A 60,948-nucleotide genomic window follows, 5' to 3' on the forward strand; every position below is an offset into this window, starting at 1 on the left:
TTTGCTTGACACAGTCGTATCATGCATATTGAATTGCTTATCAGTCAATCACATCGGCCTCTGTGGAGAATATTGAATACTGTGGTGCAGCAGGCAGTGAGCTGAACTGATGTTGACATGGGATGCCTGATACCAGCAGCCTGGCGGATCCAGCAGCAGTCAGTCCAATGCCTTGACAGGATCCCCTTTCTCTCTCTCTCTCTCTCTCTCTCTCTCTCTCTCTCTCTCTCTCTCTCTCTCTCTCTCTCTTGCGCGCGCGCGCGCTCGCTGACTGTCAATTTAGTTCATTTCTCATTATAATGCTCTAACCGTCATCCTCCAACACAGTTTCCAACAATATGTAGTGGGAGAGAAGCTATCCAAGCATCGATTCAGACGAGCTTACCGGAGTTGCCTCCGTCAGGTAAGTTGCCAGAGGTAATGACTTCCCCGTTCGACTGCCAATACACTTCTGTGATCTGAGTTTGGGTCGATATCATCTACAGTTACCCTGGATTATACTAATGACCTCAAGAAATACAAAATAACTTGTATATTGATGGAGCAATAAAGAATGAAACCAGGTGCAGGATTCCAATATGAGCAGAGCCTGTAGTTTATTATAGATTCAGTTCATTGATTCAGTTCGTCCCTTTACATCACATCATCTCTATTGATTCCTTCAAACATCTCAGAGCCAATTATAGCCAAGTGCTCTCACCACTGGAACACCTACCAGAGCTAGACTTACCACGCACATTATGCTGAAGAAAACCTACTGTTCAATTCAATATGGGGAAATACTGTTGAACTGAGCAGAGCTGACGACAAATGTGACTCCTCTTTCATTATGAAATGGAGAAAACCCCATAGCTGAACTAAGATGACTCTTAACTAACTAATACCGATGGTGCTATCCGTGGCTGGATGCCAGAGTCTTGTGGTTTAGCTGTGTAGGCATGTTTAAAAAGGTAGAGAACCTTGCTGGTGCACGTTCCCGCACCCAGGGCCGCTGACAGCTTTGACCGGGCCCGGGACAAAATCATTTGAAAGGGCCCCCCCCCTGTAAATACATGCAATGCTATGAGAACCCATTTCTGGGCCCCCTCTTTTCTTGGGCCTGGGGCAACTCATCCTTTTGTCCCCTCCTGTCAACTTTCCTGCCCGCACCTGCAGTAATACTGACGCAGCCAGTGTGCACATTGGAAATGTAAGTATTCTGGGAGGAAAGAAAGCCCTTGTTTTAATGACTATGTACTGTATGTGGGCCCTGTACAAGCAAGCATTCCAGGTCCCAGTCTAACTGATGTGCAAGACTGATCTGATTGGCCAGAAAAAATCCTTTGGTGTCTCTCCTGTGGTGGACCCACTACTAGGCCATAAATCGGAACGGCCTACATGGATCAGTCTCTGATCTTAGCCATGTGCCTGTCCTTATACCCAGACCCAGATATCTGTGCAGATAAGCAGTCTAGTCTGCATACCATGCATCTGCATCTGTTGCTTGGCTCAGAGTGCCACCCAGGCACAGGTGTGGATGGCGGCTTGCTGAGGGGTTAAAGGGACACTGTGCAGGAAATGGTCAAAAAAGGTACTGCAACTATGCTGCTCATTGAAAATGTGTTGCCTATTGCCAAATTTGATCTTTTCATGAAAGTTTACTAAGTAATAAATGAATATTTACTAGTATGGCCCAAGCACAGTGATTTTTGCAGCTAAAAATGGCTATTTCTGGAAATTCAAAATGGCGGACCATGGAGAAGATCCCCCTTTTCATGTATGAAAAAATGCAATTTTTTTCAGTCATCAGTCCAGTCATAATGAATACTTAGAATTTGATGGTGGTGGTAAGTATTCATGAAAAAGGTAACATTAGTGAATGGGCAGCATGAATTCTGGAAATAAACAAATAAAAATCTCACACAGTGTCCCTTTAAGGGGCTACAGGGCTGGACTGGTCATCTAGCATGGGGCACCTAAGTCACGCCCTCTACTTCCTGGTTCATGGGGCAGAGGGAGTCAAAAAATAATTACTGGGCTTGAAATGAGTGGTTTTTCGACACCAATCCAAACCTTGGACCTCCACTTATGCACCACAAATCCACCACAACTCGCCTCGTTCACTTCCATTCAATTTTTTGCAACTTATTGCCCCATGAACCAGGAAGTAGAGGGCGTGATTTAGGTGCCCCATAGCGGGCCATGCACCCTCGTGGGCCCCTATTTTCAGAAATGTAAAAAAAAAAAAAAAGTCAGTTCTGTGGTTAGTCAATTCGCACCGCTAATTATGAGGGGCCCCTTAAAGCCAAAAGTGCCCGGGTTCTATTTCTCCCTCAGACCAGCCCTGAGTGGCTATAGTGCGGGGAGGGGAAGGAGTGGAGGAGGGAGGGATGTTGCCATGGTCTTTGACCCTGGCTGGCTTGGCAACATCATGATGACACTTGCTGACTTCAAAAGCAGGGTACCGTCAGCTCACAGCACATATGGGAGGCTTTCTGGAAACACGGAAGACATTCTGGATTAAAAACTTTTAAACTGAGCCAGACCCCTATGGCTCAAGTAGGAGACTGTGACAAGAACAGATCCACATTGAAACTCACATACATAAACACAGATGCATTTATATTTTATAAACTCAATGTAGCCGATAAACACTTCTGCCACTTAAGGGGAATGCATCTGCTAAAATTAATGGATCTGAGTGCAGTCAAATAGCCCTTTTTTTTCTTCCAAGAACTACTGGAGAAATTCTGGCTCGCCTCCATAAATGGCCAAATTTGTGCGCTTGCCAATGAATACATCTGAGAAGAGAGAAAAAAAACCCTGCAAAAAACAAACAAGTTGATTCAAATGAGACATCTAGAAGTGAATGTGGACTTATGGTCAGAGCCAGACTAGGTGAGTAAAAGCACCTACAGTCTTTGGCAATTTTTGAATTACATTGCTAATGCCTTGCAAAACTGCAAGCATGTACTGCACAGCTTTCGCCCCCACAGAGGAATCTCATTGGCGCATTGAGGAATTTCATTGGCGCAAAAGCCCAAGTGTGGGCTCAGTAAAAGTTTGGGATCAGTTCATTTGAAGGCTTGACTCCTGTGCTTTGGGATTACAGGGTGCCCTTTGAGAAATTGACTCACACAAAAGGCCGTTTTTCATGTCTCAAGTCAGGTCTACTGGAAAAGCTGAGTGGGTTACACCTCTTTATCATGCCCTAGCAAGTGCTGCCCCCTCAGCTGCAAGCCCTAGTGTCTGTCTGCGCCACATCCTCGTGAGTAACACCAGCAGCAGATGACTGGGTGCTTCCCGGGCCGTGGGTGCTTTCCACCTACCCCGAGCTGTCTTGTAGGGAGTGCTGATGTGTAATGGGACATCATCATTGTTCTGTGGATGTGGGGCATGCATGTACTGTATGGTTTACAGTGCCCAGGAGGTGTGGTATGTGTTAAGTGTGTTTGGGTTCCGCCAGGTTGTGATAGCAACAGGGGCATGATCTCACAACTCAACAATATGTACTCCTGTTGGATCCCTCTACTCTGTCTGCTCATGTGTAGGCCTACTGTGGAGAATTAGTTCCCTTTTAGTATTTTATTATTACTCAGCATACCATGACCTTCACCTTTGCCTTTTAAATCAATCAATTCTATTTACTTAATTTTTATTTTGTTTTTATTTTGTTTTTATGTATTAATTTATATTCCTTTTATTTCATTATTATTATGACTCAGCACATCATGACCCTAACTTTTGCCTCTTCTATTAACTTATGTTTTATTTTATTTTAGTTTTATTTATCAATTTATTCAGATTTTATTAATCATTTATTTATTTCATTGTTATTATTTTTAATATTGTTGTTAATCTTACTGTTAAGCACATTGAGCTGCATGTCTTGTATGAATTCTGCTATACAAATAAAATTGTATTATTATTATTATTATTATTATTATTATTATTATTATTATTATTATTATTATTATTATTAGTAGTAGTAGTAGTAGTAGTAGTAGTAGTAGTAGTAGTAGTAGTAGTAGTATTAGTAGTAGTAGTAGTAGTAGTAATTCAGGTAAGATGTAAGGCAGGAATATCTGATCTTGATTATTGTTCACTTTTTTGACACATAGAGGGAACGAATGAAATACTATGTCTATGTAGTGCATTGTTCATTCCAAAATAAAAAGACCAGTTAGCGGTGATTTCTGATCATTCTCTAAAATAGAATTTAGTCATTTATTTATTATTTTAATATTATTAAAATATGTAAATGTATATACAATGTAGCTTTTTTTGTTTATACTATATACAAACATTCGTAACATTTCTTTTCTACAGTTTCAATGTACAGTATGTGTGTATATTTGCTGCATCGGACAGCATGCATATTTAATGGCGTCTGCTGTTCCCCAAACTACCCAGGCAGGCAGGCAGGCAGGCAGGCAGGCAGGCAGGCAGGCATGCAGGCAGGTAGGCAGGCAGGGAGGCAGGCAGGCAGGCAGGCAGGCAGGCAGGCAGGCAGGCAGGCAGGTAGGCAGGCAGGCAGGGAGGCAGGCAGGCAGGCAGGGGGGCAGGCAGGCAGGCAGGTAGGCAGGTAGGCAGGTAGGCAGGGAGGCAGGTAGGCAGGCAGGCAGGCAGGCAGGCAGGCAGGCAGGCAGGTAGGCAGGCAGGTAGGTAGGCAGGTAGGCAGGGAGGCAGGGAGGCAGGGGGGCAGGGAGGCAGGCAGGCAGACAAGCAGTCAGGCAGGCAGGCAGGGGGGCAGGCAGGCAGGCAGGCAGGCAGGGAGGCAGGCAGGCAGGCAGGCAGGCAGGGAGGCAGGCAGGCAGGCAGGGAGGCAGGCAGGCAGGCAGGCAGGCAGGCAGGGAGGCAGGCAGGCAGGCAGGCAGGCAGGCAGGCAGGCGGGCGTGCAGGCAGGGGAAGGAGGCAGGCAGGCAGGCAGGCAGGCAGACAGGGTGGCAGGCAGGCAGGCAGGCAGGCAGGGAGGCAGGCAGGCAGGCAGGGTGGCAGGCAGGCAGGCAGACATGCAGGGAGGCAGGCAGGCAAGCAGGCAGGGGAAGGAGGCAGGCAGGCAGGGGGGCAGGCAGGCAGGCAGGCAGGGAGGCAGGGGAAGCAGGCAGGCAGGCAGGCAGGCAGGTAGGCAGGGGAAGGAGGCAGGCAGGCAGGCAGGCAGGGGGGCAGGCAGGCAGGCAGGCAGGCAGGCAGGCAGGCAGGGAGGCAGGCAGGCAGGGAGGCAGGGGAAGGAGGCAGGCAGGGAGGTTCTGCTGCTCATCACTACAGCCACACAGCAGGGGGTCAACAAAGTCCAGCTTCTGCCCCTCAGTGCACTTCAAACACTGGAGGTGTGCAGATAACAAAGTAGCTCTGGAGTGGCCTGCAGCTGACAGCCCATGTGGGGAGGGGGCAGAGCGCTCAGCAGGCCAGTGTGTGTGTGTGTGTGTGTGTGTGTGTGTGTGTGTGTGTGTGTGTGTGTGTGTGTGTGTGTGTGTGTGTGTGTGTGTGTGTGTGTGTGTGTGTGTGTGTGTGTGTGTGGTGGAGTGGGGGGATAGCGAGGTGGAGGTGGGCTCAGCAGGCCGGTGTGGGGAGGGGGGTTTGGCCAGCAAGGTGGAGGTGGACTCAGCAGGCCGCAGGCTGGGTGTGGGGAGGGGGCAGAGGGGCAGAGGGGCAGAGGGGACGTGTGAAGAGCCTTATGACAACGCAGCACCTGCTGCCTCACAGCCAGCCTGCATATTTGCCATAGCAGGACTCCAAACAGAATTAGGTTTATGGACTGTTTACAAAACCTCTCTCTCTCTCTCTGTCTCTGTCTCTGTCTGTCTGTGTCTGTGTCTGTGTCTGTGTCTGTGTCTGTGTCTGTGTCTGTGTCTGTGTCTGTGTCTGTGTCTGTGTCTGTGTCTGTGTCTGTGTCTGTGTCTGCGTCTGTGTTTGTGTCTGTGTCTCTCTCGCTGTCTCTGTCTCTCTGTCTCTGTCTCTCTCTCTCTGAATCTGTGTGTGTGTGTGTGTGTGTGTGTGTGTGTGTGTGTGTGTGTGTGTGTGTGTGTGTGTGTGTGTGTGTGTGTGTGTGTGTGTGTGTGTGTGTGTGTGTGTGTGTGTGTGTGTGTGTGTGTGTGTCTATGCTTCCAGGGAACACCACCATCACACCAGTGGTACATTCTATCAGCATACGGGAAGTTTCGAAACCTTTTGGAGGAAGACAAGTTCATATCTTATGAAGAATTATGATGGTGGCATTGTTGTGGAAAAACAGAGGTGTGCTATATATTGCAAAAAAAAAAATCAAAAAATCAAAAAAATGTAGTTCTTCATGCTGATGTTAAAGACCAAACAATGACCAGTGTGACCTCAATGGCAGCATGTGTTTCTCTTTTCTACTCATCATATCTGGGGTATGGGGATGTCGCCCACACAGTTAAAGTCAGCTGAGGTCTGAAACAGAGCCAAGAGGATCACTCTATATTCTGACAGCCTTTGAGTGACATCATGGCTCTAATTGTTTCAAAATGGTATGCGAAGCCACACACAAGCGAGCGCCTGTCTTATCTCAGATCAAACGGCATCTTATCTGTCGCACATTGATTGATCCTTGTGGGGGCTGAGGAGTCTGAGGTTTTTCGCTCTCGACGCCACGGGTCTTTCCCTGACCTCAGATCTGGAACCAGCAGCACGCTGACTCAGCGCTGTTGCCTGTGCACACGGCCATTCCATTCCAGCCCATATAACTCTTCTCTACTCCACTCCACCGTTCTCCAGTGCTGTAGTCGGGGTTCTGTTCAGATGGGCTGCTTCGTCGAGATGAACTACCTGTAGGCTGTTAACATAATAGCTTGATTATCATCGACTTACACATCTCTATGAGACTTGGTCTGACCAAGAGCATAACAATTAACATTTCCCAAACTGCATGGTTGACCTGCCTCCCTTGGTTTGCTAATGGTTGTTTGCTTCCTGTCAAAGGGGGAGGAGTTCCCGATTTTCCGGGAGCTCAGAAACGATATTTGCATTGCTCTTGGCCTGACTAGAAGCAATGCTGAAGGTGTTGCGTCACTAGGAGGGCACGGCTTGGCTATTAACATATCACCCTAACCATGATCACCAGGGGTGCTACTTCAGTGCATCATAACAGGTTGGTAGTTCAGCTCGATGGGTAGCTTCTACAGACATGACAGTGACGCGGTGTGTGTCTGTCGACTGTCGAGATGTGCTGCTTCGTCAAGATGATTATCACAGCCCATGCCCTAACCCTAAGCCCTAGGGGGCGCTAACGTAGTGCGTTGCAATGGCTTGGCAGGTCATCTCGACAGGTAGCTCAGACACCGGGACCAACAACTATGCTAGGCAGAGTGATGTCTGGCAGCACAATGAGCTGTCAGTGCACAAATCACCAGTGGCGGTGCTTCACAGGTGGTGCTGCACATTGTGAAGCGCCGAGCGAGGCGGGCAGAGAGGCCGTCGCAATTATTGTGTTCCCTTGCCTCCACCAAGTGCAAATGCATCAAGCAGCAGCCATCAGGCTCTCAGCATGTGGCCAGGCCCTCCACACGCTAGCTAGAGCAGCCTCTCAGAGATGAATGGCTCTCACAGACTGCAGTAAGTTAAGGAGGCTGAAAAAAAAATCCTATCCTCTTGCAATGCAAATGCAGACAACAGTGTGCAGAACACTCTGTACAATGGGACTTTCACTGATATGAAGCATCATGTTTAGAGTGTCTCACTGCAGCGCAGTGCAGGCTGGAGGCTGTTTGTTTCTTGCCTGCAGAAATGTCTGAAACGCCACTACACTAAGTTGTTGTTTATATTGGGACATTTACACTGCTGACTGAACGCAACCTGTTAGTCACATGTGGCCTAATGTGCCCAGGGAAACCGACAGAGGGAGGACAAAGGGGACAGTTGTCACGGGCCCAGGGACAGAGGGGGGCCCCAGAATTGGGTTCTCATTACATTGTATGTATTGGGTGGGGGGGACCTTTCGGATAACTTTGTCCTGGGCCCTTCCAAAGCTGTCAGCGGCCCTGAATGTGCCCATGAGGGAGGAGAGGAGAGCAGAGCAGAGCAGAGCAGAGCAGCGAGAGAGCGCAGCGGCAATTACAGTGTGTGATTCTGCACCGCCGTTGTGGATTACAGTAGTGCAGACGACTTTATTTCCAAGGGACACACACGCACCCATGCACGCACGCACACACACACACACACACATACACACACACACGCACACACACACACACACACACACACACACACACACACACACACACACACACACACACACACACACACACACACACACACACACACACACACACACACACAAACACACAAAGCCCCTTGCATACCACAACACTGATTGCATTCGGAATTACAGTTCAATGTGGTAGTATTGGATCTGGAGCTCTGATGAATGGCGCCAAAGACTATGGCTGCTGCTTTGTCTACCCTATGTTTTATTCAGCGTAAATGGACCAGACAACTTCACTTGATTTTGAGTGCCACTGCCGCAACACTGAGGCGGTTTTTATAGCATATTGGGCGCACTTCACCTGCTAGTGTTTCCTAACCATTTGCATACAGGGCACATTATGGAGGTGTTTTAAAATGACTGTTCACAGTGCATGGAGACAAAGGATTTTGGCAATAGAAGCGCATTCAAATTTCTGCTTTTTCTCAAACAATCATACGGTAATAATAGTGAAACGTTTTTTAAAGGTGCACTGTGTAATAGTTTTAGTCGTTTATTTCCAGAATTCATGCTGCCCATTCAGATATATCACATTTTCCATGAATACTTACCACCACCATCAAATTCTAAGTATTCATTATGACTGAAAAAATTGATACATACATGAAAAGGGAGATCTTCTCCATGGTTCACAATTTTGAAATTCCAGAAATAAGCATTTTCAGCTGCAAACTGTACTTTGGTCATACTACTAAATATTACTGGTAACAGCATAGTTGCAATGCCTACCATGACCACCATCCTACACAGTGCACCTTTAAAGAAAGAAATAGGGAATGGATGATTTTCTGTATAATGAATGATTTTATGAGACACCAGAGAATGCAAGGAAACAAGCATGGCTATACCTTAGCTCACAACATAACTACATCGATCCATCATAACACTCAAAGGCCTACATTGCACCCTCTATTTATAGAAATACACAATGTCTATGTCTATGTTTCAATTAAGTTCTCCAGGAAATGTCAACTGCGACTCAGGAAGCCCAAGAGAAAAAAGCTGACATCTGCTAGATGTTTATTGGTCCTCACAACATTCACAAGACAGACAGAAAGTATAGACCATTCATCGGGCCACATTTGATTATCATTCACCAGCTGCCAAACAGGATGGGCAATAAAAAGATTCGCTCTGGAATGTTCAAGATTTCGCTGTGTGTCAGTCAGTCAGACATTCAATCAGTCAGTCTATAAGCCTATATCCCTATATCAGTGGTTCTCAATCTTTTTTGAATAAACGCCCCCTGGACCTCATCCTAAGCCTCCCAACACCCCCTTCACCTCATCGCAAGCCTGCAAATGCCGGGCTTACTATTAAAAATAAATAAATGGGTTAATGCCCCCAATGACAAGCACCACTCCCTCTCAACTGTATCCTTCCCAACGCCCCCTAGGGCTCCCCAACGCCCCCCTGGGGGCTGTACCGCCCCCGTTGAAAACCACTGCCCATGTGTGAATATTCACCATCTGGTCCTGTATCCCCACAACACACCGCAGCACAGCTGAAAGGGAAGGACAGGCCTTTTGCACCAGACCTTATGATTCTGATGATATTAGCTATAATTGCTTAAGTGGCATGTGATGCATCTTATCATGGTCACATGAATGGATCAGGCCATTTTGGTTAGGCAGAGGGCTTAATGACTGACATTCAGGCGACCGGCAGCAAGTGCAAACACGCCAGCAGGTTAGCAACCCAATCAGCACATGTTTTGTTTTATGTCAGCTGCTTACGATAAAACGCCACCTTCTGTCATGTTTTAAGGCTTCAGCAATATATGCTATGTACACAGTAAATGTTGTGGTGTTAATTCAACACTTAAAGAGTTCATTTGAGTCCAAATTATGTCAAATCAACTCTCTAAGTGTTAAATGAGCACTGCAGAATTTACTGCGTAGGTAAGCCATTGTGGCTGACGTGTCAAAATGTATGTAGTTTTCTTCATAATTTCTTCATTCATTCTTCTTCATGTAGTTTTTCAGTATATGGTGGTTCTAAATGTATTATACTACAATGAATAGAGGCCGTTATACCCATTTATATTTGCATATCTAATCCTAACTAAGTGACATTTTGGGCCATTTTTACATAACACACATTAAGTGTTGTTTGCAACATTATCGGCTTATGTCACCTCGTTTGGACATGAGGGGAAATGGGCCATCGTTACTACTGAGGTAATGGTGGAAAGCTCGCACATCCACAGGAACGTCTGACCTGGGAGCAGGACCACAAGTGACTAGATGATTCAGAGAAAAAGTCCGCTGCACGACCAGGATTTCTTTAAGAAATTTCTTAAGAAGGGGTAAAACCCGAAACGTCACGAAAAATAAAATATTGGGAGCAAAAGAAATCCTGGTCGTGCAGCGGACTTTTTCTCTGAATCATCGTTACTATTACCCTAATACCGGTACTAAGTCCTGTTGTACTTACTCTGACATGATTTGCTTTATTAGAGCAGTCTTGCGTACATCACAAGCTACCTGTGTGTTTGCAATAATGAGCACTTGACAAAACAAATTACACATGTACGTTGTGCAAAACAAAAAGGGCTTTTGTGAGTGTCTGTTCCTAATTGGTGACCCAAATGCATATGTCCTAGAGCCACAGTTTTCTTGACCACCATTAACTCTTTTAGTCATACTGTGTGACTTCAAGAGAGAGAGAGAGAGAGAGAGAGAGAGAGAGAGAGAGAGAGAGAGAGAGAGAGAGAGAGAGAGGCTTCTGAACAACTTGTGGGAAAGACAGTCTTTTGGTTGGGCGGCAATGTCTTAAGCGACACACAAACAGGGACGCATCCCTTCAGGCGTGTGGAGTGACTGAGAGGAAAACAAGCGCCTCTTTCTCCCTGAGCTCAGCACAGCAGCGAGGATGCTCAGATCACGCACTGCCTGAGACAATCAGCCCTCTGAGGAGAGGCTTAATTTTATTTGTTCCACTTGATGGTTATAGTGGAATCATACTACCCATTCACTGTAAAGTCAGCAGGTCTCACAGAACACACAGCCCACGCCCCCTCCTTGCCCCTTTCCAGGGGCGTAGCAGACAATTTTGGGCCCTATATGCAGTCAGGTCCAATGGACCCCCCAGCCGTATATCTACATAACTCGGATTGTGCATGGGCCCTCTATATACCAGGGGCCCTGGTAACTCAGTCACACTTTACCCCCCTGAACGACACCCCTGCCCCATTCCTCCCTCTCTACACCACCCACCCCCCACGCTTGCTCACCGTCTGGGGCTGAGGCTAGACAGCTGAGGAGGATTCATGTGGCATAGCATCAGCGGCTGAGATGTGTCCGTGTCAACCCTGGGGTCAGAAGGAGTTTAAGCACTAGGTGGTTTGGTTGTGAGTTTTCTATTGCAAAGAAAACATGAAGTGGAACACTATAGTACATTAAATTCCAATGTTTATCTAAGAAACAAACATGTGTAGGCCTATATGATTGTCCTGTTGCATTGAATATGCACGGCACTATGATGCCAGAGTCAACTTTGCTGTGAACTGAGAAGGTCAAAGACCACAAGGCAATACAGTAATTTGATGCTACATACAGTAGATAACGGTGTCAATTTTAAGGTGTATAGATCCATTAATTTCTTTTGACATGATTGTGTTTCACTTACAACTTATAAACTCATTACACGTGTGATGCCCAAGGACCACACACACACACTCACTGATTAAGTATTCTCATCCAATACAAGTCACTTCGGGTGAAAGTGTGCGCTGAATGAATAAGCAAAAGGCAGAGTTCACTTTTCGGGACTTGCGCAGATTCTTGCACGGGTCGATTCCAGTGTAGGTGGCACACACATCCTCTTGGGGGACTGTGGGGCCAGGCAGGGCCACTGACAGCTTTTAAGGGGCCCGGGACAAAGGCATTTGAGAGGGCCCCCAATCCAATACATACAATGTCATGAGGACCCAATTTTGGGGCCTGGGACAGCTGATCCCTTTGTCCCCCCATGTCGGCTTCCCTGGGGCCAGGTAATTAGCCCCTTAGCACAGAGCCTATGTTATAACCTTATGCCACCAACATTGCAATGGCTATGTCTTAATCTGTTACTTAAGGCTCTCAGTACTGTCATAGCAATGTAATGAGGACCCAATTGTGGGCATCTCTCTCCCTGGGCCGGGGACAGCTGACCCCTTTGTCTCTCCCTGTCAGCTTCCCTGGGGCCAGGTAATTAAGAGGGGTGCACTGCTGCAGCTTTGCCTACTGTTTGGGCAGCCTGGTTTGGGCAATACTAATGGCTTAGAGGTGGAGAGCTCTGGCATGGGCTGATGGGGAGCCATTATTGTGCCAAGTGCAGAGCTCTTCATCCGAGTCTTCCTGCTCCGCTCCATCCAGGCGGCCTCAGTGGCTTAACAGTCTTCATCACAGTTTATTTATTTTTCTCCCTCAGAGAAAAAACGCTGGAGGAAAATAAGCCTAAATAGAGTAAAAGGGCACTTAAACTCTTTAGAGGAGTGATTCTCAAACTTTTTTGAACCAACACCCCCTTGACCTCATCACAAGCCTCCCGGCGCCCCCTTGACATCATCATAAGCCTGACAACGCCCCTCTTAGTATTAAAAAATCAATTAATTGGAATGAATGAATTAAAATTGGACTAATGCCCCCCAATGGCAACTAAGCAGCGCCCCCTCTTAGCTGTATCCTTCTCAACGCCCCCCTAGAGATCCCCAACGCCCCCTGGGGGGCTGTACCGCCCCCGTTGAGAAACACTACTTGTTTAGAGTAATAAGGCAGGCAAGCTTATTGAGAGGTTGGAGCTGGTTTACGGTAAGGTAAGGGCATTTCAGTGATTATGCATGCCTATTTCACACCACATGATAGTAAACAGGTTGTTTTGCAGATGTATCATCCGATAATACGCCTAAAAGGCACAAGGGTGAGTCTGGCCCCTTTAAGATGACACAGTCGCTGGCAAACAGAAATGCTGGAGGTCTTCAAAGAAACTGACATGGGAGTGAGACCAATCTCGCCAGCACGTGTGACATTTCAGGTTTGTTTGGGATCTGAACAGGTTCACAGGGAGCAGGTTCACAGACTGAGTGTGCTGTGCTGTGCTGTGCTGTGCTGTGCTCAGGCCCTCTTTCCAAATCTCCTAATTCCATGAATAGATTGAACCTGTGTGTGTTGAGCGATATTTGCCACGCTCAAAATAGAGGAACAACTTTTGGCTATGCTAGGGTCTGCTCAGCAGAACGCTGTCTCGTTCTCCACCTCACAAAGACCAGCCTACTTAGGCAACAGGCAGCATTATCCAAACTCTCCAGCAAAGTTGACATCATTACACCGACACCCTCATCCAATGTTTACGACTAGATGCTCCGTGTAAGTAAACACCCATCAGTTTCTATAAATGTCATTTTACGAAGAAAGGGATGTACCATCTGGTGTGCCTGTGAATAATGCAGGGAGTCAACGTGAGTCGTCATAATTCTGTGGCAACAGACAAAACAGTCAAACTACACAGAGGCAGCTCCAGACTACGGGGCCAATTGAACTACTACCCATGAGACAGTGCAACTGATGAATAGGACTCATTAGCCAGGCTAATTCCGTAGGATGCCCTCATTAACATGGCACATCGGGGTCCCATAAACATGCAAATGTAAAACAGTTTGTCAATCGAAGTGAAAAAGGCAGGACCAATTCAATTGCAACAGCATTCTTTCATTTTACTTAAAACGTATAAAAAAGAACAGTTCTGAAATTCATTCATTCATTCAATCAGTTTAGAAATTCACACACCAAGATACAATCACTTCTGTAACACATACATTCAATATATATTTATAAAATACAATGGCAAAAATGCTTATAAAAACATAAGAAACATCAAATCATTGTAAGGCACTTATCAAAACAGTATTGCAAATCGAGTGCTGGTAAACTGCTGTTGTCTCACAATGGTGCAACAGATGAAATACTTTCAATGTATAAAAACAATAGGAACGCGTAGCACTTCTTCCCAATGTAGTAATGGCTGCAGCTTTTTCTCTCACAAGGCACCAGTTTCGTTTGTCAAACCATAAACCACGTGGAATGTCAGAATGTTTTCTCAATTAAATACAATGGTGACCACACCAGAAAATCGATCCCACGAAACAACTTGGCTTTGGAATAAAGCATTTCTCAGGGCTCGCATTTCAAACCCTGCCCTTGTCTCCCAAGATTTAATTTACAGTATACTGAAGGCAGAGGCCCAACACTGATTGCCATAGCAAGAATACTGTACAGATGGAAAAAATACAGTATGTGGAAAAAGGCACATGACACTGCAAAAGCGTCCCAACTCAACTCCTTTACACAGAATTGTAGCAGACATTCTGAAGCAACAACATAAAAAAAACATCTGTCATCAGCATAGGCATTTGTACACAGTAAAAAATGCAGTGTTAATTCAACACTTAGAGAGTGCTTTGGGACCAAATAAACTCTAGAAGGTGTTAAATCGACTCTGTTAGTGTTGCATTAACACTGCAGTTTTTACTGTGTATGCACTGTTCAATAAGGCCTCCACAACACCTTTGGTAAGTCTGACGGTGACACTGAGGTCTGGCATTGAAAGCTTTGGTGGGGCTGCGTCTCAGTTCAGTGCGCTACACAACAGCCAGATTCCTCATGCTTGTGCAGAAGAGACATTCTGGAGAAGGTTTTGGAACAGTTTTTGCACTGGTATTTTTTCACATCCGAATGGGTCTGGAGGTGAGCCCTGAGGTTGGATCTGTCGGCGAAGGCCCGGCTACAGTGTGGGCAGGAGAAGGGTTTCTCGCCTGGAGAAAGAAGAGGTAAAATGGCACAGGTCAGCATTCAGTTGCCACTAGGACACACAGCCAGTATGAAGTAAACAGAAGAATTTAACCAAAACCTGTTGAGATTTTTATTTTGGATCGGCTATAGGTGTGAGATGTTATTTTTTTATTCTCTCTCTCTCTCTCTCTCTCTCTCTCTCTCTCTCTCTCTCTCTCTGAGGCGAGCTGAATGAGCATGCAGGTTGGGAGAGGACAGGTGGATCAGCATACTGACGCCATTCATTTGAGAGACATGCAACTTGCCCAGGGGCACAGTAAGTCAATAGATACAAAGTTTATCTCTCTCTTTTTTTCACTTGTTAGTGTAATTGCAATCTATTCACAAGGAAAATATAGGCCTATACAATGAGTAACAATGATCAGGTAAATGATTTGAGTTTGACTAAGTTTGCTTCCAACAGCACTTCATGATACTTTATGAAAGCAACTGATTTTCATTAGGCTACTATATTGTATGTTACATATTCTCACCTGTGTGTGTTCGAATATGCCCCTGAAGCAACCATGGTCTGGAAAACGCTTTGCCGCATATTTTGCAGACACAAGGCAGTGTGTGAGTTCTGATGTGCATCTTCAAAGCTCCGAGACTGACGTACTCCTTCTCGCAATATTTACAGCTAAAAGATTTCCTCGTTTGAGCGTCGCAGTGCAGTTGTTTGTGCTTCATCAACCCGGAGTAAGTGGAGTAGGACTTGCTACACAGACTGCACTGAAACTTTTCGGCGTCCAGCATGTGAGGGTCTGTCAGTTTCGTGAGCATGCGATCATCGTCGTCGCTTCTTGGGCTCTCCGAGCCGCTGTGATCTTTGGAAGACGTGTCTGAGAGCGAGGATGGGTATCCCGACACCGGAGAGAGGTCACTTGGGAGAGGAGAAAGTGGCAAGCTGCTCGTAGTCCATACTGTGATAGGGTTGTATGCCATCGAACTGAGAATCTCCGGTTGAGGGATGACCGGCAGTGGATGGCTTTTGTAGAGGCATGGTGAAATAAGCACTGAAAGAATACAGACATGGGGAAAGTTGGGTGAGTTATAAAAAAAATAAATCTTGAATTTACATAATTTCAATATCTCATTTCATTAAGACAAAACTTGGCTACAGCATACATTATATGGCGCAACTTTGCCGTTTCTTGGGTGGTCCAAACTCCCACAAGTGTTTACACCGACCAAAGATAAAACACGCAGCCTAAGCATATAATGGACATGGCTCGCAAAACATTTTAAGAACAATGTTATAAACACAAGCATTTGTAAATGTTTACCTGTTGGACCTTCAAGCTCACTGTAATTCGGCTTCTTGGTTGAGCTGAAGTGTTTCTTGACAAGGAATGAGCGTGGCATCTTGTAAAACAATTTAAGTAACAAAAAAATCTGAATAGAGACGTAACAGTCCTCACATAGAATAGCAAATCAATCACTGTGCTGGTAGTCCTTAGTGCATATTCCACTGTAATGTCACTCCATTGCACAGAGCAGTTTGAACAGTCCAGCACGGCTGCAAAGACAAGTAAATACCCCCAATCAGGTGCAGGGGGAGTGGTTACGCACCCGTCATTACACATTCACAATCCAATAAGGAGTTCTGGTTCTATTCAGGAGGAGTTGGTGAAGTCCTGTTACAGGTGTTTTGAAATGCATGCATGTATGACAAAGTGTTGGCTATAACAGACTGGACGTGACAAAAGCATCGCAAAGTGCGCTCACTTTAAAATATCTGCATCTGGATCTTGTGCGCACTTGTGCAGTTCGGGCATGTTTTAGTGCGCAACTAATCGCCATACGCACTGAAACATGAACACTGAAGTGCACAAGTGCACAATTTGAGATCCAGCACATGTCTTTGCGGACTAAATTGGAGATGGACCATAAAATAGCCTGCATTACCTATAAACAAGAAAGAAGGGTTTATGGATAACCTTTTGTAACTGGGTAAGCGACTGAACCAGTGTTAAAACTGGAATCAAATCAAATCAGACACAAAACATTATTATTGGCCTGAGACTGGTAATGAGATAGCAGTGAATGATCACTTCTCCAAAAAGAAAGTGTGAAAAGACGCTTACAGATCATCATGGGAATGAGAAATCAATTATGTGACTGCCATGACTATCGTTTTCGTAAGAGCGCGCATCTGACACCAATACGCACGAGCAAGAGGCACTGTTTTGTGATAATTTGGTAAAAGTCTCTCCTGTCCTGTCTCCTATCACGGCATGGTCCCAATAACTGCAATAACTTTGTCTGCCCTAGTCCTTTAGTTTGCAGGAGCATGGGCTGTTTCACAACGCCCTCCTGTGTTCAGTTCGAACAGGCTGCACTGCGCTGCATATAGGCCTAATTCGAGGCTGACGGACCAAATGAAACTTTAGTGGTACTCTTACATGCCTCTCTGTATGATGCTCTTATACAGAACTACACATTACGGAAAGGTCACCTTCAAACAGGTAACTTTTACATGTAGCCTTCTCTTTCTTGGCATGGCATGGCAGACCTCCCATTTCAACATACAGAATAGATCAACCCAACACTAAAACGTATACTGCACTAGCCTTCGACTACAGGCCTATATATGATGTTGTGTTGATTGCATGGAATGTGTTATACTGTTTTCTTGTTGGCACTGAAAGAGGTTTTAAACCAACTGTATTAAACAAATGCATAGCCTATCGCCTGTAAACTATAGACCAAAGTGTAAACTAAAGTGTCTCAGTTTCATTACAATTATACTCAGAGCTTTTTCTAGGTCAGATGTGCAATTATATGACCAAAATATATTTATTGTTTTTCTTTCCTTGTTGTGGGACTAATTAGGCACATATCTGTAAATCGACTGTACAATATATGGTACATGAAATCAGGGCCGCTGAGTTTTCTCAGGCCCGGGACAAAGCCATTTGAATGTGCCCTTCATCCAATACATACAATGTAATGAGGACCCAATTCTGCTGCCCCCATCCCCCCCCCCCGCTCTCTCTGGGCCTGGGATAACTGACCCCTTTGCCCCCAAATCCCCCCCCCCCCTTGTCGGCGTACCTGCCTCAAATGTGCCCACTCAGCTTTTAGATATTATTCTGAAACCTTTTTTTCTTCATCGATGCACTGTGTCCTCCATTATTACATAAACTATATGATGTTACTGAAGCAAAGTCTCATTTTGCCACAAGTGATATTGTTGGGGATGACGTGGTGTAAATATTAGACATAGGCTACCTCAAAGTAAGAGCACCAAGATTGAATTCAAATGCATCAACACCGAATCAAGAAAGACAAATAAAGACGACCTGTGACTATAAGACCCTAAGCAAGCAAGCACTGCCATTCAAGGAATGCATCAAAGTGGACTCACTGAGATTTGAGAACAATATTTGCAGCGCAAATGAATAATTCACGAACCTTGTTGAAACATGTTTGCCATGCATATTTAATTATGTCTATACGAAGACAGTGCTGCATACACAGAAAAGGCATAGTGTAGTGATGCTGTTGTGTGTGAGCTGCGTGCTGCATGAGAAGCCTCCTCCCAGGAGATGTAATGCTGTTGAAATAGAGTGACCTAGAGACTCAAGTGTTGAACAAAGTGGACGGCCCTTGGGAATGTGTCCTCTCTAGCTATGTTCACACCTTAGGCAACAGGGGCACCAAGCTCCAGGTAGCCACACAGCACAGCCAACTCACTCAGGGAGTAATGAGAGGGCCGTGTGGTGTGCTTGTCAGCTAGGATTGCAATACTACGTTTACAGAGCCTTGCTCTTGGCCTTCTCTCTCTCTCTCTCTTCCTCTCTCTCTCTCTCTTTCTCTCTCTCTCTCTCTCTCTCTCTCTCTCTCTCTGTACTGCTTTAGTAGAAACCCTTGCTCATACAATAATTGCATTTCCGTGAGCTGTTCTATTTTTATAGTCACTTTTGGACAACTGTCATGTAATGTAAATTGTTGCTTGCCACTGACAAAATCCAGGTGGAATAAATAATTCAGTGTGATCCCAAAACACATACCAATTTGTCACACCTGAAATAGGATTTCTACATGACCTGGGAAAATGTCAACCAAACGATTATACTTGTGCATGCAGACTCATGGACAGCAGCTGCTGGTCATTCACTTGCAATACTCCAGTTGTATGGCTGCATACACCACAATGTGTAAGAGGCAGTCCATAGCCTGTGTGTAATGCTTAGTGCTATTGCAAGTGCTGCACAGTCTTGACTGTGCAAGGCTAAATATTGCAATAGGCATTCAGATAGAATAATATTCTAGATGCGCTATATTCAATGGTGACTCAAGGTTCAGAATAGGCATTGCCATGTTTGCTTTAAGGGAAAATGCTGCGTTTCTATCTCTACCCACTACAAAGAAAATCTGCAGATGCGTCATTCCTTGTGGCATCAGTGACCTTCTTTTGAATCAAGAGTGTGGGCAGAATCTCTCCAAACACTAATGATGCAGTAGCATGACGAGATAGAAAGACAGGATATGTCACTGGATATGTTGGAATCAATGGAATTAAAGATATTGTTTATTTTTCTGTGATGCTATATAGAGTCGCTATGGAGGTAGCCCCTTAATGCACGCCGTACCTCCTGTGGCACGCTGTAATAGACATTGAAAGGTATACTATAGTGCTACACTATGACAGTGCACGGGGCCTTTAGTAATACATTACGACTTGGTCATTGACATTCTGGCAACAGATAATTTATAATGCCGTGCCTTAAGGGGTTAAATATGGGTGGTCACAGAGCATCATATCATCAACAAAGGTGAATAGAATGATGTTAATATTAAATTTCCAAGTATGAATTTCACGGCATGTTTAGGAGTCATTTAACCATTCTGACATACAAATAAATCTGCCATTGTCGAGGGACATAATCGCAAATGGGTGTCACTGTTGGGCAACACATGAGGCATTGATATGCGGTACATTTCTTCATTCTAAAATTATAGGCCTATATATTTCCAAACTGTTACCCGGGCCATGCCCCCTGGCCCCCCCTGAGTCCACAGTCTATCATTGCTGGATCATGCTAAACAATGCCAAGGTCCTACATCAGCAAGTTGAATAGAGTCTAGCCAACATGAAGCAGAGATAGCAGGTGAGCTTCCCACCAGACAAAGACATACTTGTCAGCTGGCACTTTGAACTATTGAATTGGCTCCCGCTCAGTGAATCATTTTCATCTCATGAAAAGTGTTAATTATTGCAAACTTGCTTTCTTATCGGAAAAAGCCAATTACCGCCAGGGAAATGTGTCCTTTGTTCCTTTGTAAATAAGGAATAGCAAGGCCATTTATTTTTGTTTGAGAGTAAACTGGAAGATTTCATTAATCTTATGCGTGTTATGACTGAAAGATAAAGTGGTCTGTCCATCTCACTTAGATAATAATTAGTACAATCAGGTGCTATTTTTGTTTACACACCATGTTTCAATTGGCAGAGAAGTAGCTGTTTGTGTGTTTTGAAACGTGTGATGATCGCTTTGCAGAACTGTGATGGGTCATGCATAGAGACAGGGTGATGGATTTCTGTACACAGCACTGGTAATGTGATGGAATAACCTGTTACATTCCAGCACAATAACAATACTGCAAGTCAGCAACTCAGACAGCCTATATGAAAACTACTGCAGTAAGCATTAGCATGAATATTATACAATAAGATATATATTTAGAAAGAAATGCATCATCAATTCATCACATCAGCACTTTAAGCTGGAGGCTTGACACAGCACATAGGCAACGACCATAAAAAATAGTCACAGAAAAATTCTGCACGGCAATGCAATTTGACATTCATGGTATGGTATTCAATACGTCTTGGTTTTACAAAAAGAAACCATGGCAACACACCAAACATTTATTCACAGGACTTTGTAAACACACTCATCAAGACGTATGCATTAGTGATGCCTGTTGAGTACATAGCTATTTATGTCTACTCGTGTACTCAAAACCTCTGTTCAAGTCCAACAAGTGGAATCGTTTATTCTGTCAAATGACGTACATCACAACCTATGAAAGAAGCTAAGTAAATGAAAGATGAATCACCGCACACTGGTATCTTTGCTGGTAGTTTATTTGGTGAACAACGCGTTTCGCTACTGCTTCATCAAGTTCAGGAGAGTGAACCTGATGAAGCAGTAGCGAAACGCGTTGTTCACCAAATAAACTACCAGCAAAGATACCAGTGTGCGGTGATTCATCTTTCATTTACTTGGATTACTCTTACTGCACATCACCAGCACCTGGACAAGTGGTTGTGCACAGGGACGTTACTTTGAGTACTATGAAAGAAGCTCTTGCATATCTACATCATTTTGCTGATCTAAAAAATAGCTGGGTTTGGTATGATGCCTCAAAAGGTATCAGATAGACTTAAATATTCTGCTTTGTTTTGCCATGATAGCCAATCGACACCAGTTGGTAACACTTGTAGCGTCCATTAACCAAACATGATAACAGGACTCAAGCCCCTCTTCTGGCCAGGGAACCATTTTAAGCATTGTAGTGTCATTCAAGTGTAAAGAAATCCCCGTACACTGTCCATTCCACCAGCAAACTTTAATACAACGTTTCGGTCATCTGACCTTCTTCAGGTAAAGCATTGTATTGTCACCACTGGTCAAAAGTTATACAGGCAATACTTTCTCATAAGCCAATCATGACCAAACCTTTATTACATTACATTACACTTAGCTGACGCTTTACATATCCAAAGCGACTTGCAGTTATTTAGGTGAAGGGTATTGGTTACAGTCCCTGGAGCGGAGCAATGTGGGGTTAGGTGCCTTGCTCAAGGGCACTTCAGCCATGCATGAAGGTACTGGTATGGGTGGGATTTGAACCTGCAACCCTCTGAACTAAAGGCCAGTGGTCTAACCACTAACCACTGAGCCATGGCTACCCCCAAACTTACTAATGGGCCTATTCTGACCATCACATGGATGAAGTGCAGTATTTCAATGCTATAGTGCCACCACTGGCCAAAAGTCATACTTGAGATATACAGTACAAGCTATACGCTACAGTATATAGACCTAATAGAATTTAAACATAGAACAAGTATAACCCCATCCCAAGTACACAGGGACAATGTACTGTAAGTAGGTCTAAATAAAATTCCAATATTGTCACTCACCAAACAGAAATGTGTTTCTTCTGGAAAACATATAGGCCTACTACCAAATCAAATTCTGTTGCCATTGCGACTGCATTGCTGTTTGGTGCTTGGCCCCAATCTTGCTGTTTGCACCTGTATCTTCAATTGAGTTTTAAAGATTTTTTGGAGTCTTTTTCTACTTTATTTGATAGGACAGTGTGAGAGGTGGACAGGAAGCAAATTGGGAGAGAGACGGGGAGGGGTCGGCAAAGGACCCGGGCCGGGAATCGAACCCGGATCAGCCGCATGGCAGGCGAGTGCCCTACCGGTTGGCCACGGCAGGGCCCTTTCATTGAGTTTTAATCATTGTGTTTACCAGAGATCAGAGGCGATTCTAGGGTCAGGTGGGGCCCCAAGCAAAAATGCAAAAGAATGGACATTTGAACCAAAATCACTACTACTGTAGAACAGTATGGGCTGTTATTCACTATCTAGGGGCCTGGGGGCCCCAAGCGGCTGCCTGCCTTGCCTGGTGGCAAGATGCGCCTCTGCCACAGATTCATCACTATGATGATCGATTCACCAGAGACATAGCACAGTGCTATTTTACATTTTGTTTCCTAAAAACTGTATCTCAAAAGAAGTCAAGTGGTCCTCTCTTGCAATGCAAACTCCGCCAAGCAGGCTTGTTTGGAGTCTGTCAGACCTCTCTTGACATTAATTTAAGGCTATGTAAATTGGCATTAAGAGTGCAACTGGCTGTAATAAAATCTAGCCTATAGGCTACAGGGGATTGCTATAGCATTGGCCCCTGGAAATAGGTGGACATCTGCTCCACCCCTACCCCGACCCACACACCACACATACACGTAGCCCCTTAATGCATGCTGTACCTCCAGTGGCACACTGTAATAGCAGAGATTCTTTAAGTATAGAGATATGCCAACATAATAGGTTGCTATGGGCACCTAACATGACCAGGTTCCGGTCTGCCTAAAGGGGCGTGTCATAATGCTCCTACATTGAATAGAACAGTCCTTAGGTCTGCCTAGGTCTGCCTAAAGGGGGATTTCCCCCCCCAATAATAGAACCCGGAAACAATGGGCCAATGGAACCTCTCTCTCTCTACTCTCTCTGGTAATAGTCATTGAAACGTTAGCTACCTTACAGTAGTACTACAATACTATGACATAACACAGGGTCTTTAGAAATGCACTACAACTTGGTCATTGCCATTCTGGTAACAGCGAATAGAGCTGTGTCTTAATGGGTTAAAGGACCAGACTGATTTTTTTTTAACCAGGCGCTTATTTATGGTGTAAAATACTGTTTTCTACTTACCCAAGTTAGCTTAGCTCCATTTGGAGCACTCCCGAAGATATTGGGTTTGGTGATGTTGGGTGATACTCAACACCATTTGTCTGGGCAAGTAATGCAATCACTAAATGTTATTTTTAATTAATTAACTATGATACTGTTGCACTAATAACACATGGTGAATGTTTTTGGTTTGAAACATCTTTGCTATGTGGTGAAAACAAGTTTTTCAATGTCCTGACATTCAATGCTTGTGACATCATGGATCCATAACAGTGCTGCCATTTGTATGAGTAAATGTGGCACTAAATAGGCCTATGTTATTTTCAATGAACTAACTAATGATGATACGGTAGCACTAATAGCATTTAGTGAATGTTTTTGGTTTGAAACATCCAGACTAGGGGTAGGTGTTGGCAAAGGGTTCACGAGTCAATGTGCATCACGATACACATGCCACGATGTTTGCGTGCGTGTGTGCATGTGTGTGCAGTGTGCATGCAGCTCACACACATATAGCAGATACACACACACACACACACACACACACACACACACACACACACACACACACACACACACACACACACACACACACACACACACACACACACGCACACACACACACCTTGTTGACTAAGTGATAGAGGGTGCTCAAAACGTGATCCCTGCATGGCCCTCATCATCACCGCATCTTGAGTTGACTATAGGGGCAATTATGACAGAACTTTCAGACTTAGGTGTCATTTCGCAGTGCAAAATGGGCTCCTTCTCGGTATACCTGCCTTGTTTCATGGATATGCTTGTCTCTACAGAATGATGCAGTGCGAAAAGGTGAAGTGCAATCTTCTATCTTTCTGATTAAGCCATAAAATTGTATGCACCAGGGGGGGAAAAACTCTTACCGTAACAGGCAACTTACCCAGTTTGAATGTGCGTTTCCATCCCCTCAGAGATTTTTTTTTTTAATCACTTTGAAAAACTCAATGCTGAGATCAGTTAGCTTGTGCTGTTTGTCATAATGACGGGACGCCAAGTTAGTTAGTGTATTTAAGATAGTAGAACGATTGCAAATATATTCATAGGTCACATAACAAACATAACAATACAGTGTTGAGTACAGCATGGGCCCATGACAAAGTGACAGGCCGCCTACCCAATACATACAATGTAATGGGTATCCAATTCTGGGCCACTTATCACCCTGGGCCTGGGCCAGCATACCTGTTTGCGCCCCCCTGTCAGCGGGCCTGGGTGCAGGTGAAATGGAATGGGCCATTAGAGGCACGTGGAGGACTGCATGGGGAGGATGCATCTCTGACAGTTGTGTCCAGTTAAAATGCTTATGAAGTTGCATCGGGGGAAGTTTGTCAGTTGCTCTCTGGGCACTTGTACCTGCAGTTGCCTGTGTAAAGATATTATACTTAGACTTAATTGCTTTATGTGAAGGGGGGGGGGGGTAGTGTTGCAAGGCAATTATCCCTTGCTGCTGCGCTGCATTCTACGGAACAAGAATAACTGTAGCCTATGTGGGTTGTTGGAAGTGTTTCCTTGCGATGGTAATCTTCGGAATACACTGCCATTCTTGCGCGCTAAGGCGCACTGCCCCACTCCAATTGCAAAGGGCTAGGCAGCGAGGTCCAATTACTTGTTTTAAAACCGGAGCATATATTTGTGGTGGCATATTTTGTCTGGAAGTATTTGCTTGATTCGTTCCTAATAACACAAACCTTAAGAATAGTCCGTATGTGGCGCGTTAAGATTCATTTACAACATTATGCTGCAGTGAAAATCAGCAGAATATAATAGCCGTAAAGCCAGCCGCTGGGATGCTTATTCTCTCCATGCCCTCAGTACTCGCGTTGTTTTTTTCACCCTACGTTGATCTCGCATAGAGCTACATTCTGAAAGTGTAATCAGGGACAGAAGAGAAAGGGTAGGCAGAACAGATGAGCTACTGAGCAATTGACGAGGCAAGGGAAAGCGTTTGCCATATTCAGACAGGCAGTTAAGCACCACAGAGTAGCCTAGACACAGTGACCAACAGGGAGAGCGAAAATGTGAGGATGCATGCCGCATGGTTTGCGGAGGATGTTGACGGATGGGGATAGCCTATATCTTCTCTGTCGAGGGAATACATCACAAGGACATGTTTTAAGGTATCGATGTGGAATATCTGACGATTTACGCCGTTTGTCAGCTGTGTTTGCTACTCGTGTCTTTTCAGCCATTGATGTGCGCAGCTATTCTGGACTTTACGGTTCCATTCACTTCAATTCATTTTTTTGGCGTTTTACATATTTCGAACCGTGCGGACGCCGCTGTACTCGTGCGAGGAAAACAACAATTGTCTCGGGTGCTAAACATGGTCATGGAACGGCTTCCTTAACCAGAATGGTGTGTGTTGTGTTATTTCGAAGATAATTAAAGAAAATCTTATTACAATGGGATTTCTCATAGGCATGGTTTTGCATGTCTCTTATCTCTTTTCATGTTGACTGAGCGATCACCGTTACAAGTTTACAAGGTGCCCAGCGCACATATGTATGCATACAAAAAGGAAGAATACATTTCACAGTGTAATTCTGCAAATAATTCACTTCAAAGTTAAGTGTTATTACATAGGCACCATGGTCATCAATATGTGTGTAAGAACAAGTGAAAAAACAAATCGGTCAGTTTGTCAAAGAGGAGACGGTAGATATGCACCATAATACACAGTATTCATCGAAATATGCTCATGAGTTGTATGCTGAAGAAATACTGTACGCACAAATATCTATTTACTGAATTAGACTAATCATGGCCTATCAGAAGTGAGGTAACATACACGAGTGTAAAAATTGTCCTTTGATGGGCCTTGAACCCACAACCTGTGGAATGGTAGGCATGACTCCATCCACTAAGCTACCACAGCTTCAATTTTGTTTGACCAGAAAACTTGTTGTTGTGCACATTATCACAGCACTAAAAAATCATATAGGCCTACAATCATTTCTTCATCATACTTCAGACAATGAGGTAATGGTGCAGGGAAAATATATTTTATATGATTTATTGTGTTAAAATGCACAACGACGACATATCTTTCTGGTCTTAACATTTCTTATGAAACTGTGGTAGCTTAGTGGATGAAGTCATGCTGTCCATACCATAAGTTGTGGGTTCAAGGCCACTCAGCATTCAACTTTTACTCACGTGTATGTAACCTCACTCCTGATATAGGCCTACATTATAAGGCTTATTGGGAAAATAAATATTTGTGCCTTCAGTATGTCTTCAGCATATCTTTCAGGAGCACATAGCGACACATACTGTGTATTATGCTACATATCATCCACAGTGTCTGCTTTGAGAAATTAATCATTTTCAATTTGCACTACTTATTACATATGTGGTATGATCTGTTAACTTCAGAGTTACTTATTTTCAGAATTACAGAAAGTTCTGATCATTCTGCACATTGTAAGATGAAATGGTGATGACGCAGTGAACATGCTAAGAGATATGAAACCTGTCCAATCATGCAAATGACATCCCACTATAATAAGATTTTATTCAATTTTCTTCAAAACAACACAACACATTGCAGAAATTCTTGTAGCCATCATATGTAGGCCTATAGGATGTAATGGAAGCATTTACACATTATCAGCAGTGCAAGCACCCTTTTCTCACAGACCCTTGATGTGCCCTACAGACAGACTTGAAGTACTTTGTACATGGGCCCATCTAAAACATGCAGTACAATGTTAAAGGGACAGTTTGGTCAATTTCAACATGCAGTTGTAATGCCACGACTACCCTGGACTTGCCAGTGGGTGAGATTTTTTTTTCTTTCTTCACCCGATCCTGGTCATTGTAATGGGGGCAGCTCTTTGTTTACATTTCAAACAAAACATTTTTATTTATTCCCAAAAACATCCAAAAGGTTATAAAACATCAGCAGACAACTAGCAAGCAGCAGTACCTTTTGGGAAAATATTTGGAGTTGGCCTATGTTTTATTTTTTTAAAATGTAAACAAACGCTGCCCCCATTAGAATTGCTCATATCTCGGAAAGGGCTGAGCTGAAAATGTGGCATCACCAGGTACTGACAAGTCAAGGGTAGCGTGAGCAATACAACTGCATGTTGAAATTGACCAAACTGTCCCTTAATTCTTAACCTACAAACATGGAAAAGACAGAGGAGATGAAAGACATTGGAAACTTCTTGAATGTAGCAATCCCATTACAATAGAAACAACATGAATTGTTTGCCAATTAATGACTATATGTAGTAGCCTAGCCCAGTGGTTCCCAACCTTTTTCTTCAGGGACCCATGTTTTTACTATTGTAAGGTTTGGTGACCCAGCGCCCGCATGAGAGGAAGTCACTCGATACGCTCTGTCTCCTACGAAAACTCATTTTAGTCATCATTTTATTCCTCAATTCGTCTTTGTTCAAAAACAGAATAAATGTTTAATGTAGCACTTAAATTTTGTTGCTTCTATGCATTTGTCATTTATTCAACATGGGCTACATATGGTATTAAAATGAAACCCCTTAAACTCAAGAGGGCTTCGCGACCCCCTGTGGATCTTTGGCGACCCATTAGGTTGGGAATCACTGGCCTAGCCTATAATGCAACCTTTGTTATATAGCCTAATAGTGAGTTAAATTGAATCCGAATGTCTCAGCGTGCCCTACAATATCGCCCCCCTGTGGCCACATTAGCTAATGAAGATAATGTTGCTTGAGTGATATGTGGCATGTGCATTATTGAGGAAAGAGACGTAGGCTATGTGCCGTCAGTATTTTTCCTTCATATCATTCAGAAGCATGGTGTGATGCATACTTTGTACTATGTTGCGCATATCTACCATCTCCTCTTTGACAAACTGACCGATTTGTTTTTTCACTTGTTCTTACACACATATTGATGACCATGGTGCCTATGTAATAACACTTAACTTTGAAGTGAATTATTTGCAGAATTACACTGTGAAATGTATTCTTCCTTTTTGTATGCATACATATGTGCGCTGTGCACCTTGTAAACTTGTAACGGTGATAGCTCAGTCAACATGAAAAGAGATAAGAGACATGCAAAACCATGCCTATGAGAAATCCCATTGTAATAAGATTTTCTTTAATTATCTTCGAAATGACACAACACACACCATTCTGGTTAAGCAAGCCGTTCCATGACCATGTTTAGCACCCGAGACAATTGTTGTTTTCCTCGCACGAGTACAGCGGCGTCCGCACGGTCCGAAATATGTAAAACGCCAAAAAAATGAATTGAAGTGAATGGGACCGTAAAGTCCAGAATAGCTGCGCACATCAATGGCTGAAAAGACACGAGTGTGTTTGCTGGGCGGCTGTAATCGGATCTGCTGTGAATTTGCAGATGTCTGTCTGAATGACAAACTGTTGGCTTTTGATTATGATTGATGAAAGGATCAATGTGAAACCGTTATCAAATCACCACCTGTTACCAGAAAATCAGGTAAGCTTCAGTACTCTGCACGACACTCCCGGTTTGACCATAATTAAATGCTGTTTGCGTGCGGTCTTCAGAAAGCTGTAGCTGTGTTGTGTGGTACCTATAAGGTATGATACGTGGCTTGAAACATCAGTAATGCAATGTATGCCACGGTAAATATTACAATTTGTTTGGCTAATTACAAGATCATATGGGAAAGAATACCTTATTATGTGTTCCTGATGTGGTCGGCTGTAACAAAATTGCCAGAGAACTAATCAGGAGTTATGGACGGATTTGGATGTTGCACATAACCTATCCTGTACTGTAGAAATATTTACTCTGCGCAGTGCTACAGAAGTATGGGCTTATTTGACCAAGTCTTCCTTACAGATGACATATGTAGGCTATTCCGCGCCTTTGAATAAGGGACGTCGATTGTGTTGGTTTTATGGGCTCCTAGCCTATACCAACACACCATAACGTTAGACAATGCCAGAAGAGCAAATATTAAAATGAAAATCGTTGGCACCCACCCGAGCTGATCTGCACCGTTTTGCCAGGAATGCTTTAAAATGCCCCCATAAGATGAGCTTGCTCTGTACCCAAGGTACAACAGCCGCCACCTAAGCTCACTAACAGCAGGGCCTGGCGTGTTTCTGGTTTCCAGGAAGTCAGTCTATTCACTCAGATTACTTGGTAGTTTTTGGTTTGATCCCAATCATGCTTGGCGTAGAGAATTGCTGTCATTCATTTCTGACATTAATTTGAAATAAAAGGCAGTATTATTGTGCATTTGATTATTGCTGGTTGCAGGTCACGTTTAATTGCGCACGTCCTTTTAAAACTATGGACCATATGCAAACTAGTTTAGCACTGTGCAGGTGACTTAAATCTATGGGGGTCTGTCACATTCCTTCAAACTTGCAATACACTGTCAGATGTTGTTCCCCAAAGAATGGGAGAATAGTGGGTGAGGCAGACCCGTGAAAAAGACTATCCAAAGAAGATATTACCACAGAGATTCATCCTAGACTGTTTTCCTCATGAGTAGCTTTGGGTTTTACAGCAATATGATTGATAGAGCCCCAAATTAAGGCAGCTCTGGAACAGATGTGTCCTTCCATTGCTCTCATGCAATAGCTCTCTCTCTCTCTCTCTCTCTCTCTTTCTCTCTCTCTCTCTCTCTCTCTCTCTCTCTCTCTCTCTCTCTCTCTCTCTCTCTCTCTCTCTCTCTCTCTCTCTCTAAAATTGGCCAAAACATTTATCAAAGCATTTATCAGAACTAGTGTTAAATATGTCTTGCACATGCTGCCAATTGTGCACAGCTGGAAGCTGCAAATGAAGAATGCATAATACGAAACACATTATAATATATGCTGGCTGCCAATGCAGTAGGCTATGCTTAATTCTTAAATATGACTGAAATTTTAAACAGTGTCCTTCTTACTGTTGCTGAGATCAGAAATATTTCCATGGCTGGGCATGACTCACATCCGTGTGCGACTGTAATGAGGATCTATTAACTGAGATAATAGTCAGTGATTTCACCAACCCAGGAAGTTTCCCATCATGCTCTTCACAGGGAAAATGGAACATAAGTGTTCTGGAATTGTAATAATAGTCCAGCTGAATTGGCAGATATCTCTGGATTAGTTTCAAGGTGCCCTGTCAAATATGTATCTTTCGTCACCCGTGGCCTTATAGACCATTTTGTATTGTCACCACTGTATGATCACACGTTTTCCTGTAAGTACAATAAAAGCAGTGCATCTTCTCTTTAGCTATTGGCAGGAGCACAGGCTCTGTCTAGTTTTGTTTAGTTACTGAAGGACATTTTCCATTCGGCAAGTCTTGCTATCATCGATTAATAAGCCCAAAGATTATGTGTTATAGGACTAAAAGGACAGTCAGCTAATGATTGTATGAAGTGTCAAGACACTGCAGACTGCTTTGGTATGTGTGTGCACCTGCACTGCCAATTACAGGCTCCCATACAGCAGTAGGGCAATGTTATATGTGGGGAGTAGCACTTCAGGGTCGAAGAGAGTTGCACAGACAAATCTCTCATGTCATTCTCCATGAACCTCTGCTCCTTCATAGTGGCTGTGGCCTTCGGAGCAACACAGCAGTTAAACGAAGAGGTTTCTGATGAGATCAAGCCTCTGCCGTTCATCCTTTGTTCACTGGAGATGTTGTCCACTGATTTGCAAAACAGCATGTGAAGGCGCTTTTCCACTGCCGGTTTTCTGGTAGGCCTACAGCTCGACACAGCACATCTCGGCCACCACTTTTTGCCTTACGATTGAGCTGTGTCGTGCCCAATTGTAAGCAAAAATTGGCGGCCGAGTTGCTCCTTGTTGAACTGTAGGCCTACCAGAAAACCGGCAGTGGAAAAGAGTCATAAGTCATGCAAACGTGAGTCAGTCAGCACCGGTGGCAGTGCTGTCTGATCCTGTACAAATTTCATGTCTTTTGGGGACAAAAGGAGTGTTGACATGCCATTGACATTTTTAGTCACTCATGTTCCCCAGCCCCATCATCGCCATCCCCTAGCCTATTTCCCGCCCCTCCAAACACCCCTTTGTCCTCGCGTGACACAAATCACCCCCTACTACTTCGGAAGTGAGTGACAAACACTGCAGGCAAGAACATCTCGCTCAAGTGAGAGATCCGTGGATAAGGTCAGGTGACCAGGGCGTCAAACGGAGAACGAGCCTGCTACTGCTACTGCTCCTGCCCACTCCTCCACTCCCTTTTGCCAACCCCCTCCGTCCCCGTCCTCGTCCCCGTCCCCATCCCCAACCCCAACCCTCCAGCTGCAGTGGCATGGAAGCTGTTTTGTGCAACGAATAGTAATACATCAGGGCTGTTCATATACACAGAGCAAGAAGCGGGGCAAAATCACAAGAGCATGGTACACTTCCTTTACTATTCATTAGATAAGGCCAGATGGTGTGTGTGTGTGTGTGTGTGTGTGTGTGTGTGTGTGTGTGTGTGTGTGTGTGTGTGTGTGTGTGTGTGTGTGTGTGTGTGTGTGTGTGTGTGTGTGTGTGCGCATGCGTGTGTGTGTGTGTGTGTGTGTTTGTGTGTGTGAGAGAGAGTGAGAGAGAAAGAGGGAGGGGGGGGGGTGATTGTGTTAGTGTTGGGGAGTGAGACGTCTGTCAAGATTTTTTTTTATGTAGAAACTGCGTGTGAGATCATGGTTTCCATTCATGGCTAGTTTGATTTTGGTCGGTAGAAAATGATGGTAAGCTCTGCTATGTTGCCTTTGAGAAGTGTATGTTAATTCATAAATGTGTATTTTGTGGTTAGGTATGCACAATATCCTCCAAAAGTGCTGGTTTTCTTCACAGCATGTGTCAGCAAATAGGCGTAAACACACTTAAACATGTTGTGTATAAAGAACACAGTTTGAAAATAATTCAATTGTTCATATTCCTATTCTTTTCTACCTTAGAATGTATTATTATCCTGAGGTGAATAAGCTGCTCTTCCTCAATAGGTACATTAACATCCAGGGCATACAGCTTGAAAATACAGATTTGCATCTGTGTTTGTATCTGAAGTAGGCCTATTACATCTGTACAGATAAGAGCAATAGCTAAAAAAATAATAAATTAGAGATTTTTTTGGACTCTTGTAATCCCAAAACAGAACTTTGAAACCTGTAAGGTCAATGCGCACATCTGTGCGTACAATATTTGCGCTGCACAATCCACATGGATCATTGGACACATGGAGCATCACGCTAGAAAAAGCCAGTGAATACTGGTGACTGAGAATGTAGACTTTAGAATACGGGGTTGAGCACAGCCTTTCAAACCTGAACTCAGTAGATGCTGCCTGTATAAACAAGACTATTCAGATTCATTTATTAATTTAATGGTTGCTATGGAAGCACAATCTATCATTACAACCCTCGTCTGGACATTTGTGAGATATAGAAACATGCAGGATAGAGCAGGGTGTTATCTTATGGATGGTCCTGGTGGCTCAGACCGACACTGATGCCACAGCAATCCGTAATTCAATTTTTATTCAGATGTCCTTTCACCTGCTAGGTACATAACATCATAAAACTGAGCTATGGAAATATTTGGAGTGTCTGTTAGTCTTTTTAAAATATGTAACAGCATATACACACCAGGTAAGCATGTAGAAATTGCTCAAATGGCAAACATAATGTTTGACCTGAAAGCACATTTGCCTGGCAGTGATTTTTCGGCCGTGACCATTTACTGAAATGCATGCGGGTGTCTGGTCCATTTAGGATTTTACATTGATAAATCTTATGGGATTTGTCAGATAAGCCGGGGAATGGTTACCCATGCGTTAAGGAATGGATTAAGAGTGCTGTCCGGACTGGAGTCAAATTAAACTCTACTGCTATTTGCAAAGTGAGGGTTGATTAATTTAGGACCTTATGCTATCTCCATGGTATTAAGGCCATATTCATGCAAGCTCACAATGATAAATGAGACCACAGACAGAGTGCTGGAAGAGAATGTTTCCTGTGCAGCCAAAGCTCACCTTCTGTGCAGAGTGCATCTCGGAAAATGTGGCACTACACTACTTTGCAAAATACTGTAAGTGGATAACTGGATAAAGTGGAACACTTACAGAAGCTGGTGCATGAGTATGGAAATACCTACCTGTTTACAGGTTTTACGACGTGTCAGATGTGTAGAAGTTGTGACTGGAAAATTACCTTGAAATGTGCAGATTTTGTATTCAATGAACATAAAGGGTATCTTGATGCACAAATAGCGTGGAATTCTGACAGCCTTGCAGCGATGTGTCTCGAAGATGGGCAATAAGGCAATAAAGGTCTATTATAGGGGCTGAGAGCTCTTTCTGTGCTTATCTGGAATGGTAGGCACAGTGCAGTGGTTTACACAATCCATCTCCTCTTTTAGTGGCTTTATGTGATTTTGTTACCTGAATTGTCCAACGTGAAATGTGTGAATGAACATTTGGAAAAATGTATTGTAGGGTCCTTGAGATCCTTAAGATCAGTGGCATGCCTCATAAAACAGAATTATGAACGTCCTTATGATGTCAAGATTAGGGCAACATCGCTTTAAAACATCTGCAGCTGCGGCTAAAATCACACAAATCTCGTGTGACATCTGGACTGAATGAATGAATTGGGCCAAACTGAGTTTTTGCTACCTTAGAAAAGGTTGAGATATTTCTGCGTGTCGTTATCAGGAATGCGCACATTATTCTCTGGGCTATGCTATGATATACTCCATTTTGTGCCATGAATCTTGCTGATGTGTATGGCCATGTACCTGGTTGTGTGTGTGGGGTTCTGGCGGGCCACAGGCCTCATCCATCACCTCCACTAAGGTCACTCACTGGCTCTATTAAAGTGTCAGCCTCTAATTTTTTTCAGCTTCTTTATACAGTGCTGAATTGATCTGGTTTCAAACAATGTGGGTCCCACAAACTGACGACCAGGCCAGCTCAATTAATTAACCGCAAAGCATCATTGTTTAGGCATTGAGTCCAATGCTTTTGGGTTCTTATAGACGTCTACACAATGGGTTAAATAAATAGGCATCAAAACTGCCACCCGGCGGATGACCTGATCTCTTTCTGCAGTCTCCAGTGTGTGTGTGTGTGTGTGTGTGTGTGTGTGTGTGTGTGTGTGTGTGTGTGTGTGTGTGTGTGTGTGTGTGTGTGTGTGTGTGTGTGTGTGTGCGTGCGTCCGTGCGTCCGTGCGTGCGTGCATGTGCTTGTGTGTGTGTGTGTGCGTGTGTGGTTCTTTGTAAAATTGTATTCCAATGTCAAAATAGTCTAAATCATTGATAAGACTACTTAGCAGATGTGTACATACTGCACACACACTTACTAGATGTACACACACACACACACACACACACACACACACACACACACACACACACACACACACACACACACACACACACACACACACACACACACACACACACACACACACACACACACACACACACACACACACACACACACACACACATACAGACACACATACAGCCAGACACACACACACACACACACACACACACACACACACACACACACACACACACACACACACACACACACACACACACACACACACACACACAGTGGAAGCTGCAGTGAAAACAGTCACAGTCTCTACAAATATAGATAACGCGTAGTTGCCCTTTGTAGTCTACAGTGAACATACTAACTACAGCCAACCATGTAGTGAAAGCACGTCAAATACATTCTTGCTCTCTGATGAGCTGTGACAATTACACGCAACCCCTCACTGTTAGAAATAAGAAACAAGCATTTTTATTCCTCCAAATTAACTAGCTGGCCATATCTCTAACCCTATTTCAAAAAGGAGCCAGGCCTACTTGGGAGGCATAACAAAGTCAGTGATGCTGCAGCTATTTAAAGCCAAGGGAGATGAAGAGGGGGGAACTGTAAGACATAGAAACATAAGCAACAAAGGCTGCTTTTACTGTAATGCAGCTCAAATGAGCAGAGCAGAGCTGCTGCCTGAGCTCCGGTAGGGTAGCCCTTATTGAATATTGTCCCCATACAAACATCAAACACACACAGAAGAGGCCTGCGTACGTATGAATAACCAGCGAACCCCTCACTATAAAACAGATGTGAGTTCCTCCCCTTTTGTGGTGTAATCTAGATTTATTTCTATCCAAATCCTCTCGTGAATGGATACCGTACAAGCCATCAGTCCACATATACGGCAATGCCTGAGTGTTTTTAGGTACTGTACATGTTGTGACGTACAGTTAAGTCACAACCGCTGTACCCAGACATTAACATGTCAATCCTGTTGTTCCCTGGTCCCCGGTTCGTTTTATGTCCTTGTTCATGGTAATGTACGAGGTGTAAAACGGCGAGCTGACAGGCAGCTACACGGGGCATGAGGGAACTGATAAGAGTCAGCAGATTTTACAAAATGCTGTAGAGATCAAATGATAAAACGTAGCCATTTATGCACATCCTGAGTAAGCTTTCACCTTGTGCCCCTAATTGCATTAAGCAGCAGGCATTACAGACAGGAGGAAAATCGGGGGAAACTAATGCTGTGGAGTCCAGGCGCTTTTGGAAAACGAGCGACCTGTTTTGTCGTTTAACAGCAACTTGCTAGAATTCTTAGGAGACTCGCCCAAAAAGGCCCTGGGCTTAAACACGGGGCAATGTGTCAATCATGCAGGCTTGAGAACTGAGTGTGCTTGTGCTCTCTCCTGCAGCTCATGGGATCCAGGGGATTACTATGGAAGGTCTGCTGCCCGGCTTTCAACAGAGCTGGCCTGATCTCAGATCAGTAGAGGTCTCGTCTCCGCACCTGACAGGCTGACGTGTACTGTGCGCTCCTGCCTCCACCGTACAGCTGCAAGGGTCCTGAGACCAAGGCCGGGCAGGGCTTATTCATGGCTTGACCTCCTCACAGTACGCGCTGTGGACACTTCCATTGAGGTAAGCCTGTGAATGTACAGTACTTGGGAAAAAGCCAAAGCATGAGACTAGTATTGTCATCCAATCACAATGTACTGGTACACACTTTCCCCACACACACACAGTAGTCGCACCCATTTTCCAATTTGCTCAATGCACTGTCCAATGTTGATTTTGTTTATGGTCGTAGTTGAATCTTTGGAACTATGGAAACATGAATAATTTAGATCTGACTTAGCTGTGTATAATCAGAATATATATAGGCCTATATAAATGGTGTAATCAATGCAAATACAATCCAGGTAAAGCCATCCATTCTACTGACTTGAGCTCAGAGTCAGGACCCATTTGATTTCTCATAAATTCTGGCGTTGGCTTCTGTGTGTGTCTTGGGATAATCTGTGGCACATTTGCTGCTGCCTTAGCGTCCCATGTGTTGTGTTGGGTTGCAGCTAATTTGATTTCCTTGCGTTCCCTCAGTCCGTTGACAAATAACAGTTGGTCTGATTAAGAAAGACCTCCATTCACAGCCAATTTTTCTCGGCTCTGCTCAACCCACACTGAAGCAAAAGTAATGGTGCCCAAGTGGTAAGAGTTGTGGCTTCTAAAGCCATTTATTAGTGTGCTAAAGCTCTCAGTCTGTGAATGAATTATTTACAATGGTGCTTAATAGTCTGCTGTTACTGTCTCCTGGAAACTGTGACTTTTAGACCATATTCTATCAAAGGGAAGAAGTCAAGGAACTCTTTTTTATAAATGCAGCGTAATATTGTTACAGCCAACGTTAAACATTGCTATACTGTTAGGTGTTTATGCACACAGTAATGCCTTTTATGTCACAGTATGAGAAGGATGCTGTTTTATGTACAACCTGATTGAACTCCTCTGTGAACGCCTCAGGCTGTAGGGATTTCAATGCTCACCAACATGGAAAGACTGTATGTGAATCCATTTCTCTTTATCACAGGGCCGGCTCCCTCTAAGTACCATAGCACATGGATTTCAAGACTTCAAATGAAGAGGTAGTAATGTCAGCTTATTCATGTATGCATGTTAAATGATTGATGGTCATTGGTGTGGTCATAATTTACATGTCTGTATGCAAATGTTTGTCTTGTGTGCTATGAGACGATGCTGTGGATTCATGACAGGGATTTCTCTTGATTGATCATGGGCATAAGCACATTGGCGTATATGTAGTGGATGTATTCATGCCATGCCCATGCTTTGCGTTATGCTACATGATGATTTAGCATGCATGTTGTATCATCATCAGTGCACAATACAGTTTACAGCCACCGCATACTATGCTGGTGTTTTGTCATTGGACGGGGCCGGTTCTAACAAAGTTGTGGTCAAAACTCTGATTGCTCCAGAGTCTTTGGCTCTGCCCTCTCTGACTTTGAGGCTTGCCTGCCCTGCAGCCAGCGCTGCATTGACTAAGCTCCCCTAGGAGGAAGTCCCTGGGTGCAAAAGTGCAGAATCCCTCTCCCTACCTTTGCCTTGGGCACTGAACGATCAACACACAAGCTTAATTGCTATAGGCTTATGAAGGAGACATACAACAGGGAACACCTCAACAATACGTTTTAATTCAGTCGTTTAGTTTGCAAAACACGAGACATACAACAGGGAACACCTCGACAATACGTTTTAATTTAGTCGTTTAGTTTGCATGACTGTGTAAGCACTTAATGCAGTACGTTAGGTCTGCTGCTCACCATGTGGCGATGCCTGTGTAGCACCTACTGTTGTTTAACATGGTAAATTGATGCTATTGCCTCTGGCCCTTGTGGGCTGTATGTATGTACTGTATGTACATTTCTGTAAACTGGTGTCTAGTGTGTTTGTATTGGCCTGACACAGATGGGAGTATCAACTGCTTTCATGTCGGATTTAATTGCATGCATTATTTTCCACGGTGTACACAGGTGACTTGTTGACATGAATTCCCCATCTCTGTGTGACTATCTATGACTTATGATAGGCCCAGCCACTATGGACCTTACACATCTAAGATTCCTGGTCCTAACTTACGTTGACCTTATAACTCTACATTCTCTGTCTATCTCTACTTCCTCTGCCTTCCTGCTTTTTCTGCCTCTCCTCTATACCTCTCCTTTTAAATCTATCTCTAACAATGTTTTTTCCCATTTGTTAAGCACTTTGAGTTACATGCCTTGTATGACACAGTGCTATACAAATACAATTATTATTATTATTATTATTATTATTCCTTGTGTACCATGACAATAGGCATAGGTCCTCCTGGGGGGCGTAGAAATGAAATAGAAACTTCCAGAGGCTTGCGTTCCTTTTTTATTTGGTTTTGTTGTTCCTTTGGCTATTTCAGTGGACATTAAATCATTCTTGCCATTCTGTTGTATTGTAGCAAACACAGGGTGGTATAGTAAGTACTGAAATGTGTTTGAGTCGTCACATCAGCCAAACTATTGGGGAGTTGGGAGATTGCCGTGCGTTTGTTTGGAAATCTGTCAAAGCCTCTTGTCTCTGGTGGTGTGGAAGGCTGCCATGACAGAATGCTCTGTCTTAAGCGGCGTCTGACTTCTCAGGCTATTATTTGACTTAAGAATTCTTGGCTCCTTCTTGCAGCCTCTCTCTCTGTGGACTGACTGTGTGTTTCAGTGACATGACTATAGTAATCTGTACAGATCATCTGATGTCGAAAATTACAGTGTGAATAACAGGAAAGGAGGGAAAAAAGGGATGGCGTAACGTTCCAAGTGCAATGGCCTACTTGGGGTGGTTGTTGATCCTTGTTTTAAGAAAAATGAATGGCCCTGTCACTGGACACAATGTTCATGCCGCTTTTGATGTATTGTTAGCCACTTGTTAGCACAGCGTGTTTTACCTAGCTTTGGAGGCGGCCAGGACCCCATTCTCACCCTACCCCATTTTTTTTGTATGTCCCTCGGTGGAAACATCATAAAAAGCGCCATGACTGGCCTGCTTATTGTGTGTGAAAATATTTGTCCTCGCTGTGCACGTTCGAAAATGCCACAAGTCACGGACACAATCACAAAGCCCCCATCTGACTATAAATAAATACTCAACACATTTGGCTCCCTCGGCACGAGTGTGACAAATGGCGTTCTTGTTTGACAGCATTCTCAAGCATGCTGACGCTAGTGCATTTGTCATTAATAAGCTTGTCATGAATAGTTGGGCCTCATCCTTTAAGGTTTCACTGCAATTTCAAGGACAAGATAGGCATCCTAATTAGTGTAGGGGTGGGTCTATAGAATGCTAATTTGCATGTGGCTAGGCCTCAGAGACTGCCAGGGCTGGACTGGCCATCTGCCATAGCGGGCATTTCCCGGTGGGCCCGGCACCCTCGTGGGCCCCTATTTTCAGAATTTCTTTTTTTTTTAAAAGGACCGGTGAGTCACTTCTGCGCTGCTAATTATGAGGGGACCCTTTAAGCCAAAAGTGCCCGGGCCCTATTTCTCCCCCAGACCAGCCTCAGAGACTGCAGTGTGAGATGTCAAGCATTTTACAGCTTTACTTAGGCTGTGTGTGGCGTGGCGCGTGTGGTGTGTTTCCTGGAAATCAGTCATTTGGACAGTCCATACTAGATTGGTGCGTTTCAAATGCTGTGTGTGTAATTTGATAAAGTGTCTTGAATTGATTTTTAAAGTATGTCTGCCTAACATTTATTGAATATACAAACATAGATTGACTGATTTCATTGTTTTTATCGTGACATTTATGTTCATATTTTCCAGCAGCTACTTTGTCAGAATCAAATCACTTTTATTCATAATATAGTAGAACATAGGCTCACTAATGATTTACTAAATGGACTAATCGAATTCCAATTATAGATAATGTTTGCAGTAGATCACTCACTTTGCCTTTTTCACTAAATTTCACAATTAATTCTTGGTTTTAATTGATATTGATTAATACATTTCTCAAGACCGGCTCCCATCAAATGCATAACATTAGAAATGCTTGTATGACAACTGGAGCATAGAATTGCATCTGAACAACAACAGTGATGATAAGGAAGGGCATGATGGATTGCAACAGCACAATAAGTTCAGGTTTCATGAAGCAGAAATTGAGAGTTTGGTTTGCCAAATCTTAGCTGCGTCCCAAGATGTCATCAGACAATGCATTACATTTAATTTCATGGCCCATTAGGCGCTCGTTGTGAATGAGAGATGACAAATGTTTGCGCTGCTTTTGATTGCTCCCGCAGACAAAGTCTGGGATTTTTTTGCTGCAAGATGGCAACGAAGAACCTTTCAATGTGCGCCTGCATCTGGCCAGAGACATCCTGACTATTCAGGAGCAAGATGTCATCTGTGTGTCCGGAGAACCCTTCTATTCCAGTGTAAGTAATTCAGTAATCTAGTGTGAAATTAAAGATGGTATGCTGCTGACAGACAATATTCTGGACAAACAACAGTCACAGCACTTGTGCACGTTACGTGGAATCTGACCAAGACAGTAAGGTCATACCAAAGACATGTGGCAAGGTGACCGCCCATCAGGCGAGTGAGCCCATCAGTTTGATTTTAGCAGAGCACGTTGCGAATGTACTTTGATGGTCTGTGACAAATCCTATTTTGTGTTTCGGTTCCATTTCTCTTTCATGCCTTACCTCTCACCCTTCAATCTCCTACACGGTGGGGAATTGCCCTCCAGGAAAGAACTGTTACAATCCGCCGTCAGACAATAGGAGGATTCGGCCTGAGTATCAAGGTGTGTTGTTCTCACCACTGCAGAGTGCCACTCAACATGACTGAACAACAACAAAATGGACACTAAAGATCTTACTCTACCATTACCCTTGTCTTGCAGGGCGGAGCAGAACATAAAATCCCTGTTGTGATATCAAAGATATCAAAAGAACAAAAGGGTAAGCTTTCATCTCTGCCTCCATTGCTTACAGTGGTACATGCATTTGCCCCTAAACTGACATGTTGGAGGTTTTTGCTTCAACAGCTGAACTTTCTGGGCTGCTCTTCATTGGAGACGGGATCCTTCAGGTAAGACTCTCTCATGGCTGCTTTTCCACTCTGCCTTGTTTGTCTGTATTAGGGCTGCACAATATATTGGAAATGTATCGTTATTGCGATATCATGACTTGCAATGCACTTATCGCAAAAGTTGGTTAAATTGCGATACCTAGTTTTTACATTTTAATAGCAGCAATGGGTGAAAACGTTAAAAAAGGTATTATAAAAGGTTGACAATTTAAGTTGATGCTGTATATTAGCCATGTTTTTCCTAATAAACATTATGTTGGAAATAAAACATTGCTCTCAGTTGTTTTATACATGATAAAGTGTAGAATGGCAAGTTGAGAGGGGAAAATATATGTATACATTAAATATCGCGAGTAATATCAATATCGCCGTTCTGTATACAATCATGTTATCGTGTATCACACATTTTTCTAATATCGTGCAGCCCTTGTCTGTATGGTGATGCCTTCATTCATCATTGTGTTTCATTGGCTACGAGGTAAACATGCTGGAGGACATTAATCAGATGCAGTGTTGCACTGTTGTGCTTTGCTAATACTCTGCAGTTTTCCTGAATGGCTGTTTTTAATGCGTTGTCCTTCATCAGCACACTATTTCTCCCATGGCCTTTTTTTAGATCAATGGAATTAACGTGAGGAGCTATCGACATGAAGAGGTGGTATGTTGCAGATTCCTGTTTTCTGAATTTCAATTTTTGCAAACTCTGTATTATTGCAAGTAACCCACTGGCAATGGTTTGCATTTAACAGTTGAGGCAGGGTTTTATTTTTTCAGCATGGCAATGCACCACTTTGATCTGAAGCCTGTCACCCTGTTTCAGGTTCAGGTGCTGAGAAATGCTGGGGAAGAAGTCACACTCACGGTGTCCTTCCTGAAGAGGACACCCGCCTTCTTAAAACTCCCCCTCTGCGAAGACTGCACCTGTACGTCTCCCGTCTGCATTTTTATAGACACTGTTGCACTATAATTCGTCTGGCATCATGGTTTCTCCCTGACACTTCAAATGGGCCCCTCCTCTCCTCTCTTCTCCTCTCCCCTCCTCTGCTCTCCTCTCCTCTCCTCCTCTCCTCTCCTCTCCTCTCCTCTCCTCTCCTCTCCTCTCCTCTCCTCTCCTCTCCTCTCCTCTCCTCTCCTCTCCTCTCAAGGCGTTCCGAGTGACCAGAGTAGCGGCACGTCATCACCTCTCTGCGACAGCGGCCTGCACTTGAACTACCATCCAAACAATACGGTACGTCTTCCTCCTCATAGAGTCTCTTCACTTAGCTTGTACTTCATTCAACTTGGACACTCCTCCCTCCTGGGGCGTATTCAGTCACTTAGCTTGTGCAGTGAAAAAGAGGTTTGTGTTCCGCTCGCAGTGGGTGTTTTTTTGAAGGTAAAGCAAATTGGATAGGCTTCATTAGGAGGGCTGCAACTCTTGGCTCGCACTCAGTAGTAGGTGGTTTCTTTTTTCCATTTCTTCTTTTTTACACCCCACCCCCATTCATTTCTCTCCTCCCGTTAGAGTATGACTGATCTGCACAGCTCATTATGACATTGTCTCCTGCAGAGAGGGATGGATGGATTACAGGTTGAGGGCCACACTAACACATAGCCAGGCCATGCCCTCCTAGTGACGCAACACTATCAGCGTTGCTTCTAGTCAGTCTAAGAGCAATACAGTATCGTTTCTGAGCTCCCGAAAGATCGAGAACTCCTCCTACGTTGTCGGGAAGCATACAACCATTAGCAAACCAAGGGAGGCAGGTCAACCATGCCGTTTGGGAAATGCTAAATGCTATGCTCTTGGTCAGACCAAGTCTCGCAGAGATTTGAAAGGCAATGATAATCAGGCTAGCTCTGTACAGTATTGGCCACATTACACCAGCACACGTCTCCAGCTGCTCTGTATTGCCTTAATATTTCACTGAGCCCTAAAACCCTGAAGTTGCGTGTCCCCGGTGTTTTGTGAGACACGAGGCAAATGAAGCATGATAATCCACGGTCTCTCTCTCTCTCTCTCTCAGTGTTGCCAGATGTGTCTGACCAAATCCCGCCCAAAAGGTTCTCAAAAACCGCCAAAATGCGCTAAATTCCGCCCAAATTCAACAAATTACATTGACTTCTATGGGCCCAAAACGGCTTAAAAAAACGCCAAATGGCCATTTTTTCCCGTTTTTGCCCGCCGACGCTCATCCCAAGTAGCCCAATTGGGCGGGCACCCGCCCAATCTGGCAACACTGCTGCCTCTTAGCTCTGCTCCTCGTACAAGGATAATTGACCAGCAACAATGGAGGCACAGGCCTTAAACCAGTGTTTCCCAACCAGGGGTACGTGTACCACTAGGGGTACGCGAGCACACTGCAGGGGGTACTTGGAAAAGTGTTATTATCATAACAAATGTATGGAGCAGCCACATCAGGACAGAGAAAATGAAATAGAAAATGAATTAGGGGGTACTCATGGCACAACTAAGAGGCTTAGGGGGTACGCAAGACAAAAAAGGTTGGGAAACACTGCCTTAAACGATGTCTGAATCTCAGACGCACCATTGATTCCGGAGCCAAGGCCCTCAAGTCCTCTGCTGTTTTCCTAATTTTTTTGTTGTGTGTAACATGTCGAGCACGTTTTAAACTCTAATCCTGGCAAATATAGGGGTAATTAGCAAGGCGCTAATGCTCGCGTTCATTTCCCAGTGGCCTTGTCATGTCGCACACGTGACCATGGCAGACCAATATATCCTGGTCAGGGCTGTGCTGCTGTGCATAACAATGAATCCTTCCTCTCCACCGTGCCCTCGTGCAGGCTTAAAGCTGCCAATGACATGACATCCCAGTGTTTGCCAATGCCTTAAAACATATGGCCTTACTGGTTCAAAGCCTCTTGAGTCACAGGAAAAAGCATGTCACTTTGATCTCAGGCTGATGCCTCTACGTGGCCTTGGGGCCATTGCTGCACGTTTCGCTCTACATACAACAACAATAATCGTGTTATTTTCCCCCCCGTGTGTGTGTCTCCAGGATACATTGTCATGCTCGTCGTGGCCCACTTCCCCGGGCCTGCGCTGGGAAAAGAGATGGGTGGACCTGCGGCTCATTCCCCTCCTCCACTCACGCCTCTCCCAGTACCTGCCAGGCTCCGATGTCTGCAGGTGAGATGAGATGAGAGGCTGCTGCCTGCCGCCAGGGATGGAGAGGGGAGGGGGGTTTGTGGGAGGGGGGAGAGGGAGAATATGTGTGTGTGTTTGTGTGTGTCTGTGTGCGTGTGCGTGTGCGTGCGCGTGCGTGTGCGTGTGTGTGTGTGTGTGTGTGTGTGTGTTGGTGCGTGTGCGTGTGCGTGTGTGTTGGTGCGTGCGTGAGTGTGTATGTATGTGTGCGTGTGCGCGTGTGTGTGTCTGTTGGTAAGTGCGTGCGTGTGTGTGTGTGTGTGTTGGTGCGTGCGTGTGCACGCGCGCGTGTGTGTTTGTGTTTGTGTGTGTGTGTGTGTGTGTGTGTGTGTGTGTGTGTGTGTGTGTGTGTGTGTGTGTGTGTGTGTGTGTGTGTGTGTGTGTGCATGTGCATATGCATATGCATATGCATGTGCACGTGCGTGCGTGCATGTGTGTGTGTGTGTGTGTGTGTGTGCGCCTGTGCTGGGAGTTGGGATGGGGGAGGGGGTGGGCGTTCTGGGTCTGACCGGGTGTGTATGTCAGCGGCTCGCTGCAGGGCGGATGTGTGTGCCATAATGCTGAGCACTGGATGTCTCAGACAGAGAGCTGCAGAGTAGTGCATATGCCGGGTTATGTTAAGACAACAGCACTATCTTTAGATTTTATGTTCTACATAAAAGTCTTACTGTTTTCTGGTTTTCCTTGCATAAAGACTCACAAACACGGGAAGACAGAATGTCCAAGGGAATAGACTCTTTACAAGTTAACTCAGGGCTGTATACAAAAAGAAATAGTCCAAACACACCTAATGGGCTTTTGTTTTCTTTTGCTTTTTTGTCCTACAGAAAATACTGGGCTATTTTCATACTGTTGATACATAAAATGAAAAAAGGAAAAAACCCGGTTTTTTCCTTTTTTCATTTTATGAACTTAACGTCTTTTGAACCTGCACCCGAATAAGCATCTGGATGTGCGTGAGATTGGACTTTCATACTGTTGATACAGACAGAGCGTCAGACATAGGTAGAGAATAATTAGTATCACATCAACCATAAAGAAAATTACTTATTTTGTTTTGAGGTTACTGAGATGCTGAGGTTACAGAAAGTTGAAATGTTTGATTTGTGATGAATCGCTGTGGGTGTGTGATTACAATCTATATTGTTTGTAAAGCTAATCTAGAGGGCTCATTCAAGCACCACAAAATATAGTTTAGGCATTAATGTAGACTAATCATGGGGTATCAGTTTATAATGGCTTCCGAGTCTGTGCACTATGATAAGTTAAGGGTATGTTGTTAGATGGAATTTTGCTAGACATATTTGAGAGTAGCATTCTTCATGTTTTAAATGTCTATTAAATGTTAGGAATTTTTTCACAGTGCTCTCCCCCTCCCTCTGGAGTGACATTAAAGCACAAAGTGGGAGACATAATGAATTCGGATACCACCCTAGTATCATGGATAAATGTGTGAAAATGCTCCATTATGAAAAATAAAGCGAACTCTTGACATAGTTTCCCCTAACCGTTGTTTCTGTAGGCAGAATGCCTTTCAAGTGATTGCTGTGGATGGGGTGTGCAGCGGAGTGATTCAGTGCCCTACTGCTGAAGAGTGCCTCGAATGGCTTCAGGCGATAGCAACCAATATATCAACTCTCACAAAGCACAACGTGAGTATCAAAAGCCCTTGTTCGCTTGGTGTTTGAAATAATAAAAAAAGAGACTTTACAAAAAAGATTATCACAAAGCCTTTTAAAAGAGTGTATTTCATTAAAGCGGGCGTCTTTATCTCAGCTTTGGCCTTTGGCTTCCGAGAGCCTGGCAATTTTCAAATAGCCCCTGAGAAGATCCTCACAGAAGGGGACGGAAATCTTAAAAGGACATGTTGTATTTGCTTCAAGGAAAGCTGTAAGCAGTTCCTTTGAGGGAATAAGCTAGGGAATATGCCCTGCCAGGTCTCGCCGCTGATCCATCACCACTTCATTTCAATTAGCGGTTCGCCTGTGGCCATGTCATCCTTGTGACAGATCAGATCAGGTACCAGCTAATTGCTGCTCGTTTGGGTTATCAAAACACCTGCTTCGGGGCGAGACAAGTGTTTCCAGTTGTCACACTAAGCGGACTGAATAAGTGATAGTTTGCATTTGCCCAGTGGGTGAGGGTTAAGTTTAAAGTCTCACAGCCACTGCCACTTCTGTGGCACAGCACTCTGTTGGCAGAGGGAGGAAGTAGTGACCCCCAAAGATCATCCATAATTCAGCCTCGTATATTATAGAATGGCTGTGCCAAAGGTGGGTAGGAGGAAATTAACGCCTGCTAAGGAGGCTGGATTTCTCTGAGCTCTTGCTGTTCCACAGACAACGTCCAGAAGGCCTTCTTCTCCCTCATTATGTGAGATGAATTATAGCAGTCTAGTATAGGGTGCTGCGTTCCAAGCGCACAGTTCTGAGTGGCTGGAATTGTCCATGGCTTAGTCACTAACAGAATTTTGAAAAAAAAATCTATTGGATTAGAACGCGAAGTGGAACTCTTAACCCTCTGTAATGGAAGATCACTGAGGAGTTCTGAATAAAAACACATTTAGAGGTGGTCTGCAGCAACCACAGGGAAAATTATGTTAAGCTCTACTTTCTGCTTTCCCGAAGTAATGCTCAAGATACATTTAAATGCATTACTTACTGTAAGCTGTATTTTTTTAATGTAAAAGGCGAGGCACTGAACAAGATTGAAATGGTGCTGCATGGTGACTAGTCTGGTTTTTTATTTCTAAAACTAGACGTGTTCAATAATAGCTGCTACCAAGCACTTCTTGTGTCTGGTGCTATTTTTTGCCTGCCTCACTTCTTCCAGCGTACAAAGAAAGTCTCATTTTCAGGGACATCATGAAAAATATTCTGTTCTGACCTTTTTCTCCTGATGGCTAAAATCCTTCGAGCATGGTGACCAGAGAAACACTCTGTGAATATGCACTGGTAAACAAGATAAGGCTACTTACACCAGCATGCCCAAGAGGCTAAAGAGCTTCAGGAGACACAGAAAGAAACAGAGAAAGACAAAAACAAAATCAAGAAAAAACTGAGAACAAGAAAGAACAAGAAAGAAAATAATGTTAAAAGACAAAAAAGAATGGAAGACATTAGTGGAGAAGAAGAAAGACAGGAGAGGAGAAAAAGAAAGACGAGCCTTGTCTCATTGCACTGACTTGTATCTCCTTGGGTTGGTAGCTAGCTAGCGAGCGTCTGAGCTAATGAGTGGGCACTGTTAGTCACTGGCGTCTTGGACAACCTATGCTAATGCTAATGCTAATGAGAAGGCTGCCCGGGGGCACCATGGGCCGCAGCCAACACCACAGCCCAAGCCAAGCCAGTCACACACAGGCAGGCAGGCAGAGAAGTAAAGCCTGTGTGTGTGTGTGCGTGTGTGCGTGTGTGTGTGTGTGCGTGCGTGCGTGTGTGTGTGTGTGTGTCTGTGTCTGTGTCTTTGTGTGTGTGTGTGTGTGTGTGAGAGAGAGAGAGAGCGAGAGAGAGAGAGAGAGCGAGAGAGAGAGAGAAAAAGAAAGAGAAAGAGAGACAAACGCACACACACAGGGAGAGGAGTTAGAGAGGGACAGAGAGGGAGAGAGAGCAAGAGAGAGAGAGAGAGAGAGAGAGAGAGAGAGAGAGAGAGAGAGAGATACTCTAAACTCCTACAAGGATGTCATGTACGATCTGATGGGGCCCGTGTTTAATTGGAATGAGGTTCTTTAAAGGTCATGCCTCACACAAAGCGGAGGCCTTTTTACTGGATGATTCCCCTTTTATGGTGGCTCAGAGCTGTGCTGCGCTGCGTCCCCCCCGGCTGCACTGCAGCTCTCCCCCATGGCAGCCTTCCCGACTCTGGCCTCGCTCAGTGGCACCAGAGAGAGTACAGAGAGAGGTTCCATTGGCCCATTGTTTCCTGGTTCTATTATGCCCCCCTTAGGCAGACCTAGGCAGACCTAAGGACTGTTCTATTCATTGCAGGAGCATTATGACACGCCCCTTTAGGCAGACCGGAACCTGGTCGCGTTAGGTGCCCATAGAAACCTATTATGTTGGCATATCTCTATACTTAAAGAATCTCTGGTGGCACTTGCTGGCTCGCACACTCCTCGCAGGCTGGAGGATCAGGAGCTGACTGATGGTCAATGGAAAGGCGAGGCGAAGTGTCTCTGTCTTAGTTTGGGGGTGGAAGGGGGTGAGACCCTGCCAAGGAGGAGGCAATGCGTCTCTGGGATTATTTTTGCCATTACTTGGGAGGGCCAGTGCGTCGTGCCAACTGACAGCTGTTGCCAGAGCCGGGGTGGTGCTGCTACTGCTGTCGTCTGACTTCTCCCTCTGTCATCGTCAATACAAAATGAGCTAATACGTCGGCATCCTTCATCGTTTGCTGCTCTCCACCTCCCGCCTCAACTCCCCCTCTGCCATGACAGCTTCCAGTACCACTGTGTTAACGTTCTTTCATCATCAACATCTGGTAACGCTATGACAGCCGGTGCTATGCTGCTTATTGGCCGGCCAGGCTAGACATCTCTGACAGTTTTCTCTGTACTCCGAAACCTAATTTGCCGCTAACATGCTGCTTAGCAAATGAGGGCTGGGAGTCTGGCCCAGTGTGGGCAACAAACAAGCGAGTTCATCACAGGGCCATGAGTGGCCTTAAATCAGCAGATCATGATGACCTGGGCTGTCCTCGAGCTGGTGTTGCTGCAGCCTGATTTCCATCGACTTTCAAATCTCTTTGAGATTTGGTCTGACCAAGAGCATAAGAATTCATATAATCCAAACAGCTTGGTTGACCCGCCTCCGTTGGTTTGCTACTGGTTGTTTGCTTCCTGGCAAAGTGGGAGGAGTTCCTGATTTTTGCGGGAGCTCAGAAACAGTATTTGTATTGCTCTTGGCCTGACTGGAAGCAAGGCCGAAGGTGTTGCGTCACTAGGAGGGCGCGGCCTGGCTACTAGTGTTACTGTGCCCTGCATTACCATCCCCAAGCGCCTTATGTGTACAGTCAGAGATTCTTTAAGTATAGAGATATGTAATAGGTTTCTATGGGCACCTAACATGACCAGGTTCAGGTCAGCCTAAAGGGGCGTGTCATAATGCTCCTAGCATTGAATAGAACAGTCCTCAGGTCTGCCTAGGTCTGCCTAAAGGGGGATTTCCCCCCCAATAATAGAACCAGGAAACAATGGGCCAATGGAACCTCTCTCTCTCTACTCTCTCTGGTACAGTTATCTTCAGTCTTGTATTGATATTACTGCGAACTCCCAAGTGCTTCATGTACTGTATGTCTACTGCAGTAAACTTGGAAGATATTGTGGTGTCATTACTGTGAGCTGTGGCTACAGCTGTGACAATAACTGTGATCACTGTTGTGCTTCAGGTCAAGAAGATTAATCGAAACTTTCCAGTAAATCAGCAGGTAATGTAGCATATTTTATATCTTTTCATATCAAAGATGTGTGTTTAACTTTATTTACTTATTTGTTTTCACTTTGTACCCTGTGGATCTGTTTGTATTATATTAAATTGTATTTCTTGAATGTCAACACAGAGCTGTTTGTCTGGCTCATTAAAATTATGTTTATGCCTGAAGGGTAATGAAGTATTAAGTGTCACAGTTAAAATTTTATAGGGCCGTATTTACTGAATACTTGACAAAGAACTGTATCAGTGACCCTATAGATAGTCTTAAGTGACTAAATCTTTATCATACCGTAACAGATGAGAGTACTACCCTTGAGGGAAGAGAGAGGATGCTCATTTGCATCTATTGTAAACAATCATTTCATGCGTTATTAACAAATAATGACACAGTGAGACACTTTGTCTCTTCTTCTTCTTCTTCTTCTTCTTCTTCTTCTTCTTCTTCTTCTTCTTCTTCTTCTTCTTCTTCTTCTTCAAAACATAAACAAAATAGAAGCTCTTGTGACAAGACCCTTGTGGCAGTATTTTATAAAACGTCTGATCTGAACAAAAGCATTGTGCCACAAGTCCAGATGACAACGTAAGACCATGTGGCTGGCTCCTGTAGGCAGTGTGTGAAGACACGCCCATCATATAATGATGGCCCTGCAGGAGGAGTGGCTGCTCATCAGTGTTGCCAGATGTACGATAATTATCTTATTTGCACCATCATTTTGTCCACTTTGTCCTCTGTACGATCAAAAAAAAAATCATGATTATACGATAATTTCAGAGTTGTCATTTAGTTCATTTAGATACATTGAAACAACAATTTCGGTCTTGTACAATCATTTCCTCCCAAAAAGCCCCCAAAAACGATAATTCTGAGGTTTTGGTACGATAATCCAGCATTTTCCATCTGGCAACACTGCTGCTCATCTCAAAGCCGTCACTTGCGAGGTTTTCCCAAAACACATCTGCTGCTCAGGCAGCTCTGAGTTCCACAAGCCCCCATCCTCCTGTCCACCCACCTGCTCTCTCGTTCTTCCTCCTCCTCCCTCCCTACCTTTTCTCCCCCAACTCCCCCTTGGCTTTCTCCCTCTCCCTATTTCTGTATCTCTATCTCTCCATCTCCCCCCCCCCCTCTCTCTCTCTCAGTCAGTCCTTTGCTCCCTCACCAGAGCTGACATAGCCTGGCAGCCAGGCAGGTATGATGCTGGGAGCCAGGGCCGCAACTACTCTTTTCTGGGGGGGTATGCAAGAACTATTTTGGTGCCCCCCCCTCCCAAAAAAGATACTTAATAATTATTTGCCGCCCTCCAACGCCCTCTCTTTGGCGCCCCCTCTTTGGCGCCCCCTCTCTCTGGCGCCCCCCTGCAAGGCATACTTCGCATATACTGTAGTTGCGCCCCTGCTGGGAGCCATGCTGAATGATGAGAGTTCCTTCCTGCTGTCTGTCTGTCTGTCTCCCCTCTTGCCAGATCATTTATATGGGATGGGTGGAGGAGAAAGAGCAGGACATGGTGCAGGACCGAATGTACACACCAAAGTTCCTTGCCTTGAGGGGCTCCTCGCTCTTCAAGTTCTCGGCACCGCCTGTAAGTCCCTCCGCTGTAAAACACTGACTGACTGACTGCAATGATGAGGGGTATTGCCAAGCTCCTGCACTGCTGGCTGCATGGCCTGCAGGCTTTTTGAACATTTCCACCACATATGAGGTGAAGGGTTTCATATATTTGTCCCTGGGTAATTGTTTCCCTTTCTAGCCCTCAGCTGTAGAGGCTGTGTAAGTTTTTTTCAGAATATACGGTAGTCTGCCACACCATATGGTGCTATATGGTCTGACTCCTCTAATGGCTGGCAGCACAGGTCATTGAATAGATTGGGGAAACGCAGGTCACTGAAGCAGTATTTATATCGCCAGCGAGGCCATTTTCTCCCCTGTTATTATTGATTGTTCACCCGCATAGCCTTGTCTGGGCTGTGTGAAGGCTTTTTGTGAAAGCCATTAATCTATTCAGCCATTCAGGCTAAGGGAGCATAACCTGATTATCACCTGGCTGTTGCAAAGAGGTCCTTTTAATTTACCATAATCGGCCGGAATCAGTAATTAACTTTTCCAGCCCCAGGGATTCATTTTCGCGAGATGAACAATGTTGATGTACGATGTCTTTATTAATTTCAGGAGTCGAAGATAATGGAGGGCACAGGCAGCCCTTGCGGTGAGAGCGGGGGCTCTGTTGTTCCATTATGCCCCCGATAACGCGTCACTTCAGTCCGTTTTCACAGTCAGCTTCGCTCATGACGTTGCAGTGTCTCTCTCTCTCCTCTGTGAATTTTCTTTTGATGATTGAATAAGCCGTCGAACAAACAATCTCTCGTCTAAGTCTAATTAGACGGGACCAGCCAAGTGTTTTACTGTAGTCCACATCAAAAGAGCCCCAAATTAGCTTATGCAATGCAGCCTGCGCCATTGGCCCAGTTGAACGCAAATTGCAGCTGTGTTCACTTAAAACCGCAAATGATGGGAACTGCTCAAGAAGGTGTGTGGGAGTGGAGAGAGACTCATTTACACTTCAGTCGTCCTCCAGGACTACGCTGCAAAACGGCACATCTGCAATTTTCTTCCAAATTATTAATTAAAAATGTGCAGATTCAAATTAAAAGAGAAAAACTCACTAATAATTCCATATTCCCTTGTAGGGATATTTTGTGCATATTAATATTGGATGAGTATGAGCCCAGAGTTTATCTGTATAATATACCATGTTCAGAAAAATAAGTAAACACACACTTAGCATGCGTGTGCATGCACACAGATAGATAGGATATTTATTGTCCTCTCAGAAAACGCAAGCGCACACAAACAGATGCACACATGCAGGTATGCACACATACACACGCACACCTGGCCCCCTTCAATGTTATCCAGGACACACATAGTCTACGATACATAAATGTAGACAGAATGTGGACATGTGGCTCAAAAAGTATAAAAAATATGTATGCAGTACAAAAATAAACAGTGAAACTGAGATGTCACCAAAACTATATTTTGCTTTCCCAACACAAGCATAAACTACACACCTAACCTGACTATTATCTCCTGCAGAACTCAGCATATGTTTTGTAATGATCAAAAGGTCCCACACAAACCCCTAAGTTTTCACCTCACTTGTAAGCAAGCGTCTCTAATATTTCACGCATTTGCCTGACACAGCACATACCCCAAAGTACAGCCAGTCTGTGACAGAAACCATTTGTTCCCCTCCTCGATCCAGATAATAGGCTGTATAGGGCTGTAACGATATTATATCGAACCGAGAAACCGAGAAATCGCAATACACAGAGCCACGATACTGTATCACGATACAAGGAGGCAGTATCGTGATACACTCTTTCAAAGTTATGTTACCCATCAGTTCAGAAAACAACCACATGATATGAAGTGATAGTGCTTCCAAGCTTCAAATCTTCATCATTATGATATTTAAACTTTTAAAAAGGATCAGTTACCTCTTGTAACCTATTCTACCTACAAACTATCATCGTTTTTATTCATAATTTTATTTCGTAATGTTCACAAATGTGAAATTGTGAACCGTATGAACCATAGGTAAAAAAAATTGTGATCCGAACCGAAATTAGTTCAGTGTATCGTTACAGCCCTAATGCTGTACTATCAACAACTCGGTTTGCATATGCTGAGGTGGCGCAGCTGCCTAGTGGACACATGTATCCGTTTCTCGTCATAGCGCGGCTAACTAGTTATCTGAAAATGTAAACAAAAAAGTGTGAATGCTTTGTAGCCGGTAATAAAAGTCGGATTCCATTTCCAGGTAACCACGTGGGACTGGACGAGGGCTGAGAAGAGCTTTACCATCTATGAGATCATGTGCAAAATCCTGAAGGTGAGACCGCTGGCTTGGCTTCATAAAAAATCCCCCGTGTTTGTGCCTGCTGAAGTATTCCCTTTGAATTTCAATGTGGTGGTTCTCCTCACAGGCAATTCCCTAAAGCTAAGCATAGAGATTTACACGAGTGCAATTTCATTAGTGGGATGATGCATTTGAAAATCCCACCTGTGCATGTGAAGGCCTCTCAACATATGAGGGAAAAAACACAAACTCTTACCTGTGCATTTCTAAGCAGGCTGGGCAATGCTCTCATGCAAATGCCATCTGTGAACTCTGCAGCTATGATTATTCGATCCCATCATCAGCCCTAGATGTCCTTGCAGGGGGCAGGTGTGTGTGTGTGTGTGTGTGTGTGTGTGTGTGTGTGTGTGTGTGTGTGTGTGTGTGTGTGTGTGTGTGTGTCTGTGTGTCTGTGTGTCTGTGTGTGTTTCTGTGTGCGTGTGTGCGTGTGTGCGTGCGTGCGAGCGTGCGTGCGTTATGTATGAGCAAGCCCTGGCAAGGCTGTGTGTGCTGTGAGAGAATCAGGAGGGACTATACTAACTGTGCACCCTTGTCTGTCTGTCTGTCTGTCTGCCTGCTGTACGTCCACAGGATGGTGACCTTGTGGACCAGCGGCGGCACTGCTTCTGCCTGCAGGTGGACACAGGCGAGGACACCTTCTTCAGCGTGGAGCTGGAGTGTGAGCTGCTGGTCTGGGAGAAGGCCTTCCAGATGGCCACCTTCCTGGAGGTGGAGAGAATACAGGTAACTAACTAGGCAGAGTGGAGAGAATACAGGTAGGCAGAGTGGAGAGAATACAGGTGGGTACAGTGGAGAGAATACAGGTGGGTACAGTGGAGAATACAGGTGGGTACAGTGGAGAATACAGGTGGGTACAGTGGAGAATACAGGTGGGTACAGTGGAGAGGATACAGGTAGGAAGAGTGGAGAGGATACAGGTAGGCAGAGTGGAGAGAAGATGGGTAGGCACAGTGGAGATGCTGCTTGAGATGGTGTTGGCCAAAGATTCTGGAACCCATTGCACTCTAGAATTGTTGTTGGCTGTGTTGAGTTGATGGTATTGTATTTGGTGGTGCTGATGGTGATGGTGAAGAGGTTACAGGTAGGCACAACAGTGTAGTTCTAGAATTTAGAAGCTTCTGGTAATGGTTCTCGTGTTGATGGTATTGCACAGTTACTGCTGCAGTGTTACTGCAGCACTTCAAGAGTAGGATCAACACTCTCAGTAAATTAACACTGCAAAATATATGGCGTGTGTGGTCTGGTGGCTGGTAGTAGTGGTAGTGGTGTTGGTGGAAGGGGGAACACAGGCAGGTGCAGTGAAAGGGCTGTCTGGTGGAGCTCTTAGTGATGTTGGTACACAGTAAATTTTATAGTGTTAAAATAACACTTAAATAGTTAAAACAAACACTGTTCTAGTGTCTATTTGGTCCTGCTCCAGATCAGTGTTAAACACTGGTGTTAGATTTATAGTGTTAAGCTAACACTATAAAGAGTAAAGCAGTTTCGGGGAGCATACAATGGCGCAGACAAACTCCATCACCTCGAGGAGGCGGGGGCTCTCTGGAGTACTTCTAACTCCACACAATTTAACAACTTCATTTGTCACTGACACTGGAGAGCATCTCACTCCATTTGGTGTTGGAATTACTCCAATAGTGTTAATAAGCCTTAACACTGCAAAATTAACACTGGCAAATTTACTGTGTAGTGCCATCGCAAAGCCATATTTGGTGTGAGAGCAGGGACTACAAGGATGATTTCTTTTTTTTTTTTGAAAGATATGAAGGGAGACACAAGTAGATATTCTGAAAGGGCCAGAGGGTAGAACAGGGAAGTAATGAAATGGAGGCGAGTCCAACTGAGAGAGAAAGAGAAGAAAAAAAAAATCAGAGATAAAGAAAGCAAGTAGGTGGAAGACTCGCAGAGACAAGCTGTGACTGCAAGGGGAGCGTGTGAGAGCGACCGATAATTACCAGCACATCATGTACAAGTGCCCATGTGTCCTGTATGTCTTTGTAATTGGTGTTGGGTCAAACAGCTATCTACGATTTTTTAAATTATATAACAAAGGTGTCTCAGCTCTTCAGCTCCACACCTCCCAGAATTTCCCTTTGTTATTGTTATCTGTAAACCACAGAGCAAGAGTCCTGTGGGTCCTCATCAGATAGGACGGCAGCAGCGCTGTCACGGCGAGATGGCTGCCCCTGCTACGATAACACGGACAGTCTTGAGAACTTCACCACAGGGTCAGGGCCAGCGGTGTGTGTGTGTGTGTGTGTGTGTGTGTGTGTGTGTGTGTGTGTGTGTGTGTGTGTGTGTGTGTGTGTGTGTGTGTGTGTGTGTGTGTGTGTGTGTATGTGTGTGTGTCTGTGTGTGTACATGTGTGTACGTGTGTGTGTGTGTGTGTGTGTGTGTGTGTGTGTGTGTACGTGTGTGTGTGTCTGTGTGTGTGTGTGTGTGTGCGTGCGCGTGTGTGTGTGTGTGTGTGTGTGTGTGTGTGTGTGTGTGTGTGTGTGTGTGTGTGTGTGTGTGTGTGTGTGTGTGTGTGTGCGTGCGTGTGTGTGCGTGTGTGTGTGCACTGTGCACGCTTGCCAAGGAGGAACCACCCGCAGCATCAATCAAGTTTCAGTCTGTCTTTTTGCCCATGAGGAGAAAGCAACAATATGTGTGCTGCTATTAATGCCCCCTCTCCTGGATGGATGACTTGTAGTTCATAAACTAATGACCTCATTAGGCCACAGGAAGTGTAGAGCAGCCATGTTTGGACTGTACCTACCTGGCAAGGCTGTGTTTTTTCGTGTATCTCTCATTTATCGGGCTGTCCGAATGGGGCAGCCATGGCTCAATGGTTAGAGCGCTGGTCTTCAGATCAGAGGATTGCAGGTTCAAATCCCACCCCTGCCAGCACCTTCATCCATGGCTGAAGTGCCCTTGAGCAAGGCACCTAACCCCACATTGCTCCAGGGCCTGTAATCAATGCACTGTACCTAAAATGCCTGTAAGTCGCTTTGGATAAATAAAAGTGTCAGCTAAATGTAATGTAATTTGTTTTCCAGTGTAAAACGTACGCCTGTATTATGGAGAGCCATCTAATGGGGCTGACCGTGGACTTCAGCATGGGATTCGTCTGCTTTGATGCCGCTTCAAAGGTACAGTAGGCTCAAATGAACCGGGCATGGGTTTATTTTCGGCAGTCTTTAGTTCACACAGTGAAAGAGGGGTGAAAAAGATGGGGGGAAATGAAAGCAAAAACTTTTCATTATGTGAGTGACCACATTAGAAGAAGGCTGTGTTGAATAACTCCATGAAACCGTGCTGGGGTGAGTTTCTCAAAAGGGAAGTTGTTAGCCTGTTAGCAACTTCGGTAGTTGACAATGGGAAAATGCATTGAAAACAACAAAGTAGCTAATGTAGTAGTTAACTTTGGTTTTGAGAAATTCACCCCTGACATGGTTTTGCAATCAGTGCATGAAAACTAAACAATTGCTGGGGGAGGCTCGGAAAAAAAAAATCTTGTTCCAGAGAAAATGAATAATGTTATGCAAATGAGTTGACAAGAGAGAGGGAGAATGATTCACTCCAGCAGCAGTATTGACAATGGTCCACATCTCACATTTTTAACTGTGCCCATATTTCAGTTCTAATGTGTGGTGTGATAGTCTTTGTATTTTGTTCCTAATGTTGCTTATTATGTTACTGCGGGTTCTTTATCACACCCAGCCCTATTGTGTTCTTTGGTAATTCTGTTGGAATTCTTGGGGAAAGAGCGTGAGAGAGAGAGAGAGGGAGAGAGAGAGAGAGAGAGAGAGAGAGAGAGAGAGAGAGAGAGAGAGAGAGAGAGAGAAAGAGAGAGATTGAGAGAGGGAGATATTCCAGCACAATTTATTTTGACGATGCAATGGCGCTACCCAGCAGCACATGTATTATTGTGTGACTTGCAGGCAGTACTCTGGCGGTACAAGTTCTCCCAGCTCAAAGGGTCTTCTGACGACGGGAAGAGCAAAATCAAGTTCCTGTTCCAAAATCAGGACACCAAACTCATCGAAGCAAAGGTAACACGATTCATTGTCTCCGAGTGTTTCGGTGCGCTGGAGCGTTTTAGGTATTCATGACCATCCCTCCCACACTAAAATAAAATTAGAGCTGACTCATTTCGCTATTGTCCTTATCAATAAAATTTCCGACAGGAGTTTACTATAATGTTTATGTGCTGCTGCGAAGGTGAGAGGCAAAACATCTTGGCAGTGCTAAAATAAACCATTACAGTACAATGCTCCCCCTCCACCAAGGCACTTGAATCATCATTCTGCAGATTACACGCACACGAGGGAGAGCATTGCCTTTATGGTCATCTTCTAGCTGGGGGCATAATCCTCCCGGTTCACGTAATCGCCTCCTAGCTTCACCAACTTGCTGGGAGGCTCAGAATTGCCTCCATTTGTTTTGCTTTTTTAAAAAAAAGATATTTTTATGGGCTTTTTGGGTCTTTATTTCGGATAGGACAGTGAAGGTGCGACAGGAAGTGAGTGTGGAGAGAGATGGGGAAGGGTTGGGAAAAGACCCGGGCCAGACTCTAACCCAGGTCCCCATGGGTATGCAAGCCCAAGTGTGGGGGGCTTAGCTGCTTAGTGCTGTGCCACAGCGCTCCCCAGAATCGCCTCCATTTGTACTCATAGTCTGAGCTGACTGTGTTTATTTGTTTTTTTTTATGTTTGTTTCTGAGGAGGTCCGTGTGCCACTTACCGTAGACATAGCTGCCAGGGGGAGATCAGGATGAATAGTGACCTCCATGCCAGATTGGAGATAATATTTCAGCCATTATTCAGTATTACCTTGGCCAGTTTGAATCGTCTCGCTGGCATTTCTGTGCCGTCAATAATTCACGGGCGGCACACCTCTGAAATAATGGATGAGTTCCAGGACCCGCTGAGACCATGTGCTCTCTCTCTCTCTCTCTTTCTCTCTCTCTCTCTCTCTCTCTCTCTCTCTCTCTCTCTCTCTCTCCTCTTTTGTTCTTCCCCAGGAGCTGGAGTTCTCCAACCTCTTTGCCGTGCTGCACTGCATCCACGCGTTCTTTGCTGCCAAGGTGGCCTGTCTGGACCCCATGTTCGTGGGGAGTCAGAATGCCGCCACTGCAGCTGCTGTCAACACCATCACCTCGGTTTCCTCAACCATGCCCCCATCTAAAATAAAGTACACCACCTGACCGGTAGGACCTCAGCTTATTTTGGGGGAAACTGTGGGGAACCCATGCCACATTGGATGAATGTGGACACACACAGTGAACATCCGAGAAGATGATCTGATTGGAAATGCTGACAGGACTGAAAGGCTCTAATCAACAGAGTGGAGAGGACGTATCACAACCATGCGCTCCACGAGCTTTGATTAAATACATAATCGAGGATCACACGGAAGAAAGGAGAAGAAAACAGAATCAAGCAAAGCAGAGCACTGTATTGAAATGCTTGCAGAGGACTGAGTAGAAATCCAGAATGCAGCTCTCTCTCTCTCTCTCACACACAGTTTTGCTTCGATCATTTACTGTTTTGGTGCTGTTGCAGGCATTTCATCACAACATAATTGTGTGAGGGTCTTTGAATAATACTGTGGTTTAGAATTCAAGGTCAGCAGGTTTTTGGAAGTCATGCGACTGGTTATGGTCATGGTCATTGGTAAGAACTAGCATTATTCCCCTTATCAACTGGTAGTTACCAGATGGCATACCCACCCTTTAAATTGCCTTTTTTCAGTTCACCGAAAAACCCTTACTCTTTTCATTGTATTTACTGAAAATATTGAGTTGCTTTATGAAACACACACTTGCTTTATGAAAAACACACTTCAAGGAGAGGCAATATATAAAGTTTAAGTTTAGAAATTACATTATATGAGAGTTTATAGTAAGATGGAGACAGATAATTATAATGTTGACTTATTATGATACTTGTATTACAAATGCACTTTACGTGACAAATTACCCAATATTTTATGAATTATGTTTCAACCTCAAGGAAGAATTGTAAATTCGAGAATTAAATTGAACATTTGTAGCTTTAAGATGGATATTAGTATACGGCTTTGTTCAAGCTTACCTTTCAAAACTAGCAAAGGTGCTATGCTTTGTTTAAGCTGTGATGGACCCCACTTCATGCAACATGACAGCATCACAACAGTAGTGTTACTTTTTTTCATGGAATGGTCATTTTTATGGACAGCAGCCGCTATTAACAGAGGACAGAAGTTCAGAATGGCTGAAGAGTTTTGGCAGAGCTTGCTTTCAGTAATCTCTTGTTGATTGTGTTTATTTTCCCTAAAGGGAGAATTTGATTGTTTTGTTTCCAAATGCTATTTAGAACTAATGCAGCTCTAATGGCATCCCCGAAAGATACTATTTTAGTATTTCTGAAGAATATATTGGGATTCTGTTTTATTGTTCTGTTTCAATTGGTTGTTGAATACAAGGGAGCCATGTATGTTGATGACTGTGCAGATTTATGAACAAAGAAGCATCTATGTTTTTGATTTAAAATGTTTATGTTGACTTTTTAGATGCGTCCTAGCATCTCTATAAGAGGGTATGTTCGTCCGTCGGTCGATCGGTCGGTCTGTCCGTCGGTCTGTTTGTCCGTCTGAAACACATTCTCTAATTGTAATTCCCTCCTGTGTCAGCAAGGCGGCAGAGTGCATAGACGGACACATCTTTGTCCGCCTGTCGGACTTGTTCCATTGGTAGAGCACATTCACAAAAAGACAATTTTACCATGACCATATCCCCCCATAGATCTCTCTGGCAATCATAGTATGACTTTCTGAAAGCCATCTCTGATTTAGTGGTCATTTTGCAGAGGAAGTTCACTGTTCAGCTGTGTTTTAGTTTAGGAGAGAATGTGTGTCTGTTCTCCCCTTTGCCTAAACATGGACCAAGTCACATACCCCTGATTTGGCCCAAGGTAAATATAACAGCTTATATTTTTATACAAGAGCTTTGTACATAATCAAAACTGTTGTAATGACACTGTCACTTAGGCATGATAATCAAAAGTTGATACAATTATAACACACAGCGGCAAAACATGTATGTAGCATA

At 44.3% G+C, this 60,948-nt stretch overlaps 2 protein-coding genes across 3 annotated transcripts; one reads left to right on the plus strand and one right to left on the minus strand.

The window, feature by feature from the left end:
• Positions 1-13,162: 13,162 nt before the first annotated feature.
• Positions 13,163-16,499, minus strand: snai2 (snail family zinc finger 2). Its single transcript, XM_063219716.1, has 3 exons — positions 16,299-16,499; positions 15,507-16,028; positions 13,163-14,996 (listed from the first exon to the last, which is right to left on the minus strand). Exons 1-3 carry the CDS (start codon positions 16,375-16,377, stop codon positions 14,815-14,817), a joined length of 783 nt encoding a protein of 260 aa, XP_063075786.1. The 5' UTR covers positions 16,378-16,499; the 3' UTR covers positions 13,163-14,814.
• Positions 16,500-25,508: 9,009 nt separating this feature from the next.
• On the plus strand, positions 25,509-59,808 carry sntg1 (syntrophin, gamma 1). Of its 2 annotated transcripts, none has more exons than XM_063219714.1 (19): positions 25,509-25,608; positions 36,166-36,391; positions 37,338-37,392; positions 40,596-40,730; positions 41,045-41,101; positions 41,201-41,258; positions 41,345-41,388; positions 42,005-42,046; positions 42,209-42,311; positions 42,534-42,616; positions 44,388-44,518; positions 46,056-46,185; positions 49,916-49,954; positions 51,420-51,536; positions 53,778-53,849; positions 54,447-54,599; positions 56,915-57,007; positions 57,800-57,910; positions 58,882-59,808. In XM_063219714.1, exons 3-19 carry the CDS (start codon positions 37,366-37,368, stop codon positions 59,062-59,064), a joined length of 1,578 nt encoding a protein of 525 aa, XP_063075784.1. In that variant the 5' UTR covers positions 25,509-25,608; positions 36,166-36,391; positions 37,338-37,365; the 3' UTR covers positions 59,065-59,808. The 2 variants fall into 2 exon arrangements, with proteins under 2 accessions (XP_063075784.1, XP_063075785.1); XM_063219715.1 differs by lacking the exon at positions 25,509-25,608 and adding an exon at positions 28,821-28,942.
• The last annotated feature ends 1,140 nt before the right edge of the window (positions 59,809-60,948 follow it).

Source organism: Engraulis encrasicolus, chromosome 16 (genome assembly GCF_034702125.1).
Source record: "Engraulis encrasicolus isolate BLACKSEA-1 chromosome 16, IST_EnEncr_1.0, whole genome shotgun sequence".
NCBI classification, from domain to species: Eukaryota; Metazoa; Chordata; class Actinopteri; order Clupeiformes; family Engraulidae; genus Engraulis; species Engraulis encrasicolus.

What these genes read in the sequence shown, in the direction of transcription:
- snai2 (XM_063219716.1), bottom strand. Translation starts at nt 16,377, where the DNA reads ATGCCACGCTCATTCCTTGTCAAGAAACACTTCAGCTCAACCAAGAAG. An exon ending in TGAGCTTGAAGGTCCAACAG is followed by an intron (nt 16,029 to 16,298) that starts GTAAACATTTAC and finishes GTATTCTTTCAG; the next exon opens with TGCTTATTTCACCATGCCTC. An exon ending in GCATATTCGAACACACACAG is followed by an intron (nt 14,997 to 15,506) that starts GTGAGAATATGT and finishes TTCTTTCTCCAG; the next exon opens with GCGAGAAACCCTTCTCCTGC.
- sntg1 (XM_063219714.1), top strand. Translation starts at nt 37,366, where the DNA reads ATGGATTTCAAGACTTCAAATGAAGAG. An exon ending in GCTATCGACATGAAGAGGTG is followed by an intron (nt 42,047 to 42,208) that starts GTATGTTGCAGA and finishes ACCCTGTTTCAG; the next exon opens with GTTCAGGTGCTGAGAAATGC. An exon ending in TCAAGTTCTCGGCACCGCCT is followed by an intron (nt 51,537 to 53,777) that starts GTAAGTCCCTCC and finishes TTCCATTTCCAG; the next exon opens with GTAACCACGTGGGACTGGAC.